The 72,089-nt window shown below is 45.0% G+C and overlaps 2 protein-coding genes and 1 pseudogene across 2 annotated transcripts; all 3 read right to left on the bottom strand.

The window, feature by feature from the left end:
• The window catches only part of LOC136551393 (wall-associated receptor kinase 2-like), an 18,945-nt pseudogene extending 3,188 nt beyond the window's left edge, over positions 1 to 15,757 (bottom strand).
• A 904-nt stretch (positions 15,758 to 16,661) lies between these two features.
• LOC136548420 (secreted RxLR effector protein 161-like) lies at positions 16,662 to 17,129 on the bottom strand. Its single transcript, XM_066539952.1, has one exon. It carries the CDS (start codon positions 17,127 to 17,129, stop codon positions 16,662 to 16,664), a length of 468 nt encoding a protein of 155 aa, XP_066396049.1.
• Positions 17,130 to 37,484: 20,355 nt separating this feature from the next.
• Positions 37,485 to 60,756, bottom strand: LOC136551392 (wall-associated receptor kinase-like 6). The gene is made up of 4 exons (XM_066542945.1): positions 59,759 to 60,756; positions 39,660 to 40,130; positions 39,026 to 39,175; positions 37,485 to 38,893 (listed from the first exon to the last, which is right to left on the bottom strand). Exons 1-4 carry the CDS (start codon positions 60,636 to 60,638, stop codon positions 37,641 to 37,643), a joined length of 2,754 nt encoding a protein of 917 aa, XP_066399042.1. The 5' UTR covers positions 60,639 to 60,756; the 3' UTR covers positions 37,485 to 37,640.
• Between the last annotated feature and the right edge of the window lie 11,333 nt (positions 60,757 to 72,089).

Raw genomic sequence — 72,089 nt, 5'->3', positions numbered from 1 at the left:
TCTTCCACCCCTATAACCTACGCAGTAACACCGGTAGGGCATCTAGTCCTATCACAAACACATCTCCACGAGTGAGGCAACACAATTGATTTCTTCCTCATATGCTTCCTCAAGAACTTGATGAGCCACTATCTCTGAAATAGGCCTACCCTTCATCTCCCATAGAAAGTAGTTTGACAAGTTTTGCTTCAGACCTGACTCAGTTGTGATAATAGGATCCATTCTTAAAAGCAATTCCAGGAGTACCACACCAAAACTATAAACATCACTCTTGTCGTTTAACTGCCCAGTATGGTAATACTCCGGATCCAAGTACCCAAATGTGCCTTGGACATTTGTAACAACATGTGTTTGATCAATCGGAACTAATCTTGAAGCACCAAAATCTGACACTTTAGCCGTGTAGTTAGAATCAAGGAGAATGTTGGATGACTTAACATCACGATGGAAAACTGATACTGAAGCTGCAGAGTGAAGATAACAAAGAGCGCCAGCAGCTTCTGCAGCAATTCTGAGACAACTATCCCATGATAAAACAAATTCATTGCTTGATTCAGCATGAAGGATCTCGTACAGTGAACCATTAGGGATAAAATCATACACTAATAGTGGGACTTCAGTCTCAAGGCAGCAACCAAATAGCTTAACAATATTCCTGTGATTTATTTGGGAAAGAATTGCAACTTCATTGATAAACTGATTGATCTCACCTTCCTCAATGATCTTAGACCTTTTTATTGCCACCACACGTTGGTCAGATAAGATGCCTTTATAAACTGTACCATGTCCTCCACGGCCTAGGATGCGAGTGGAATCAAAGTTATTTGTTGCCTTTTCAAGCTCCTCCAAGGAAAAAATCTTTGTCTTCTCAGTAGCATTTTCGTCAGTTAATATTAATTGTTCGAGAAGAAGACCTTTGTTTCTCCGGAAATAGTTCCTTCGCATTCGCTTTTGAATGTTTCTTCTCCATCTGCGGGTAAGGTATATCGCACTTACACTTAGAAGTAGAACAGTAAGACCACTGCTCACTCCAATGACAATACCTGAAATTTTAGGTTGATAAGTTATCAGCTTAGACATAATTCCTCCTATATGCCACTGTTAAATTTCATAAATTGGGATGTGCCGTTGCATGTCTTATTTAACCATATAACTAGGTCAAAAGCATTGCTTACCTACGAGAACATTCTGTTGTTTCACTGAGGAGCACTGCAATTTTGTTGGATCATATACTGTCTTCTGGGGGCATTCCGTGCAGTTGTAGCTTCCTATAGTATTGTAGCACATCATCCCATGGCATTTGCTTGGATCCTTACACTCATTAATGTCTGCAAATTAAGAGATAATTTTTTCTTTAAATATTAAAGTTGTATAAAATCAATCGTTTGTTTCACTTGCAGAAATTAGTCCCTCGGCTTCCTGATGCAATATCTAGAAATTCATAGGATCGCTAATTGTGTCAAGAACATATGTTGGACTGTCATGGTATAGATCCAAAAATTTAAATGCGATAAATGTCAACATTAATTGAAAAATATGTTTTAGGTTGATCCAGCTCAATGCAGCAATATTTTTGAGAGAGTTTCATTATGGATATTATTATCAATGGTGCATACCTGTGGAAAAATATATTAAAAACAGTATCAGATATTTATTTTTGTAGCGTTTGTTTTCTAGCTGGAGGCTAAAACTTGTAAAAATGAATAAAGATGTTGTTTTTAAAACATATATATTTAACCCCTATTAGCACAATTGTGCAATGAGATCAAAATAAACTTTGCGAAACAAAATAAGGTACAGTTTGATTACCTTGACAACCATTGTTGACGTAAGGATTCCCCTCAAAGCCGTTGGAGCATTTGCATCGGTAGCCAACATATCCATTATTCTTAGTATTGACTGGGATGCAATTGCTGTTGGTACTAACACATGCGTATCCAGATCTATTTGCCTGTGCGTCTTGACAAGTTAGATTAGCAACAACCCATTTCAAAGAAACTGACTCACCGGAATCAACGAAAACACCAGGGTCGTCACGAGTTACTGACACAACTGATCCTTCGTCTATATCTGGGACTATGAATTTTATGAGCCCGTTCTCAACATCAATTTCTGTAACCACAACAGAGTTTCCCAGTAGGAGGGTGGAAGTCGTTTCATTTGTGCAATTCAAATAAAATTGTTCCCTTGCATAACAACCTTCTTCAATTCCAAATGGAAAATAAACAGTGATATTTCCACATGAACGGTTGCAATTGGGGTTTTTGAGCTGGGTTGTAACCTATATACCAGAAAAATGTTGCAAATGTTAAAAAGGATAAATCATATATATGCATATAATATAGGGTAAAGTACATTTTTCACCCCTAAACTTGCAGGGGGGGGGGGTTACGAATTTATCCCTCGAATTTCAAATCAGACAATCTAGGCGTTCCAACTTACAAAACCAGACACTTTACCTCCTGAACCCATTCCACCTGTGTTTGATGTTGACTCAGCAGTCTGTGTGGCACCACTTGCCACGTCGGCACTGGGTTGTCTAAAGGGGCCGCGCAAGGACGCCGAGCCAGTCTCCCTCCACACTGCCGCTCCTATCGCTGACCCCCACGGCGAACCATAGATCTCACCGATGGTCGCCCGACTCTGCCTCTGTTCTCTTCTCTTCGAGACCGCCCCACTGTCCTCTGCCCACCACCACCCCACAATCTTCCTGATTTGCCACATCCGTTCTCTTCCTCCCGACGCCTCCCCACCGTCTTCCTTATCGCTGATATTCGGGTTGTGGTCGCCAGTGATGAGGGAAGATGGTGGGGCGGTGTCAGGGGAAGAGAACTGAGGCGGTTGATGAGGATAACGGGGGGTGTGGGGTGGTGTCGGGCGGCGTTAGAGGGAAGTGAACGAAGGCAGCATCGAGCAGACCATTGGTGAGATTTAGGGTTTGTTGTGGGGATCCGCAGCAAGGGATGGAGTGCGGAGGGAGACTAGGTCGTCACCTTTGCAGACCCTTTTAGATGGTCCCAGTTGCCACATAGACTGCTGAGTCAGCGTGAAACAAGGGTTGAATGGGTTCAAGGAGGTAAAGTGCCCAATTTTGTAAGTTGGAACGCCTAGATTGTCTGGTTTTAGAGTTTGATGGTTAAATTTGCACCCCCATGCAAGTTCAGGGCTGAAAATTTTACTTTACCCTATAATATATAGCACTACCACGAGAAGTATCTTCCCAGGAAAACAAAAATGAGTACTTTGTAAGATTCAAACCCATGATCTCTAATCTCACAAGACATCTTTCTACCACTGCACTATATGATCACTTGTGAATAAGGATATGATGTCATTCTATTATATTAACATTTCATAATCTTGTATTAAATATTTTGACCGTTAAATGATCTTAAATAAAAAGGTTTCAACTACAAAGCTTTAGGTCTTGTCGAGCCTTCAATGTTGGTATAGTGCATGTCTCTACTTGAGATTGTTTAAAATATTAAAAAATATAACAATTTAAAATAAATATTTAAAACTCTATGCAATTCCAAATAGAAAACTTGTCAACTAAAAAAATTCTAGATCACGTCGACCTCGACAGATTTTGTCTTGACCATGTCAACATTCGAAGTTGTTTGAAACTTTCAAATTTTGAATTCCAAAAGCTAAGAATTTAAAACACATATTTGGGACCCTAAACAACTTCAAATAAAAAAATTTCAACTACAAAGTTGTAGATCACATTGAGTAATAATTTTTTGGTGTATAGACCATGTCGAATCCAGAATATAAAATAAAATTTTGAGGCTCTAAACAGTTTTAATAAAAAACTTGCCAACTACAAAATTTTAGATTGCATCGATCTACAATTTTAATATAAAGTCTGTCTTCATCCGACTTTATATAAAAAAGTTATGGACTATTTTTAGGGCAAATATTTCTAGAGGCGGGCCTCTTAGGAGTGCATAATTGCGTTCTAGAAGCGACACTCTTAGAATACGTGTCTCTATTAATAGTCATTTTCAGAGGCGGACATTTTAAGAAGTCCATCTCTATTAATCACCAGTTAACCAAGACAGGCGTCCTAAGGCAAGCCTATGTAAATAGTCGATTAATGGATGTGGTCTCCTTAATATGTCTGTCTCTATAAATGTCGCACTGGATTCGCTTTTGGGCACTGTGCAAAAGGAGGAGGAAAGGCCCCGGATACAATGGGGTTGTCGCATGCTTGAGACGACAGTGATGGAGTTTTTCGCCTCATATGGCTGGCGGTTTAGTAATAGACTTCCTTTTATTTTATTAAGTACTACGGATGTGTCAAATGTTTGTTTTAGTTGCTTTGGTTTCTTTTTCGACAGTGTCGTGGTTGTAATAATGGACACCTATATGTATCAATCGATACAGAGGCTGAAATATTAATACATATTCCCTTTTCTAAAAAAGATGTCTATCTCTAAAAATGTTTAACAGCCATCATTTACAGTGATGGATGCTAAAAATGACCACCTCTATTAATCAGGAGCCTGTCTCCTAGATAAAAAGGAGCATGTCTCCTAAAATTCATCTTTAGTCGTGATAGCCATCAGTCATAATGCACTATTAACTATAAGAGTATAAGACGTCTTAGTAACAAATATTTGAGACAATAAAAAATTTCAAATAAAAAACATATCAACTATAAACAGTAGATTAGATCGGCCACTACAACTTTACTATTCCCATGTGAACATTCAAGGCTGTTTAGAAATTTTAAGTTTTAAATTTCAAAATGTATGAACTTGAACACAGGTATTTGGGACTTTCAACGGCCTCAAATCAAAAGAATTTCAACTATAAAGTTGTAGAGTGTATTGAGAACTACGACTTTGGTATTGACCATACCAACATCCGAGGTTGTTTGAAAATTTCGAAATTCAAAAATTTGTGAATTTAAAACAATATTTTGGGACTCTAGTCAGTTTCAAATAAAAAAACTTTTCAACTACAAAGTTGTAGATCTCATCAAAAGCTACAATTTTGATATAAAATTGGTCTTCATCCGAGTTCACATGAAAACATTATGATTTATTTTTGGATGTAACTATTTATAGAGAGGAACGCTTAGAATGGCTGCCTTCTTTAATAGCGATTTTCAGAGACGGGTGTCCTAAGGCGACTGCCTTTGTTAATCGATGATTTTCAGAGGCGATCACCTTAGGATGTCTGCCTCTGTAAATGATTTTGTAGGCGAGCATTTTTCTTGAGTGGAAGCCCTAGTTTGGTTTTGGTAATTGAGTGCCAACCATGTGGACTAATGCTTTCATTGAATATGATTAGCTAGGGTCCACTTGATGATGAACAAGGCAAAGGAGGTGATGGAGATCCAGATCACATGAATGCAAGTGTTCATCAAATGGAGAAAAGATGGAGCAAAAGCAAGTCATAAAGAAAAGGTGTATGATAGGGCTTTACTTTTGCCCACCAAGATACAATAGAGTGCACGATTGGATTTAGAATAGATAGTCATACTATAAAGTAGGGAAACCTTTACTTGCAATGGTTATCTAGTGCCATTAAGTGTGACTTCCATTTGCATATGCATTACGCTTAGTGACATAGTGAGGTGCAAGAGAAAACCCTTTGAAAAATGTTTGTGAAAGACTAACTCACATGCATAAGTTTTTGTAACACTTGAGGAGTTGGCACATTTAAAAAAGAGTGAGAGAAGAAGTTATTTGAGGTGTTCTAGAGGGTACCGGATTAGTCCAGTGGTGCCCCACCAGAAGCACAGGATCATGTGTCGTGAAGAGTAGGCTGAACAGAGTCTTGGGGTTAAGCACTGAATTAATCAGGTGCTCAACACTAAGGATCAACGAATCATGCGCATACATTGTTCCTAACACGGGTTTTTCAAACAGGGTCACCGTAGCGTCTGGTGATGAGCACCAACTCAATCCGTTGCCCGAAAAACCTCTCAGGTTGCTTACTAGACGACACGGGATTAGTCCGATGGTGAGGGCTAGGATAACACGGGACTATGCAGTTCAAGGATTTGACCATTAGGCTAATGGCTAGTTTCTGGAATTTGACCATTGGAAAAGGCATTGAATTGATCCGGTGCAGCCATTGGCAAACCACCATATCATCCGGTGTGTGTGTGTAGAGTGGACAGTTTTGTCCCAATGGCTAGTTGGCTTCTGGGCTCTATAAATAGGTGTGTGGCTTGATCTTTTGAGTCTCTAGACACTTTTGGCTGATATTGGTACACTCATAGAGCTCAAGCAAACTCTCCATCTCACTTGCTAACTTTGTGATCGCATTTGTTTGAGATTTGGAGTGATCTAGTGCATTGCATTTGCTAGCACTAGATGGTCTTTGTGACTCGGGATTTCTTGTTACTCTTGGCGATTGTCGTCGCCTAGCTGGCTTGGTGCTTGTGGAGGATCGTTGGGGGACTCTTGGTGATTGTTGTCGCCTCCAATCATTGGCTATTTTGAGGGGCTTTGTGCTCATCCCCGTGGGAGATTTGCGAAGAGTAACTATAGTGAAATCAATTGAGGTTTGGAGAGGTTCTGAGTGATCTACCGACTTCTAAGTGAAGCAGGGATCTTAGGGTCCACCTCAACGGGGACGTAGGTTACTGCCAAGCAGCTGAATCTTAGGGAAAATTCTTCGTGTCACTTGCCCCGTTGGTTTGCCTCTCTTTCAACACTTGCAATTACAATTCTTATTTACTATGCTTGTGTTGTTTCTTGAGTAGTAGTAGCTAGCCTATCTTTGTTCTTTCTTGTTAGTAGCTTTGTTTTAGCTAGCTCTCTAGTTGTATGTGTGAATTAAAGGGGTAGAGTATAAGGAATATGAACCCTAGTAAGGATTTAATGATTTTGGTAGTTGAATTAGAACAACCTTATGGATGCAATGAGATGGGCTTGACCTAAGATATCATGCGCCCAATATGGACCCCTAATGATGGGCCTAGCAGACCTAGCAAGGCCCAACGCAAGGCCATGGCTGGCCTAGGGCACCTCCTGCACTCGGCCAGGGGAGGGCGCAGCCACGGGGCACGGCGCCGCCACCTATGGAGGCTCCCAACATTCTAGAAGATCCAGAATGAATAAGGATGTTAGAAAAAATAATAAGAGATTTACTTAGGAAAAATAGATGAAGATTTATTAGGGAATAAATACTTTTACTTGTAAAGAAAGCTATTCGAATCTATAAGGACTCTTTCCGTAAGTAAGTTTAGGTTGCTTGAGGGTCAAGTCTACTAGGGACTATAAAAATAAGGGCATTGTAACCATTTGGATTAATCAAAGAAATAATCTATTCCCCTATCCCCTTCTCCTCTCTCCTGTGTTGTCGCCCCCTCCTCCTCTCTCACTCTCATGCGCTGCCCCTCTTCCCTAGCGCCGCTGCCTCCCCAAGCAGTGCCACCTCCCTAGAAGCTCGGCATACCCGTGTCGTCACCCCAGCATCCCACACCACCGCTCCCAATTGGCCCCCTCAGCAAGGACCCTGATACCTGGTATCTGAAGACCATATCGCATCCATGGGAGACAACAACAATGTCGCTGAGCTAAGACCTCTCCTTGACAACTTCATGACCATGATAGACAAACGACACGAGGAGATCATAAACAACTTCGCCACATTTGACACCCAGATCAAAGGTATTGAACAAGGAGGACACAAGGACAAAACCAACAATGATGCCGAGAAGCAAGGATGGAACGTGAGACCGCCACCAGAGAAGTCGAGAAAGCAATTAAGGAGGTTATGGAAGCCATTGGGCGAGCGTTCCTCAAAGAAAAAAGGAGGCAGCACCGACATCAGGAATTCCTGATATTGTGGATGAGATCATGAACAGGCAATTTGTCACAGAGGATAACAACGATCAACTGCCACCATAAACTCATCTTCCGCCACCATATCCGCATAAAGGACCAGAACCCGGTTCCTTCCCCATCCTCCAACCACATATTCATAAGCTATCATTCCTAACCTTCGATGGCAAGGAGGATCCACTGCCATGGATTAATCGCTGCGAGCAATTCTTTAGACGGAAGAAAACACTAGATAATGAGCGAGTCTAGTACGCCTCCTACCATCTAACAGGAGGTGCTCAACAATGGTTCATGCTACTTAAGCAGGACAAAACAATCACAGATTTGGAACACTTCTCCTGTTGCGTCAATGAGCGTTTTGGCCCGACAACACGACGCAACCCCTAGGAGAATTGGCATCACTGCAAAAGACCATCACCATTGATGACTACACGGAGTGCTTCTTGGCGCATGTGGCTCACGCCAGAACTCTAGACGAGCAGCAACAAGTGAACATCTACACCGCTGGACTACTCGAACCACTAAAGACAGATGTGGAACTCTAGAATCCTCATGACATGGAGATGGCCATGTCCCTAGCACAATCAGAACAGAGGGCAGCTGTTGTCGCCGATTCCAACAAATCAAAAACATTGATTTGACCTACAGCATGACCTTTACCAACAAAGGTGCCACAACCAACAAATCCGGCTACACCTCTAGCAACAACGCCTTCATCAACAGCACCACCAAATACAACACCGCCCCTTGAACAAGCTCACTCTAGAAGAGATGACAGAACACAGACGAATGGGGCTATGTTTCAACTACGATGAGCAATTCACTTGAGGTCGCAAATGCAAATAGTTGTTCGACATCACTCTCATCAACGACTACAATCTCGATGATGATGATGTCAGCCTAATGATGATGATCGTGGTGCCTAGAAGTCCAGAGTATGTGGATGGCGCATCATGTTTCTGCATGAAATCTTGGTCAACATGTACGAATCCTAGTTGACAGCGGCGCTACCCACAACATCATTGACATCAATCTAACCAGGCTCGTCATGATGATGGAACGCCACATCCACACAATGGTCTTAGTGGGCAATGGAACCAAAATCATTTGCACTAGTGCCTCCTTCAACGTATCCCTATGCATTGACATAGAAATATTCCACATTGACACCCTTCTGCAAGACATAAGCAACGACATCGACATCATACTGGGGACACCATGGTTGGCCGACATTGGCATCATAACATGGAGCTTTGGACCTTTGGAGATGCAATTCCAAAGGAACGACCGCACTGTCAACTTATCATGAATCTAGGATCAACATGCGCACCAACACGTCCTCGGCTTACCTGCTTCGTTACCAATATAACCATTACCAGTACAAGGCATACTACAGCTACAATCACCATTGTAGCCTCGCTACAACATGCTCCAAGCAAAAAAACAACGACAACCAAATGCCCTAGATAGAATTAGCAGTCATCTTCGATCACCTTCGCCAAGAGATGACAGATGAACTAGTCCATGCCATGCTGCTCCATGGGCTTAATCAATCAACACAGCCATGGAATGGCCAGGATTATCCATGTCATGCAAACCTGACTAGACTAGCTAGCCCGAGAGGTCATGTTGGCTCTATAGCTATCGCTGACCATTGAGGATGCGTTGCCGCAACCATGCGTTGAGGAAGAGAGGAGGAGTTGCACCATCGTTGTCACCACCATGCTTAGAGGAGGGGCGCAAGTCACCCCCGCTCATAGAGGAGGGCATGTGCTACCATCCAACTAGTGTTGTTGCTGGTCACATGGAGGGGATGGTGACACATCGTTGTTGCACATGGAGGAGGGTAGCGGCGCATGCTAGAGGGGAGGGTCAGAAGTGAGGTGGCTATAGCGCTCGTATGAGTGGGGGTGATAGGAGGGGATGTGCACGTACAGTGGTTGAGCGAGATGGGATAGGAGGCAGTTGGGCAAGAGAAAATGAGGTATCTTTTTTTTAGCAACACCATCCTCTTTATTTAAATAGGAGGATTGTATACATTACTCACACTATCAGGTGGATTCAAGGACCACACATTCTGCCCTACCTCAGCATGGATCGAGCTACGAGCTATTCTATAGCATCAGTGTTTGAGTCCCTATGCTCATGTACAAACTTGACATTACTAAAGGCTGCCTTCCTCGCATTGATCTCCTAGATAACCTATCCATAGATCCCGAGATCACCTTGTCGGATGCTCTTCACCACATTCAGATAGTCACTAGCCAATCTGATACTATCAACTCGTAAGTCTAAAGCTAGAGCCATCCCTTCTCTGCATGCGATGGACTCCATCACCTCTGGATCAACAATGCCTCGAAGGATCAACGCCGAGGCGCCCATAAAACGACTGTCCTCGTCTCTCACTATTGTTGTCACCGATGCCATAGATACATTCCTGGACAAAGCTGCATCAACATTGATTTTAACGACACCTGTGGGGGGTGCGATCCATGCCGTCCGGCGTTTGCGCACCCGAGCCAGTGGCCGCTGCACATGCACCTCCTTTCCTAATTCTGACACAAGCTTATTCACAAAATTATGCATCGACAAAGGACTTTGATAAACATTCTCATGAATTGCCTTCCGCCGTGCATACCAAATAGCCCAAAATGTGATTGCCACTCTAACGACATCCTTTTGTGGTAAGATCTCCGTCATGATCGCTAGCCAAGACTTAGCATCATTCTCCAAAATTCCACTCAGGAGCTCCACTATCTCTTCCTTCTCCAGTGCCCAAATGCATCTCGCCATAGTACATTCCAGCAGAGAGTGTCTCCATGAGTCCTCCATCCCACAGAAGAAGCAGGTGCTACCTTGTGCCATCTTCCTATGGTGATGTACGTCTCTGGTCGGTAGCGAGTGCTTCGCTAATCTCCAGAGAAAAATGCAGATTTTCAAGGGGACTTTCACCTTCCACGGCGACATCCATTCCCTCGCATCAACTTGATGATCTGAACGGCCTGCATTATTCCTCACGGTCGTGTCATGCTGCCCTCTTCGATGAACCTACATATAATATGCTGAGCATACCAAGAAGCTACCCCGTTTGTTGAAGTGCCAAGCCTAGAAATCCTCCTACCTTCTCGTACATGGAGGGATATTAGCAATCGTCATTGCGTCGAGAGGGGTGAAGAACTCCTCCATATTGATCCTTTGTCCCGACGCTGAGCAATATGATTGTAAGACCCCCTTCATCAACAAAGTATTCTCCCGATTTGCTCGAAAAAACAGCAGACCATCATATGCAAAGAGAAAGTGGCTCACCATCGGAGCCGATGGTGCCACCATAATACCTTTGAGCACTGATGACTGACTTCTTGATTTTAAAAGGCACGAAAGGCCCTCTGCTTCTAGAAGGAACAAATAGGGAGAAATTGGATCTCCTTGTCGTATGCCGCGTGTCGGTCTAAAACTTTCAAGTTTGTCACTATTAAATAGAACTGAAAATGAAACCGACCTGACAAACCTCATGATTGTGTCCACCCAACGATGGTGGAAACCAAGCCGGCACATTATAGCACCGAGATACTCCCACTCGACTCGATCATATGCCTTCTTCATGTCCAGCTTCAGAGCACAGCATCTCAGATCAATTGCTCGTTTCCGCTTCAAAAAATGCAGGCACTCATAAGCAGAGATGATATTGTTCGTGATGAGGCTAGGGACAAAGGCCGATTGCTCCTCAGAAATAATTTCGGACGAGAAAATCTTCAACCTATTCGCCAACACCTTGGATGCAATTTTATATAAACATTGCACAGGTTTATGGGTCGAAACTGACCAATTTCCTCCTGACTGGCCACTGACACCCGTTAGCTCCTCCTCGCCATTAAGAAACTTCAGCACCATGGCCATAACTTCCTTGCTGCAAAGCTCCCAATGTCGCTGAAAACCATCGGGCCCTGTTGCTTTTGTAGGAAACATTTGGAACAAAGCGTCCTTTACCTCCCCCTCCTTGTAGGGATCAAGTAGGGTCATATTCATATCAGGTGTTACCTTAACTGGAACAGTGGATAGCACCTCTTCCATATTATCCGTTCCCTCAGAAGCAAACAAATTGCTATAGAAATTGGTGACAATTGCGCAGAGCTCAAGATCAGCCTCGGTAAACTACCCATCTAGCTTCCTTAGTTGTGAAATCTTGTTTTTGCTTCTTCTCCGGCTCACGTACAAATGGAAGAACCGGGTGTTCTTGTCTCCAGCTGTCAACCACAAAATTCGAGATCTCTGTCTCCACATAATTTCCTCACGGTGGTTAAGCTCTTGAATTCGCTCAACTAGCTTCAGTTCTTGCTGGGAAGGGCCCAACCATCCTAGATCCAACTGCATCTCCTCTAGTTTCTTGTTTAATTTCCAGAGCTCATGTCATACCTGACCAAAGGTTGTACGCTCCCAAATAGACAAGTGCCCCGACACACCTTTCAGCTTCTTCTGTAGCTCGCTCAATGATTTTGCCTCACCTTCCCTTTGCTAGGAGTCCGCTAGCGTACCTAAAAAATCCGGATGTGTCTCCCACATTTGTTCATACCTGAACCGTTTGCCCAGCTGTTGGCTGTGAGCCGCCAGTCTCCACTCCAGCAGAATCGGCCCATGGTCTGAAGCAGCAGCTACCAGATGCTGAACTTTTGCATGAGAAAATCTACTGCACCAATCTGCGGTGGCGAGACCGCGGTCCAAATGGACACGACAGTACGAGCCTCCCGCCACCTTCTTCTTGAAGGTCCAACTGCGGCCCTCAAAGCCGAGGTCATTGAGGCCACATACGTCCACCACCTCTCGGAAGCCCTCGATCTGAGCTCTGCTCCTTTCTTGAATGCCTACATGCTCTGATTGATGTAAAACTTCATTAAAATCACCGATGCAAACCCACGGCAGTGGGGATGATGATTTAATAAATTTAAGCAAACTCCACGTCTTGTGTCGCTCGCTTAGTTGTGCCTCCCCATGCACACACGTAAGCCTCCAAGGTTCTCTATCACCCTCTATAAGAATAACATCAATGTGATACTGTGAGTATGGTAATAATTCCACTCGCATATTATTGTTCCAAAAAATCCCCAGACCGTCACTGCAGCCCGCACTGCTTACAGCAAACGAATGATCAAACCGTAAAGTGTTCTTCAAACTTTCCACCCGCAACTTGTGTACTTGGCTCTCCTGAACACACAACACGGATGGGGCAAAACGCCTCGTCAATTCGCGAAGCTGTTTCACTGTCGCGGCGTTGCTGAGGCCACGACAGTTCCAGCTTAGACAACTCATAGAGCTTGGTGGCACTCCTCTAGCCTTCTCCTTCTTCAGCCTCTTCTTCCTGTCGGACACTTCGGCCGCCATCCTCGCAAACATCCGATCCAAACGCTCCTGTCGTTTCTCCGCTGTCCGCCAAGGCCGGGTAGCGGTGCAAGGGCAGCCCGGTGATCAGCCTGAACGAACGAGAGGAGGAGACCGACAGGAGGCCGTGCGAAGATCCTCCTTCGATCGCTGAGGAGTCGCCAAATCCTAGAAACCCTAGGTCGCAGCCGCCATGGGGCATCGTCCTTTGTTCTTGAAAATGAGGTATGTGGCTAGGTGTTTTTCATTTTATATAGAGTTTTAGTAGGCCTTAAATGGGTTGTGTTCAATCAGCCCATGCCCATGCTAGCATGCCATTCTGCCCCACCAGATCAAGCACGACACAAGGTGGTGGGCTGGGCCAGCACGAGTATGACTTAGAGTAAGCCGCGATAAACTTGTGTTGTGCCAAAAAGGATGGGCCTCTTCGGAGAAATCCGATAAAAAGGATGGGCCTCGGGCTAATCTGCTAAGTATAGCCCATCTAGCCATATATGTGCTTGTGGATTCAATATTTAAGGCTTGGAGTATTTCTCTTATGGTATAAGTAGGTTAGCATATTTTCGCCCAATAGAAATACAATTATAGGACACAAATGAGAATATGTTGTAGCAGGGATGAACTTATACATGTATTGATGATTCTGGAAAAGCATTTTTGTATTTTTCTTATATGATTATTACATGATACATGTATAGAATACAAGCTTATATATATAGCTTAAAGCGAAGGTTTCAGCCAAATGCATATTAACAACACATAGAGGTATGCAAAGGATGAAAATATATATGGAGTAATTTGTAAATTTATCACTTCGAGATAGGGATTATAGAGTTTACAGATATATGGTTCTTATGTTAGGAAATTAATATACAGAATAAACATAAACAATTTTGATTAGTTGTATGAGCTAAATTTTTCTACAAAACTTTTAATATTAAGGTAACATTAGATTCTAGAGCATGCTTGAGCACGAGTTGATGGGCTACTGGCTATATATATATAATAAAAATGTACGGTGATATATAACATCTCCAGTATTTTGCAGACCACATATGATTCTACATATATGGTGTTTTGGGTTTTAAACAACAAGTAATAAAAGAAAACAAAAGAATGTAGTACTGGGCTACTGACTATTCAGTCACACTCGAAACAATTTGGTGCCGTTGTGACACATGACTAAATTTGTAAAACAGCTAGCCGTCAGCTTTTAATGGTAATTATGACCAACGGATATGATGGTCCAATTGTTGATACTGTGGGTTCTTTTTTTTTTTTGTGCAGCCGTTTTGAGTCTCCAGAAAACCGATGAAAAAAGGAGAGAAAAATTAACCTACAAACCTGGTAATAGGAAATCAAGGTGGAAGAGGCAGATATATGTTCTAATCCCTACAGTTGATTCAAATACAATATTGTTTATTTATTTTTTCAATATTAGATGATTTAACAGTTATGTAGGAAATATGTTTACTTCCTCAGCCAAATGCTAGCTAAACTCTGAAGCGTAAATAATAGTCCATGTAATTAATATTTGTAATGGAAAAATTATAGAGCTAGATGATACCTGTGTCCTTGGCGCAGCCACTGAGAATATAAGGATTGCCAACGTAGCCAGGATTGCAGCGGCAAGAGTACCCAAATTCAATGATTCGTCACTTGTCGATACACCGGCTGTTATTGGCAACACAAGCATAGTTGGTAGTATTGTTTTCTTTGGCTGCTGGTGCAGCTTGGTTGATCGACTGATGTTCCAAGTGAGGCCTGGCATCAATTGTAGTCGCGTTTATGTAATCCCATAAAGAGCTCCGATTAGGCTGCACCTGATGAACGACACTGCTCTGGTTGTGTCGTACGAAGTTGAGCCCAAAGGCTAAGAATATTTGCCTCCAAATTCACGGTGCAGCATCCAGTACCATTGCAGTTTTGCCTCGGCCACCGTCTCAGTGATTTGCTCAGGACATGTCAGCGTGCAGAGGCGCACAATTGTGTTCGTGTCCCTATCATCAAGGTACATATCAAATCCGCAACCAGTGACATTAAACCTTGCGTAAGAAAGAGTGAAGGATTTCGCAGGAGAATTCCACGAAATGTTGTAGACATCGACACCGTTCCTCACGGGGATGGTGTAAGTTAAGGCGATATCAATTTCATCATTTACACCGTAGAGAGGCCCGGTATCAGTGGTGACGATATTGTAGGCCACCTGGGTGATGCCATCACGTAAAGAAAGCATAGGGGGTCGAACAGAGTCGTTGCAGATGAGCTCGAAGTCTGGGTTCCGGAAGCAACCAGCTGCACCGATGCCGAAGGGGTAGTCGAAGGTTAGGTAGCCGCAGCTCGTCCGGCAACCGTCGAGGGTGGCGGCGGAGGGCGCGCTCGATGCCAGCAGCAGCATCGATTGTGTCCCCAGCAGTGCAATCAGGAGCAGTTGTAGAACAACCGAGCGATTCACCATGTCGGCAGTCGGCTCAGCTCCAACTCCAACTTCTTCTTTTTCTATACTATATAAAATATGTAGTTTATGTAAGGTGGAATTGCTTGGAGATGGCAAAGCAAACTAGTCTGTCGATCTATTACAGCCGCCAGACACGAGCATGCATTTTGCTTTTTTATACAACGATGTGAAGGGCTATATGAGACATTTGCTCAGACGTGTGTGCCGAAATGTCAATAGTCTATATTGCTGTGCAAACACGGTGGAAATGATGGCAAAGGTTGTTAGCCTACAGGATCATCGACAAACATGAGTCGACCACTCATCAGTTTTGTCGAGCACCCGCTAGTGTTGCCGACCACCCGCTAGCTATGCTGACTACGAAAAAGCGCTGTCCGACCACACACACTATTGCTAGAGGTAGAAGAAGAGGAAGAACAGAGCATACACACACAGTACAAGCACCAGCGTTGGCCGGAGCCCTGTATAGAAGATGGCAAATCTGAACTCTCTTTGTTGAGTTACAGTGGCAAACTATATATACAACTCTAGTCCTAGTACAGCTGCACTGCTGCAACAATGACTAGATAACACAGCAGGACTGACTTCTGCGCCTGTCCCTGCATGTGTCCACAGTACGACAGGTGAGCCGTTCGGCGCCTGCCTCTACAGCGGCTATAGTACCACAACAGGGAGCCTTTTCGGCGCCGCATTCCCATGTTATGTGTTCACACAAGGAAGCAGTAGATTATCTAACAATTCTTCCCCTAATCCTACTGCTATCCCTTGTACCCCCTCCATGCCGATCATCTCCTTCAGCTCCGTGAGTCGAAGGCGTCCGAGTGGCTTGGTGAGGACGTCCGCGAGTTGCCGACCAGTTTCGACGAATTCGATGACGATCTGCCCTCCATCGACACAGCCCCTGAGGAAGTGGAACTTCACGTTGATGTGTTTGCTCTGGTCGTGCCGAACCGGATTCTTCATGAGGGCAATGGCGGGCTGGTTGTCCACCATCAGTGCTGGTGGGTGAGCTTCCACGCCAGTCAGCTTGCCCAGCAGCCGGCGTAGCCACAAACTTGGCATGCCGCTGTGGCCGCCGCTACATACTCTGCCTCGCACGTAGATAGCGTCACCACCTTCAGTTTCAGCGACAGCCATGAAATTAGAACCGACCCGAGGAAGACGAGCACTCCAGAGGTGCTCTGCCGTTCGTCGATGTCCCCCGTCATATCTGCATTGCTGAACACAGTGAGCTGCAGCCTACTCCCATCGGTCTTGGGGATGATGATCCCCTGATCCACCGTCCCTTTGACGTAGCACAGTAGTCGCTTCACCGCAGCCCAGTGATCCTCTTTGGGATCCTCCATGAAGCGACTAACGTAGCCCATGGCGAACATAATGTCCGGCCTTGTGAGGACTAGGTAGCGTAGACCGCTGATGATGCTCCGGTAGAGTGTTGCATCTACCTTCGTCGCGGTGCTGGTCTTCGTCAGCTTCAGCCGCTCCTCCATCGGAGTCACTCATGGCTTGCACTCAGCCATGCCGCTCTGCTCCAACAGCTTCGAGGCATACGCGCTCTAACCGAGCATGAGTTCCTCCTTCCCCTATCTCATGTCGATGCCGAGGTAGTAGGAGAGTGCGCCGAGATCGCTCATTCAAAAATGAGCCACCATCTCACGCTTGAAGCTGTTGATGTCCTCTGTGCGTGCGCCGGTGATGATCAAGTCATCCACATACACGCCGCCGACGAGCTCCTCCTTCCCCCATCGCCGTGTGTAGAGCGCGTGCTCGGTTGCACACCGCTAGAACCCAAGCTCGCCCAGCGTGGCGTCAAGCTTAGCATTCCATGCTCATGAGGCCTACCGCAGCCCATAGAGCACCTTGCATTGTCAGAGCACCCTGTGCTCCTCTCCCTTGACGGCAAAACTTGGAGGTTGCCTGACGAAGACCGTCTCCGCCAGCTCGCCGTTGAGGAAGGCTGATTTAACATCCAAGTGATGGACGCGCCAGTCCTTTGCTGCTACCAAGGCTAGTAGCAAACAGATAGACTCCATGCGCGTTACCGGCGCAAAGACTTCCTCGAAGTCGATGCCCTCGCGCTAAACAAAGCCTCGAACGACGAGCCATGCCTTGTGCTTGACAATGGCACCGAGCTCGTCCTGCTTGACCTTGTACAACCACTTTAGGCTGATCGGACGACATTCTGGAGCTAGATCGATGAGCTCCCAAGTCTTGTTTTCCTCAATCACCTTCGTCTCCTCTAGCATCGTCCATCGCTAGTTTCCATTGCGCTCCGCCAGCGCGGACATGGGTGGTTCCTCTGCACTACCGAGCAGTAGCTCTTCATCATTGAGCAGCCGACCAGCCAGTCCTGAGGGCCCTATGCTGCCGACGATATCGTATAGTCTGCGGAACCACACCCCTTCACCTTCGTGAAAGGCATCCACGAAATCAGTGATGTCACTTGGAGGTGAGGCGAACTCGATCAGTGTTGATGGAGTTCCCTGTTCCTCCAAAGTGCTCGGCACAGCACCTGGAGTGCTTGGCACCCTGCTTGCAGTGCTCGGCACTACTTCTGGATAGCTCCTCACTACTCCTGCAGTGCTCGACACCACTGTAGGAGTGCTTAGCCTCAGTCTTGGAGTGGTCGGCACCACTACAAGACCTCTTGGCTCCGCTATGGGAGTGCTCGGCACCTGTCCTGGAGTGGTCACCACCACTGTAGAACATCCCTGCACCACTCCTGGCGTGCTCGGCATCCCTCTAGGAGTGCTTGGCACTCCTCCCTGAGTGCTCGGCATCAATTCCAAAGTGCTCGGCACCGCCCTAAGAGTGCTCGGCTCTATTGATGGAGTGCTTGGCACTCCTCTCGGAGTGTTCGACACCTCTTCCCTAGTGTCTCCACCACCATGGATGGCCAGGTGCTTAACGACGAAGGTGCTGGTGAAGCCGCCAGCTTCCCCCGTGCTCGGACTGTTCCAGTTCCAAGCCGCCTTCTCATCGAACACGACGTCGCGCGAGATAAGTACCTTGTCTCCACGTGGGTCATAGAGCCGGTACGCCTTGGTACCCTCTGCATAGCCTAGGAACACCATCGGTGTGCTACTGTCCTCCAGCTTGGTGAGGATCGGCTTTATCTTGCTGACGTGGCCGATGCAGTCGAATGTCCCGAGGAAGGACACGCTCGGCTTGCACCCATACCAAGCTTCGAACGGTGTCTTGCCCGTTAGGGCTTTGGTCGGAGCGCGGTTGAGGATGAACACCACCGTGGTCACCGCCTCACCCCAGAACCTTGCCGACTTGCCTTTGGCCTTCATCATGGATCAAGCCATGCCGACCATCTTCTGGTTCTGTCGCTCCACCACGCCATTCTGCTATGGCGAGTACGGCGTGGTGTGGTGTCACACCACACCCTGATCCATGCAGTACGCAGCGAGCTCTACCGAAGTGAATTTGCCTCCTCGATCAGTCCTCAGCACGTGGAGCTTCTTGTCGTTCTCAGCCTCCGCACGCATCTTGAACTTCTTGATCGCCGCTGCCGCTTCATCCTTGCTCATCAGGAGTTGCAGCCACATCTAGCGACTATAATCATCCACGAGCAGGAGGAAGTACCACCGACCACCGTTTGTAGCTAGCGTGATTGGCCCGCAGAGATCGCTGTGGATGAGCTCGAGAGCATCCGACGCGTGATACTTGGCTGTCTTTGGGAACGGCAGCCTCCTCTGCTTCCCAGCCAGGCAGCTGTCACATAGCTCGCCTCCATGCTTGATATGGGGTAGCCCTCAGACCATCTTTTCTAGCCAACCAAGCGCGTCGAAGCTGAGATGTTCAAACCGGGCATGCCACAACCACGGTTCCTCGGTGTGCCTTGCCGCCAGGCACACCGGTTGCTCTACCTTTAGTTCGAGCAGGTACAACTGGTTCAGGGACCTCTTCACCTTGGCGAGAAGTCGCTGCTCCCGGTCCCTGATCCTAAGGACTCCGTCCTTGATCAGTACCTCGCTACCGCGCTCATCTAGCTGACCAATGCTGATGATGCTGGAACGCAGCTGCAGGATGTAATATACTTCTGTTAGCGCGCGGTGCTCCCCATTCTAGCACCTGAAGATGACGGTGACGCGCCCTTGGATTGCTACCCTTGAGCCATCACCAAACTTCACTGTACCGGTAACATCGTCGTCGAGCTCGGAGAAGGATGCCTTGGAGCCCGTCATGTGGTTGCTGGCGCTAGAGTCCAGGTACCACCGCTGCTCCTGGTCGGTGCCCACACGTCCGAGGTGGACTTGGGCACGTGGTTCGTTGAGGTTGATAGCCTTTAGGGCCTTACCAGGTCCTTCCACCATCGTCGCCTCTTCCTTCTCCTCGGCCTCGACGTCGTGCAGTGCATAGAATGTTGCCATCATGATAGTGGCCTCATCATCATTAGCTTATGCCAGATGAGCCTCAACCTTCTTCTCCTACTTGCGATTTGGGCACTCTCGTGCCCAATGGCCCGTCTTCCCACAGCACCTGCAGGAGTTGGGGTCGACCTGCTTCTTCTTCTCCGAAGAAGCCTTGCCGCGACGCTTGCCATCGCCACCGCGGCTGAAGGAGGCTACCTTCCCAGAGTTCCTCTGAGCAGCCCACTCCTCTTATGTCAGCAGCAGTTTGCCGCTGTTCATCATTGCTGTCATCTTCTCTAGGCGCTCATCCACCGCCCGCAGATGGCCTGTCACATCCTCGATGGTGAGGGTGGACAAGTCCAGCATCGTCTCTATGGAGAGAGCGATCTGGATGTACTTTGCCGGCATGGAGTGGAGGTACTTGGAGATCGCCTCCTCTTCATTGATGGTGACACTGTGGCTCTTCAGCTTGCTGATGAGAGTCTGCAGGCGGAGGGAGAAGTCATCTACCGTTTCACCATCCTTGAACTTGAGGTTGGCGTACTCCTGCTTCAGAACCTAGGCCGTCGCCTTCTTTGCGCGGTCGGAATTGACGCGCATCGCCACAATAGCCTCCCATGCCTCCTTAGCGGAGCTCTTCACCCCCAATGGTTCCCTGTACTCTGTCGGTACAGTAGCGAGGATAGCCCCAAACACTGACATATCATCTTCTTCATTGTCGGTGCCCTTGTCAACATCATTCTAGAGCCGTTGGGCTCTGAGCTTAACTTTTATGGTCACTGACCACTATCCATAGTTGGTGCGAGTCAGCGTCGGCCAACTAGTGCCGCTGACCTCCCGCACCGTGCGAACAACAACATCCGGTCATGGCTGGGGAGCCACAGCAGTGCCACTGCTGTCGCCTATCTCCGAACCGTTCCTCATCGCCAGCGGTTAGTCTGGCGATGGCGCTTGTACGGCTCTGATACCACTGTTAGCCTACAGGATCATCGGTAAAGGTGAGTCGACCACTCATTAGTCTTGCCGAGCACTCGCTAGTGTTGTCGAGCACCCACTAGCTATGCCGACCACGAAGAAGCGTTGTTTGAACACACACACTATGACCAGAGGTAGAAGAAGAGGGAGAACAGAGCATACACATATAGTACAAGCCCCAGCGTTGGCTGGAGCCCTATATATAGGAGATGGCAAATCTGAACTCTCTTTGTTGAGTTTCAGTGACAAACTATATATACAATTCTAGTCCTAGTACAGCTGCCCTGCTGCAACAGTGACTTGATAACACAGCAGGACTGACTTATGCGCCTGTCCCTGCATGTGGCTACAGTACGGCAGGTGAGCCGTTCGGCGTTTGCCTATACAGCGGCTACAGTACCACAGCAGAGAGTTTTTTTGGCGCCGCCTTCCCTTGTTGTATATTCACCCTAGGAAGCATTAGATTATCTAACAAAGGTTGCCAACCTGCCATTTGCTCAGACGTGTGTGCCGAAATGTCAATAGTCTATATTGCTGTGGAAACACGGTGGAAATGATGGCAAAGGCTGCCAACCTGCCATAAGTTTTTATACGCTGTACTTTTCTTCACGCGGTCAAGTCCGTCGACTAACTACACTACTCTAGAAAATTCGTCACTGTCGCCCTCGGTTGTTTATGAATGAGTAAAATACATTGGCTGCCCTTAAACTTGGAAGACGGTGTCATCTATAAATTTTTGTTTCTTTATTAATTTCTAGATTCATAAACTTGTCTTGGGCGACGTGCTCCATATGTCAATGTGGCATGATGACTCAGCGCTGATGTGGATCTCACTTGTTCGGTCCAATACTACCTAAACTTGCACATCGGTGTCATCTAGGTCCCAACCATCCAACATTACGTATCGAGATCACCAAAATTATTAAGCAGGCCATGCGAGGTACCTAAACTTGCACGACAGCACCATCTAGGTCTCTAACTTCTAAAACTGCAATATAGGTTTCCAAACTTTCTAATCGGGCTACCCGAGATCCTAATTACCATTGTTTGCAATAAGCCGTATGTGTGGTCCAATACCTAGACGATGACACCGATGTACAAGTTTAGATATTGGAACAAACATGTCCAATCCTCGTCAGCACTGAATCATCATGCCACATCGGCATATGGAGCAGGTCAAAACCCGTTTGGACCTATGTTGGAACCTGGGGGAAAGTTTAGGGACCTAGAAACAAAAAATAGAAGTTTGGGACCAGGATGACACCACCTTCTAAGTCTACGAACCACTAGTGTATTTTACTCTTTATAAATAAAAAAGTTAAAAACTAATGGTGATAATATAATAAATCACTAGATATATGCCCAGGATCATATTTTTTATGGACTGGATCTCGTTATTCGGACACATACGCATGAGCTTCGAGGACTTCGTATTAGACACGGACACGTGAATCCGATCATCATATTGGAACCGGGTAGGATACGGAAATATATTCGAAATATAAATGTTGATACTAGATTCTATAAATCTAGTTGAATTTAAAGAAAAATTTAAAAAGATACATACATTATTTCAAGGATGGACAGATATTTTCATGTTCGGTGCAAATATATTTCACATCGTGCGGCAGCGATAGTCAAACACACCTTCTTCCTGGGCCCCGCCGTCACCTCCTCTCCGTAGTTGGGACCACGCGCCGTCAACTCTTGTCTCCTCCGCTGTCTATATTCTTCCACGCGTGACCCAAACGCGATCCCTCGGAGTAGTTACTTTGATCTCTCCACTTTGTTTCATTCTTATTTTTTTAGAATATTAATTTTTAGTTCTCAATCTTTTCTTATAGGATTAGTTTCATCCCATGGCTTCTGAGGTCCTGTTTAGCATGACTTCTCTCTAACTCCTCTAGAAGAGCCCTATCAAACGGTTTAGTAGAAGGAGAGCCATTTAAAACCGTTTTCCGATGAAAAAAAGAGGAGCCATAGCTGTTGTGACTCCTCTAAAATAGCTCCGACTTCTCTAGAGGAGCCCCTAGCGACGAGCCCTCCAAAAACACACAAAATGACCGTTCCAGTTGCTAAGGCCAGACAAAACTAGTCAGATACATAAGTAGAAATTGAAATTTTGCGAGTAAAATATACGTGGAGTACACTCGAACTAAAAGTTAAATGTCCGGCCTGTAGATATGGACGATAGCACGCCATAATCAACGACCAGACAACTCTTGGCGTGAAAGACATGAACATTGACTGAGTTGTTGATGGAGATGACCAGCTGGAAGCACCTATGAAAGCACGATGCTCGTATTTCTCGTTTAGGACCTACCCAAGTCAATAGTAACGTGACTAATGGTGTGTTTGTTTAGCTCCATTACCATGCCGGGCACCTCTCAATTTTTTGTTTTGGTGTAGAAGAAAAGTAGTAGAAAACTGGTTGATCCATTGTCATTTCATCCCAAAGCAAATAATAATTAATATAAGTATGAATACTTGAGTCATTTCTCTAAAATCATCGGATGCATATCATTTCATCCAGAATATAATGGTTCCTCGAACAAAAAAACAAGCCAAGAATTATTCTAACCCACTGAACGGGGCAGCGTTATTCGTGATTGGGACACCTCTCAAATCAGAGAGTAATAGCATTGGACTTTATGTGTGGTTCAGTGGTTCAAAAGGAAGCCGTCAATCAAAGAGGAGACAAGGTTTCTTTATATAGTACAGTAGTAAAAATACGTAGCAAAAATAGAGTTGAAGTAAAGATTGGCCCCACACCTCAAAGAGTTAGAACGCTTGGATCGTTAAACAACGCTTTGTTGGCACTGCCTGCAAAACCTACCATATATAGCCCCGGGTTTGGAACTCAGCCGAGCCAACCTGAACCTGTCCTTGCATATACTTTGCAACTCAGCCTTGCCGGGTTTCCCATATTTTGTCTGTGAAAAATAACTATCGTACTTTTATGGTAAAGAACGGCTAGGTTTACGTGCAAACCCGCGAATGATAGCTATTGCACTTACATGACAAAGAATAGCTAATTTGTTTTAGCTAATTAGAAAAGAGACCATCGAAGCTCTCGCCTGAGGGACCCTGTCAGGGCGAGGATGTCAAATGTTTGTCCTAGGACGACCAACAAGCCTAGTTCCTCATCTTTAGTATTCGAGATCAAGAGAGGGACAACAACATGAAGCTTGGGAGAGATTAGGGCAAGATGTGTAAAAAGTAAGATTGTAGATTGATTTGTTCTATTGTATTCCCAAGAGAGTTTCCGCGAGACTAGCGGCATGTTCCCGAGAGAGTTTCCACGAGAAATTCTAACACGATATTAGTCTCGGCAGTGGGGTTGTGTAGGGCTTCTACGATAGTTCCTCTTAACGAACAAGGCATGGTCGTGGAAGGTGAAAGAATCCGAATTGCTTCAGAAGAGCGTTTCACTTCCATTATCCATTCCTTTGATGGTTCCGCTTTGGGGGAAGCTTCCTTGGAAGGAAGTGTCGTAGGCTTCTTGTGCCAGAAGTATTTTGAGGTATTTCCATCATCCTCGAGTTTGATAGGGAACTCCGAAGGATGAATTACTCTTTCCTTCGGTGTTCGTGGTTCAGGTGAGGGCTTAGGAGTCGAATCTAGGGAAAAGGTACGGGTTTGGATTCAGCTGATGAGGGCTCCTCAAAACTTGACATGACTTTCTCATGGAGGGGTTTGGTTTTTATGACGAAGGAAGTGTGTTTGCCTAGGAAGTGTTCAAGGAATGTCACTTGTTTCGTCATAGGTTTGTGTGTAAAACGACCTCCAGTGGTCACGTTGAGGTATAGGTCAGACTCCATGTCAAGACCCGAACAAAAGAGACGCAGCAACATGCTGTCGGGTAATGACAAGTCTGGGTCAAAGTGTATTAAATCTAAGAACCTGGCCAAGGCTACACCTATAGACTCTTTCTCGTACTGCTCAAAGTCAAGGATCGCCCTTGGTAGAGAGATGATACGAGAAATAGGGAAGAATGCAAGACAAAACTTGTCTAAGTTCACCCTAATCCCCATTCATACTTTCTACGGCTTGAGTGTACCATTGATTCACCTACACTGTGAGAGAGAAGGAAAATAATTTCCAATTAAGAGTTTCTTTTATCATGCCAGAGATGCTCAGGCATGAACACATTTCCTCTAACTCTTGCAGGTGATTACAAGGGTCTTCGTTATCACGCCCGGAGAAGGGTTGTGCCTGAACCATGGCTATTAAGCTAGGGTGGAGTTCACAGCCAGGCGAAAGGTTTTTCTTTGAAGGTGGTTCAAGGAACTCGCCCTTTGAAGCAGAAAGGTTTTGAGTTGGTATAGGCTTCATGATGGAAAAGATAACAGAAACATCTTGTTTTTATAAAAAGAAAAGATAAAGATACGAGGATGAACTAGGTTCGAAGATAAAACAACAACTGTTCCCTAGCAACGGCGCCAAAAATGCTTGTTGGTATTTCTTAACACAAACAGAAAGAATCCACAAGGGCATAGAATTAAAGGAAAAGTATATATATATATATATATATATATATATATATATATATATATATATATATATATATATATATGTGTGTGTGTGTGTGTGTGTGTGTGTGTGTTGGTCATGTGATTACTTATATATATGAGCAGTAAAAGAAATTATGAATATATGAATATATTTATATAACGTACTTTGAGGGTCTCTTCAGGAGTTCTTTTTGCGTATGCCATGATGAACTCGCAAACATAGTATCCACAATAGTTGTTCCCCTGTTCTTGGCTCAGAACCCACTTTTACGAGAAAAAAGATCCAGTGAATTGAAAGCATGCATGGTGTTAATTGAATTATATATATATATATATATATATATATATATATATATATATATATATATATATATATATATATAGCTAGTACTTACTTTGTGTGCGATTACATCCAGTGACGCTTTGCAATGTTTCATGTGGTGTTTCTCAATGAAACTTTTCCAAACACTGCGCCCAATAAAATAAAAAATTAATTTGGCCTTTAATAATTGTTGCAATTAAGAGATCGGGGTATATATAGTTGCTAGAGAGACCAAATTACCCTTGGATAATATCTATCATGTCTTGGTACTCTGTTTACTCTTTTATTAACGAGTCTAAGGTGCTCAACCGACTATTGGCCATTTCGATGACCATCAATATCCAGTGATTGCTGCATATGTTTTTATACACAAATATGATCGACATTAACTATAGTCAACATATATATATATATATATATATATATATATATATATATATGGGAGATAGCTTAGCTAGTAAGCAAATAATTGAACAAATGTCCATATGATCGACATTAATTATTTAACACTCACTTGAAATTGTAGGGGAAGAGTATGTCCTTGTTTTGTTGGTTCACTAAGAACCTCATGAGATTTTTCTCGAGTTCAGCTTTCCATTGAGATGGAGGATTAGGGTGTTTGAATACGACATTTGGATCAACGAAACCAACATCATTATCCTTTCTCTTTTTGAATTCTGTCATCTCATATCTGCATACATAAAAATATAGTGTGAGGATATATAATTTATATATATACATGTAGCTTTATATATATACACTTTAATAGTAGAAAATAATCACACTTACAGACAATAGCAGCTAATGAGACTTTTATCGAGAGAGTCCAGGTGGCATAGTTGGTGTAATTCTAAAAACTCGACATATATAACGTCATCTCTACGAAAGTAATGTTGGTTTCTAACTCTGACAGAAATAAAGTTCTCTCCCCGTTCACATACCGCCATGTACCACTTGTTTAGCAGGTACATTTGCGTACCCAGTTTACCTAAGGCCTCAAGGTTGTATAGACTCTTTCCATGTTCAAATTTCTTCCAAGGATCCACTTTCGGAGCAGATGATCCTTCAACGAGCACTTAGGCAAGGTCCAAACTGGTATCCTCGTAAAACCAAGCTAGGTCCTCAAAATCGACGTCCAGTATGTCTAAGTTTGAACCATATTCATTACGAATGACAAGAGGGGGGACTGATTGTTGCAATTGTTGTCCGAGTTGTGCAACACCTTTCTCTGCTCTAGTCTTTTTCTGTGCCGCCTCAAATGACTTGGTGAGAGAGCGGTCGTAGTCCGATTTTGGCAGGGTCTTTTGAGATTCCCTCTTTTTCTGGTCCACCTTATTTCTTAGAAGATCTAGAGGTAGGTAGAAGTACGGTTTCTCTGGGTTCTCCCTCGCTTCTCGTTGCTTTCTTACTTTTTCAAAGAAACTGCTCATATCTTTTTGTACCACAGCATTTAATTCCTTTTTACTTTTCTTGTAAGCCAGTTTTTGGGGAATAACTGAATTAGAGGAGGCTTTCTTCTTTGCCAGCTGGTGGGCCAATGGCTTCATTTGCGGGGTGGACCTCTTAGGAGCTGGCTGCTTCTTGGTCATGAACGGAGGTGGGGCAGCCGTTGGAGACCTCCTTGGAGGCGTTGGAGACCTCCTTAGAGGTGGCGGCGGTGGCGGCGTTGCATAATCATTGCCCGGAGCACTATGATGATCTAGAGATTGAATAATTAGACTTAGGTTGGTGGAGGCTCCGCTGTGTGAGTACAAAAAAGAATAATTAGGTATAAGAAATTGTTATTATTAATCATGCATGTCAATAGAAAATTAGTGAAAAAATTGTTTCGTTCACTTTTGTCTGCACCTATTGTCTGGTAGTTGAGGAAGCGGTGATGGACTAGAGACCCCAGGAATAATGATGTAGCGCTTGCGCCATAGTATGAATGTCTTCTCTGCTTCTCCTAGAGTCTTCTCCCCATCACCTCCTGGAATGTCAAGAGCCAGATCACTAAAACCTTAGTTAACTCTATCCACTAAGACACTAACATATCCAGATGGTATTATTGCCCCATGGATTCTTGGTGTCTTGGTAGGATCTGGAGGAGAAAAAACACCGAGAGTCACCATGATTGTGGCATTCCCTTTTGGAATATGTAGCTCACATGATGTAAACGGTGCAGTGATGTCATCCACGGGGAAACATAGCATTGCTTCATCTTGATTTGGCAACTCCGTGGAAGCGCAGCTGCTTTTCAACTGATCAGGGGGGGGCTAATATTAATGTTGATTCTTGAATCTGATGCCTGCCTTTGGGCACTCATTGCTATTTGCACTTGCTTTATGATTTCGTCCTGCATTCTAGCTTGCATGTCTTTTTCGCGCTCCTGTGCTTGAAGCAACGCCTCCCGTGACTCACAAACATATTCCTCCAACCTGCTGATCCACACTGCTTCCTCATCCTTCCTTCTCTGCTGGCTTCTGTAGGTATCTCTATTGTTAGGGAAACCATGCTCCCAAGAAATGTTCCGTCCTAAACCTCTCATTCGGCCACTGTGTTCAGCAGTCCCGATAGCATACGTCAGTTCATCCTTCTCTCTATTGGGCCTGAATGCACCAATAGCTTTATCTTGTAGAGCATAAGAAAATCTTTGTGTTGCTCTTTCGAGTTTTGGGCCATGAACCAACTTCCCGGTCTCTAGGTCCAGTCTTTCCCCATGAGCGAAAAATCAATTCTTCACGCGTTTGGGCCAATTGAGTGATTCTGGTGTGATACCCTTGGTAAGAATGTCCACTTCCATTTTTCCCACTTGGGAATGGCAGTCGCGTAGCCACCTGATCCCATGCCATGGTGGTATACCTTCTGTCGGGCATTCTCTTGGTTCCTTCTCACCCATTCCTCACCCTCTTCTGATGTCTTGTACTATACAAAATCATTCCAGTAGGGCCTCAACTTCGCGAGCAGGCCACCAGTATTGAAATTAGGCGTTAGGTTCTTCTTGACGTATTTCATATATAGGGATTTCTTCCAAGTTTGGAATTGTGTGGCCATCTTCTTCATAGCCCACTTTCGAACTAGCTCCTTCAATTCATCATCGTTGATATCATCATAATCATCCGCTTGCAACGTGAAATGTTGAAGGATATCATCCCAAATTAAATTCTTATCAAGATCAGAGATAAAACTAACATGAGGCTCGTTGATCTTTTGCTTCCATTCACGGGCACTGATCGGAAGTCTATCCCTTACAAGGCACCCACAATGTTGCACGAATTTCTTTGCATGTGGACCAAGTAGTTCACCTATCTCGATATTGAATTCCGATATTATGTAGCGCCCCTCCAATGGCTTTTTCGGGCCTCGAATATTTTTGCTTTTCGCCGTTGTGGTCGTCGATCCAGAGGGCTACGTTTAAAAAAAACATGTGTACACATAATAGATGATAGTTATTCAAATATATATATATATATATAATATTCAAATATATATACCTCGCCAGTATTTTTTGCACAATATTTTCTTGGTTATCTTCAAGAGCCAGGTATTGACTCTCGTCATCTATATCCTGCTGGTCACCATCGGCAAATTGAGTGCTGGTGTTGATAATATCCATCATTTCTTCATCCATGTTGTCTCTCAGGGCCGCCATCTAGCTTTTACACCACTAGATATATCTATAAAAAATAAAAACTATGTCTATAAAATGGACTCCTGCAGGACATACCACCTCGAGGATAGTAACATTTGTAGATGACATTTGTAGGTCTGAAGTTATCAAATATCCATCAAATTCTAGCTCAAAAACATGTTTAAATAAATAACCATCCGTACTAGTTGACCTTGCTTACGTGATCATCTCGGCGAGCATTTCTCCACCGGACAGCACCGTACTTGACCACGGAAGAGCTCCGATTCTATGAGGAAGGGAACACGGTCTTCCACGACCGTTGTCGCTCTCCCTCGTAGAATCAAAGCTCCTCCTTGACGTCCGTTACCACTCGGCAGAGAACATGCTAGCCGAGATGAACATGGTCCGTAAGTTCAACTAGTACGGATTTTCTACAATTTTCTAACTATTTTCTAAGTATTTCATTTCATAGAAAAATTAATTTTAAAAAATAAAAGGCATGATTTCTAAGTATTTTATTTCATGGAAAAATTAATTCTAAGTGACATGCTCGACATCGGCGAGCTCGTAGGCGTTTCATGGAAAAATTAATTCTAAGTGACCTGCTCGACAAAATTGAGAAAAAACACACACTCTCATGACCTTGTTTACGTGATCATCTCGGCGAGCATTTCTCCACCGGACGGCACCGTACTTGGCCACAGAAGAGCTCTGATTCTACGAGGAAGGGAACACGGTCTTCCACGGCCGTTGCCGCTCTCCCTCGTAGAATCATAGCTCCTCCTTGACGTCCGTTACCGCTAGGCAGAGAACATGCTAGCCGAGATGAACATGGTCCGCAAGTTCAACTAGTACGGATTTTCTATAATTTTCTAACTATTTTCTAAGTATTTCATTTCATGGAAAAATTAATTCTAAAAAATAAAAGGCGTGATTTCTAAGTATTTTATTTCATGGAAAAATTAATTCTAAGTGACATGCTCGACATCGGTGAGCTCGTGGGCGTTTCATGGAAAAAATTAATTCTAAGTGACCTGCTCGACAAAATTGAGAAAAAACACACGCTCTCATGACCTTGTTTACGTGATCATCTCGACGAGCATTTCTCCACCGGACAACACCGTACTTGGCCATAGAAGAGCTCCGATTCTACGAGGAAGGGAACACGGTCTTCCACGGCCGTTGCCGCTCTCCCTCGTATAATCATAGCTCCTCCTTGACGTCCGTTACCGCTCGGCAGAGAACATGCTAGCCGAGATAAACACGGTCCGCAAGTTCAACTAGTACAGATTTTCTACAATTTTCTAACTATTTTCTAAGTATTTCATTTCATGGAAAATTTAATTCTAAAAAATAAAAGGTGTGATTTCTAAGTATTTTATTTCATGGAAAAATTAATTCTAAGTGACATGCTCGACATCGGCGAGCTCATGGGCGTTTCATGGAAAAATTAATTCTAAGTGACCTGCTCGACAAAATTGAGAAAAAAACACACGCTCTCATGATCTCACGCATCTTCTAAGATCATATAAGCCGCCGCTTGTCGATCCGATCCGACAGGGTTTGCCCAGCGCTGAGTGTCATTTAGGTTGCCTTGGTTGACGGTTCATTCATGATTCATGCTACTGACAGGCACATACAACAGGCACATACAAGAGATCAAATGAGCCCTAGCTAGTCATCATCTTCCAAACCCCGTCGGCACATACAACAGGCACATACAAGGACCCAATTGATGTCATGCCGCAAGAAATCAAAATGAGCAAAACACAGACCCAATTGATGGCTCTGGGGCTCCTCGTCCTCGGCGGTGCGTCGGCTTGGTTGGCTCCTCCGCTGTGGCGTCGCTCGGGCCAGGGACGCTCAGTGCGGGGAAGGTTCGGGCGTGCTCTAGTGAGGCAGCGTGGGGAAGGCTCTAGGGCTCCTCGTCCTTAAAGGTGCGGCAGCGCGGGGAAGACTCGGGCCCGCTCCAGCGAGGACTGCGGCGACAATGGATGAGGATGAGCGAGGAGTGCGCTGGCCGGCCAAAGAAGAAGCGCGCGTGTGCGTGGGACCAGTGACAGCATGCACGTGTGACGAGGCGAGGCTAGGATGGTCGCCTGGGGGCGGCGGCACTGCTGGATCGGATCAATCTGGTGGAGAAGATGAGGCGACGGCATGGCAAAGACAGAGATGAAGAGAACTAGAGAAGGGAGAAGGGTGTGGTTTATAAAGGGAGACCTGTAGTCCTGGGTGATGGTTAGAACCAGGACTGGGTCATGGGTCAAACCAGGACTAAAGGTCCAACCTTTAGTTCCGGGTGTAGCCACGGCCTGAGAGTAAAGGTGATTTTGGTGGGCCGCAAAAGTGCAACCCACCTTGGCAAGGTTCTTTAGTCCCGGGTGATGGTTAGAACTGGACTAAAGGTCTGACCTTTAGTCCCAGGTGTAGCCACAGCCCGAGAGTAAAGGGGATTTTAGCGGGCCGCGAAAACACAGCCCACCTTTAGTCCCGGGTGGTTGATCCACCCAGGAGTAAAGGTGGTCTGCAGTTTGGCTTCCCGCTAGTTTCAATCTCCATTTGTTTTTTTATATATTTCTTTCTATAAAATGTTAAAGTCTTGGTAATTGCACAGTAAATTAAATACAAGACATAAAATTATTTCAAAAGAATATAGATTTAGTTTTGCTTTATTGCACACAGGAAAATTGTGTGACCTAAAGTTTTTTATTTTTTCTTATAAGTATTGAAACATAATGTCATTAATATTTACTATTTCATTAATGCAAAAATGTAGTGTTTAATTTAAATGATTAAAACTTTTGTTTTTTATTGAAAATTTGTTTTCACATCATTTTAACGTAAATCTTTTCATTTTTTTATCACTCATTGTCCAAAAGCGACATGGAAATTCCACCATCAAACACAAATTTAATCTGAACATAGAAAAGAAGGAAACACCTAATAAACATCTCTGAATTCATAATTATTACATAATACCTCTAATACACACTATTAAACATCACTATATATATGAAGCGGGCATGGTAGTGAACTTCTTCTTAACGTATATCCCTTGGTTATGATCACGCCGTAACCATGGAGTGTCCTCATCATTTAGCTGGATGCTTGGGTCTTTGTTCACTGTGAAGGGTGAAATACGATCATCCTTTTCATAATCTTCTGATGTCTTACTTGTCTTCAATTCCGACAATGTTTCTTTTCCCTGAAAGAACTATGTGACACTTTGGCTCATTGATTGGGTCGTTGTTGTTTTTCCCTCTTTTCGGTTTTGTAGACATGTCCTTGACAAAGAACACCTGATTCACATCCTTGGCAAGGATGAACGGTTCATCTTTGTACCTAATATTGTTGAGGTCCACGGTTGTCATTCCATACTGGTTGTCGACTGCTACCCCGCCTCCAGTCGCCTTTACCCATTGGCACTTGAACAAAGGTACCTAAAAAGTAGGTGCATAGTTTACTTCTCATATCTCCTCTATGCGGCCATAATATGTTTGCTTATTTTCATTAGGGTCGGTGGCATCTATGAGGACACCACTATTTTGGTTGGTACTTCTTTTATCTTGGGCTACTGTGTAAAATGTATTCCTATTTATCTCGTACCCTTTGTATGTGAGGATATGCCACGATGGCTGCCTAGCCAACAAATACAGTTACTCATCAATACTCTCACCACCCTGACATTCTTTTCGCAACCAGTCGCTAAAAGTTTCCATGTGCTGACGCGTAATCCAAGCTTCAGACTTCCCTAGAAACTCGGATCGAAGCAACTCTTTATGTGTCTTGATATACGAATCTACTAAGGAAGAGTTTTGTAGAACTGTGTAGTGTGCTTTATTAAAATAATTGTCCTGCGTACCAATATATGTTTTTTCCCTAGTGTCCCCTTTCCACTTAGTCTCCCCTCGTGTCGCGATTCAGGAACACCAATCGGGTCAAGGTCGTGAATAAAGTCAACACAAAACTCAATGACCTCCTCTGTTCCATAGCTGTTGGTGATGCTTCCTTCTGGTCGAGCACGGTTGTGAACATATTTCTTTAGGACTCCCATGAACCTCTCAAAGGGGAACATGTTGTGCAGGAACATAGGACCAAGAATGCTAATCTCCTTGACCAGGTGAACTAGGAGGTGTGTCATGATATTAAAGAAGGAAGGAGGGAACACCAACTCAAAGCTGACAAGACATTGAACCACATCATTATGTAGTTTAGCTAGATCTATTGGATCGATTGCCTTATGAGAAATTGCATTGAGGAATGCACATAGCTTCACGGTGGCTAGATGTACATTTGGAGGTAGAATTCCTCTTAATGCAACTGGAAGTAATTGCGTCATGAGCATGTTGCAGTCATGGGACTTTAAGTTTAGGATTTTTTTCTCTAGCACATTTATTATACCCTTTATATTCGAGGAGAATCCAGATGGTACCTTGATGCTTGCTAGGCATTCAAACATGCTTTTCTTCTCTTCTTTGCTAAGAATGTAGCTGGCAGGACTTATGTAATGGTGTCCATCATCTGTCTTCTCTGGATGCAGGTTGTCTTGTTCTTTCAGACATCGTAGGTCCTGTCATGCTTCAAGTGTGTCCTTAGGCTTCCCATACACACCCATAAAGCCTAGCAGGTTCACACAAAGATTCTTCATCGGGTGCATCACGCCGATCACGCTACGGACCTCTAGGACTTGCCAATAGGGTAGCTCCCAAAGTATGGACTTCTTCCACATGGGTGCGTGACCGTCGGCGTCGTTCGGAATAGGTTCGCTACCATGTGCCTTTCCAAATACTACTTTCACATCCTTAACCATATTGAGTAGATCCTCACCAGTTCAGTTGCCCGGCTTGGTCTGGTGGTCTACCTTACCTTTAAAATACTTGCCTTTCTTTCTTAGGGGGTGATTCGCAGGAAGAAATCAACGATGGCCAAGGTACACGACCTTTCGACATTTTTCAAGAATATACCTTTAATGTCATCGAAATAGTGCGTGCATGCATTATATCCCTTGTTTAATTGTCCTGAAAGATTACTTAGAGCAGGCCAATAATTGATTGTTACGAACAACAATGCTCGTAGGTCAAAGTGCTCCTGTTTGTGCTCATCCCACACACGTACACCTGGTCTGTTCCACAAAAGTAGAAGTTCTTCAACTAGTGGTCTTAGGTATACATCGATGTCGTTGCCAGGTTGCCTTGGGCCTTGGATGAGCACTGGCATCATAATAAACTTACGCTTCATGCATAACCAGTCAGGAAGGTTGTAGATACATAGAGTAACAGGCCAAGTGCTATGACTATTGCTCTGCTCTCCGAAAGGATTCATACCATCCATACTTAAAGCAAACCTTAAGTTTCTTGCGTCATTTGCAAACTCCGAGAATTCTCTATCGATTGTTCTCCACTAGGACCCATCAGTAGGGTGTCTCAACATATTGTCTACCTTACGGTCTTCTTTGTGCCATCGCAACAACTTTGCATGGTCTTTGTTTCTGAACAGACGTTTAAAGCGTGGTATTATAGGAGCATACCACATAATCTTGGCAGGGATTTTCTTCGTGGGACGTTCACCCTCAACATCACCAGGGTCATCTCGCCTGATCTTATACCGCGATGCATGACATACTGGGCATGCATCTAACTTCTTATACTCCTCGCCATGGTAGAGGATGCAGTCATTAGGACATGCATGTATCTTCTGGATTTCTAATCCCAAAGGGTAGACTACCTGTTTTGCTTCATACGTAGTGGCGGGCAATTCGTTATCCTTCGGAAGCATCTTCTTTTGGATTTTTAGTAACTCCCCAAATCCTTTGTCAGATACAACATTCTTTGCCTTCTATTGCAGCAATTCTAGTGTGGTACTCTACTTTTTCTGCCCCGCATCACAAGTTGGGTATAGCAATTTCTTGTGATCCTCTAGCATGCGCTCGAACTTGATCTTTTCCTTTTCAGTTTTGCATTCTCTTTGTGCGTCACGAATGGTCTGACCAAGATCATCAGTGGGCTCATCTTCTGCCTCTACCTCTTCTTCAGCTTCCCCCATTGTAGTATCATTGAAGGCACCATATTCAGCAATAATGTCATCATCATTCCATTGTTCTTCTTCACCTTCTTCCATTATAACCCCAGTTTCTCCGTGCTTCGTCCAACAAATATAGTTTGGCATGAAACCCAACTTCAACAAGTGTGAATGAAGACTCCTTGAGGTAGCATATTCCTTCAAATTCTTACATATGGCACATGGGCAGCACATGAAACCATCGCGTTTATTTGCCTCGGTCACACGTAAGAAAGAATGCACGCCCTCAATGAACTCTTGGGAGCGGCGATCAGCATTGTACATCCGATGTCGGCTCATCTGCATGACATGACATACATACCATATTAAAACCTAGAACATAATTAGTTAATTATACGACATGCATGCCACCACACAAGGTATTAATTTATGAAAGTTTCACTACAATGTAGACAATTCCAACTACCACTAAAAAAACTAAAGCTAAAATATACTTCAGCAGCATAAGGATTTCGCGACTAATCCCAACTAAAACAGATAAATCATGCGTTTGTTCAACATCTATGGACTTTTTCTGCAGGATCACTGCCTCATCAGCCACCGTAGCCGCCCGTGCAAGAGAGTTTTGCACGTGTTCAACATACTCTTCCTCCCAGTACCAGCCTGAACATCCAGTGCAATCCCACTGAAATGAAAACAAAAAATTAGAACTCTAATCACAATCATCATAAAAATAAGTATAAATTAACCATAATCATCAAATGCGATAAAATAACTCACATTGCGATCCGGACACTTGTAGAAGATACGGCCTTTGTTGGGACACTCCTTCCTCACCCGATACTCCATCACGATCTTCTCCTCACACTTGCCGCATGCAATGAGAGGGAGGTCCGGCCTCAGTCGCTTTGGAACCCGATGAGAGGCCGAGGACCCGGAAGCAGTTGCCATCTACTCTCTATACTCATTTTTAATATAATATAAATTTCTGATTTTATAAACAAATAAAATTAAAAAACTCTAAAATTCTCTATATCTCTAAACCATGAATTGTGCTATGCTTGCTAGAAATGAAAGCTGAATACTAGTTTTGAATAACTACTTTAACCTTCCTTCATCCAAATATGCAAACTTTAAAGTGATTTTGAGCTTAAATGGCTTATAAATAATAAAAAAATCCACCATAAAAAAGCACATATATCTAGTTCACAAAATGAGATATGCTACTGATGAAACATGAGAGTATAAAGTTAGTAACCTTTAGAACCGAAGAATCAATGGAGGAATCGAAGAAATCTTGTGATTACCGGCGATGAGGAAAGAAGAGAGGCCGGCGATGAAGCAAGAACACTGAGCTCAAAGTGGCTAGAGCTCGGGGAGGACGAAGGGGTATATAGGAGGGGACCTTTAATCCCGGTTGGAGACAGCAACCGGGACTAAATGTCCCTTTCTAGTCCCGGACAAAGTCTCCAACCGGGAGTAGACTTTTACTCCCGGTTAGAGGTATGAACCGAGAGTAAAAGTTAACCTTTAGTCCCGGTTGGTAGCTCCAACCGGAACTAAAGGTCCCCTGCAGCAAAAGCCTACTGCAGTAGCCGTTGGGCAGGGACCTTTAGTCCCGGTTGGAGCTACCAACCGGGACTAAAGGTTTCTCTAGTCTCGGGCGCGAAAAATACCGGGACTAAAACTAAATTTTGAAATGAATCAAATGTCGTTTCTCTACTAGTGGGTCACCAGAGAATAGACCTCTAACCTAGCCCTGCCCACAAAATTCTAGATAGCACAGGAAACATCCGGTGAAGCATAGTTATTTCTGCAGTAGTGATTGACATATACCTTTTACATTATTGAATAAGTCTAATGTAAAGTCTTATATCAATATTTCAATTTCAAGGTAATCATAGCTACACAAAATCAAAGGCTAGACACATTTGCTTGGACAAAATATTTAATAAATTCAATTGAAATATGCAAATGTTTACGTTATATACATACACTTCATACAAGCATATATAGTAAAAATAGTGACAAATATTTTCAATTGCTGTGTTTTTGCATATGTGCCTACATATCATGGAATATTGAACACTGTTTCTTCAGCACTTTGATTAATTTCCTAGTTCCGCCACCGAGTATGGCACTCAACATGGTCCATGAATAATTATAATGGATGACTGTCCAATGAAGCTTGAGAGGCACATCTAACGTGGCAAACCAGCACTTGACAGAAATTCTTCTTCTAAGCTGTAGAACTTTTTGCTTTGTTGAGATGATGCAAATCCAGGCTTTTTTCCAAAATCCATATTAGACAATTGATAGCCACCCATATTCGTTTTTGTTAACAAGGTTTGTCTTTCTTCATCTATTCCAATGTCAGATTCATTTATCTCGACTCGTTTTGACCTCAAAAATTGTAATGCCATCTCCACTTGTTTCATAGTAGGCCTTTTGTCACTTTGGAGTCTCAAACACATCTCCACGAGTGAGGCAACACAATTGATTTCTTCCTCACATGCTTCCTCAAGAACTTGACGGGCCACTATCTCTGAAATAGGCCTACCCTTCATCCCCCATAGAAAGTAGTTTGACAAGCTTTGCTTCAGACCTGACTCAGTTGTGATAATAGGCTCCATTCTTAAAAGCAATTCCAGGAGTACCACACCAAAACTATAAACATCACTCTTGTCATTTAACTGACCAGTATGATAATACTCTGGATCCAAGTACCCAAATGTGCCTTGGACATTTGTAACAACATGTGTTTGATCAATTGGAACTAATCTTGAAGCACCAAAATCTGACACTTTAGCCGTGTAGTTAGAATCAAGGAGAATGTTGGATGACTTAACATCACGATGGAAAACTGATACTGAAGCTGCAGAGTGAAGATAACAAAGAGCACCAGCAGCTTCTGCAGCAATTCTGAGACAGCTATCCCATGATAAAACAAATTCATTGCTTGATTCAGCATGAAGGATCTCGTACAGTGAGCCATTAGGGATAAAATCATACACTAATAGTGGGACTTCAGTCTCAAGGCAGCAACCAAATAGCTTTACAATATTCCTATGATTTATTTGGGAAAGAATTGCAACTTCATTGATAAACTGATTGATCTCACCTTCCTCGATGATCTTAGACCTTTTTATTGCCACCACACGTTGGTCAGATAAGATGCCTTTATAAACTGTACCATGTCCTCCACGGCCTAGGATGCGAGTGGAATCAAAGTTATTTGTTGCCTTTTCAAGCTCCTCCAAGGAAAAAATCTTTGTCTTCTCGGTAGCATTTTCGTCGGTTAATATTAATTGTTCGAGAAGAAGACCTTTGTTTCTCCGGAAATAGTTCCTTCGCATTCGCTTTTGAATGTTTCTTCTCCATCTGCGGGTAAGGTATATCGCACTTACACTTAGAAGTAGAACAGTAAGACCACTGCTCACTCCAATGACAGTACCTGAAATTTTAGGTTGATAAGTTGAGATCAGCTTAGACATAATTCCTCCTATGCCACTGTTAAATTTCATAAATTGGGATTGCCGTTGCATGTCGTGTTTAACCATATAACTAGGCCAAAAGCGTTGCTTACCTATGAGAACATTCTGTGGTTTCACTGAGGAGCACTGCAATTTTGTTGGATCATATACTGTCTTCTGGGGGCATTTGGTGCAGTTGTAGCTTCCTATAGTATTGTAGCAGATCCCATGGCATTTGCTTGGATCCTTACACTCATCAATATCTGCAAATTAACGAAATATTTTTTTCTTTAAATATTAAAGTTGTATACAATCAATCTTTTGTTTCACTTGCTGAAATTACTCCCTCGGTTTCCTGATGCAATATCCAGAAATTCAAAGGATCGCTAATTGTGTCAGGAACATATGTTGGACTGTCATGGTAAGGATCCAAAATTTTAAATACGATAAATGTCAACATTAATTGAAAAAATATGTTTTATGTTGATCCAGCTCAATGCAACAATATTTTTGAGACAGTTTCATTATGGATGTTATTATCAATAGTGCATACCTGTGGAAAAAATATATTAAAAATCGTATCAGATATTTATTTTTGTAGCTTCTGTTTTCCAGCTGGAGGCTAAAACTTATAAAAATGAATAAAGATGTTGTTTTTAAAACATATATATTTAACCCCTATTAGCAAAATTGTGCAATGAGATCAAAATAAACTTTGCGAAACAAAATAAGGTACAGTTTGATTACCTTGACAACCATTGTTGACGTAAGGATTTCCGTCAAAGCCGTTGGAGCATTTGCATTGGTAGCCAACATATCCATTATTCTTAGTATTGATTGGGATGCAATTGCTATTGGTACTAACACATGCGTATCCAGATGTATTTGCCTGTGCGTCTTTACAAGTTAGATTAGCGACAACCCATTTCAAAGAAACTGACTCACCGGAATCAACGAAAACACCAGGGTCGTCACGAGATACTGATACAATTGATCCTTCATCTATATCTGGCAGCATGAATTTTATGAGCCCGTTCTCAACATCAATTTCTGTAACCACAAAAGAGTTTCCCAGTAGGAGGGTGGAAGTCGTTTCATTTGTGCAATTCAAATAAAATTGTTCCCTTGCATAACAACCTTCTTCAATTCCAAATGGAAAATGAACAGTGATATTTCCACATGAACGGTTGCAATTGGGTTTTTGAGCTGGGTTGTAACCTATATACCAGAAAAATGTTGCAAATGTTAAAAAGGATAAATCATATATATGCATATAATATAGGGTAAAGTATATTTTTCACCCCTAAACTTGCAGGGGGGGTACGAATTTATCCCTCGAATTTCAAATTAGACAATCTAGGTGTTCCAACATACAAAACCGGACACTTTACCTCCTGAACCCATTCCACCCATGTTTGATGTTGACTCAGCAGTCTGTGTGGCACCACTTGCCACGTCAGCACTGGGTCTGTCTAAAGGGGCCGCGCAAGGACGCTGAGCCAGTCTCCCTCCACACTGCCGCTCCTGTCGCTGACCCCCACGGCGAACCATAGATCTCACCGACGGTCGCCCGACTCTGCCTCTGTTCTCTTCTCTTCGAGACCGCCCCACTGTCCTCTGTCCACTGCCACCCCACAATCTTCCTCATTTGCCACATCCGTTCTCTTCCTCCCGACGCCTCCCCACCATCTTCCTTATCGCTGATATTCAGGTTGTGGTCACCAGTGATGAGGGAAGATGGTGGGGCGGTGTCAAGGGAAGAGAACTGAGGCGGTTGATGAGGATAACTGGGGCTGTGGGGTGGCGTCGGGTGGCGTTAGAGGGAAGTGAACGAAGGCAGCATCGAGCAGACCGTTGGTGAGATTTAGGGTTTGCTGTGGGGATCCGCAACAAGGGATGGAGTGTGGAGGGAGGCTAGGTCGTCACCTTTGCAGACCCTTTGAGATGGACCCAGTTGCCACATAGACTGCTGAGTCCGCATGAAACCAGGGTTGAATGGGTTCAAGGAGGTAAAGTGCCCAATTTTGTAAGTTGGAATGCCTAGATTGTCTGGTTTTAGAGTTTGATGGTTAAATTAGCACCCCCTGCAAGTTCAGGGCTGAAAATTTTACTTTACCCTATAATATATAGCACTACCACAAGATGTATCTTCCCAGGAAAACAAAAACGAGTACTTTGTAAGATTCAAACCCATGATCTCTAATCTCACATGACATCTCTCTACCACTGCACTATATGATCACTTGTGAATAAGGATATGATGTCATTTTATTATATTAACATTTCATAATCTTGTATTAAATATTTTGACCGTCAAATGATCTTAAATAAAAAGGTTTGAACTACAAAGTTTTAGGTCTTGTCAAGCCTTCAACGTTGGTATAGTGCATGTCTCTACTTGAGATTGTTTAAAATATTAAAAAATATAACAATTTAAAATAAATATTTAAAACTCTAACCAATTCCAAATAGAAAACTTGTCAACTAAAAAAATTCTAGATCACGTCGACCATGGCAGATTTTGTCTTGACCATGTCAACATTCGAAGTTGTTTGAAACTTTTAAATTTTGAATTCCAAAAGCTAAGAATTTAAAACACATATTTGGGACCCTAAACAACTTCAAATAAAAAAAATTCAGCTACAAAGTTGTAGATCACATTGAGTAATAAATTTTTGGTGTATAGACCATGTCGAATCCAGAATATAAAATAAAATTTTGAGGCTCTAAATAGTTTTTAATAAAAAACTTGCCAACTACAAAATTTTAGATTGCATCGATCTACAATTTTGATATAAAGTTTGTGTTCATCCGACTTTATATAAAAAAGTTATGGATTATTTTTAGGGCAAATATTTCTAGAGGCGGGCCTCTTAGGAGTGCATAATTGCTTTCCAGAAGCGACACTCTTAGAATACGTGTCTGTATTAATAGTCGTTTTCAGAGGCGGACAATTTAAGAAGTCCATCTCTATTAATCATCAATTAACCAAGACAGGCGTCCTAAGGCAAGCCTATGTAAAAAGTCGATTAATGGATGTGGTCTCCTTAATATGTCTGTCTCTATAAATGTTGCATTGGATTCGCTTTTGGGCACTGTGCAAAAGGAGGAGGAAAGGCCCCGGATACAATGGGGTTGTCGCATGCTTGAGACGACAGTGATGGAGTTTTTCGCCTCATATGGCTGGCGGTTTAGTAATAGACTTCCTTTTATTTTATTAAGTACTACGGATGTGTCCAATGTTTGTTTTAGTTGCTTTGGTTTCTTTTTCGACAGTGTCATGGTTGTAATAATGGACACCTCTATGTATCAATCGTTAGAGGCTGAAATATTAATACATATTCCCTTTTCTAAAAAAGATGTCTGTCTCTAAAAATGTTTAACAGATGTCCACCTCTATTAATCAGGAGCCTGTCTCCTAGATAAAAAAGGAGCATGTCTCCTAAAATTCATCTTTAGTCGTGATAGCCATCAGTCATAATGCACTATTAACTATAAGAGTATAAGACATCTTAGTAACAAATATTTGAGACAATAAAAAATTTCAAATAAAAAACATATCAACTATAAACAGTAGATTAGACCATGTCAACATCCGAGGTTGTTTGAAAATTTTGAAATTTAAAATTTGTGAATTTATAACAATATTTTGGGACTCTAGTCAGTTTCAAATAAAAAAAACTTTTCAACTACAAAGTTGTAGATCTCATCGAGAGCTACAATTTTGACATAAATTTGGTCTTCATCCGAGTTCACATGGAAACATTATGAATTTTTTTTTGATGTAACTATTTATAGAGAGGAACGCTTAGAATGGCCACCTTCGTTAATAGCGATTTTCAGAGACGGGTGTCCTAAGGCGACTGCTTTTGTTAATCAATGATTTTCAGAGGCAATCGCCTTAGGATGTCTGCCTCTGTAAATGATTTTGGAGGCGAGCATTGTTTCTTGAGTGGAAGCCCTAGTTTGGTTTTGGTAATTGAGTGCCAACTATGTGGACTAATGCTTTCATTGAATATGATTAGCTAGGGTCCACTTGATGATGATGAACAAGGCAAAGGAGGTGATGGAGATCCAGATCACATGAATGCAGCTGTTCATCAAATGGAGAAAAGATGGAGCAAAAGCGAGTCATAAAGAAAAGGTGTATGATAGGGCTTTACTTTTGCCCACCAAGGTACAATAGAGTGCATGATTGGATTTAGAATAGATAGTCATACTATAAAGCAGGGAAACCTTTACTTGCAATGGTTATCTAGTGCCATTAAGTGTGACTTCCATTTGCATATGCATTACGCTTAGTGACATAGTGAGGAGGAAGAGAAAACCCTTTGAAAAATGTTTGTGAAAGACTAACTCACATGCATAAGTTTTTGTAACACTTGAGGGACGGCGCTCATCGACGAAGCGCTCCCCCCCACCGAAGTGGCGTAGCAGATCAAGGAGGCGATGGAACCTTCAAAGGACAGCGCCGGCATTGTCCTTGATTTTGTGTATCCGGTGTCAGGGCATCCCCCGATGCGGCCGGAACCGGGGTTCATCGATTTCGTAAGTTCTCTTTTCCCGTGCCTCCTTGTCACTTGAATTTCTGACCCCTTGATGCTGTCCTCAGGATAGCGGGACTAGCCGAAGAGACTCATCCTCGGGGATAGCCCGACTCCGCTGCCGAAGGACCAGATCCTGGTGATAGCGAATCGCACTGCGACCGAGTTGGATAGGAGGATGAGGGAGCTCAAGAAGAAGAAGATGCTACGGAAGCAGCAAGCATGGGATCGAGGAGAGGAGATAGATAGTGATGATGATGACGACGACAACGAGGAGTTTGATGAGGTAGTAGCCGATGTGGATTGGGATGTCCTGCAGGGCAAGGATTCACTGACAGGCGCCCAATTGTCCACGTAGGGACCCTTCCCATTCCACGTGGGGGGAAGTGAGTCCGTGAGGGTGGTGGAGACGGGCCCGTCCTTGGGTCCGGTGGGAGCCGATGGATCCACCGCCACACCTAGGGTGTCGGCAAAGGATTGGTGGATGGGGGAGGCGGATCTACCACCGCGCCTGAGGTGCTGATGGAGGGGGCGGCTTCGCTGCCGTGCCCCACGAGCCGATGGGGGCGGGTGGCCCTACCGCCACGCCCGAGGTACCGACGGAGAGGGGTGGCTCCACCGCCGTGCCCTTAGAGATAAGGGAGGTGAGACCCTCTGCCTGGGAGCAGGGGGCAGGTTTGAAGCGGTCCTGCCCGGATGAGTTGGAGCAAGAATCTGGGGGTTCGTCCCCAAAACATTCCTACCGCCCAACAGCGTCGGAGTAAGTCACCGATTCCTCTGTTTTTCATGTTTTTCTGTTTTTTCTATTTTTCTGTTTGGCCTTATGCCTTTTACCTCTTGCAAACTCTTGCGACGGGGCCGTTCCTTGGCGCTGGCGCCCAAGAAGAGTGTTGCTCTTCAGGCAGCACGGGTCCCGTCGCCTGGTGTCGCTCCTATTTTGGGCAGGAGCGGAACCGATGTTGCGGCCTTGTCGGTCGATCTGGTGTCGTCTATGGTGGCACCCATGCCCTTGGGGGTCGCCAAGTAGACGATGGCAGAGGTGACGCCGCTGCCCACATTGGAGTGGACGGAGCTGCCGCCCGTGCTTGTGGTGCCTCCTGTGATGGGCGCGGCGCCATAAGCCGAGGCCCTAGCATCGCAAGTGGAGGTGGCCATGACCATGCCAAGCTAGGAGTAGCTCGACATGATCACGGTGGTGTTCAAGGGGGCGGCGCAATCCGCGCCTCCGGCGGTCCTAGCAACGGGAGCCCGAGGCAGGCCGGATGGAGGGGGACATGACCGGAGGGTCCTCGGGTGTCGTGGCGATGGTGGAGAGAACTAGCGGGAGGTTGCCCTCAGCCCTAATGTCGGGGGGCAGCCGCTCACTCGCACGGGGCAAGCTGCCGCTCTAGTGGATGGACCCCCGAGATCCAACTTCGACCCTTTTCTCGCTCGACGACGCTACTAAGAGCGCAGAGCGGGGGAGTCTCGACGAAGGGATCTCGGCGATGATGGATGTCCTGGATCAGGCCAGGGTCATCCTGCGTGACATCATTGTTCCCAATGGCTGGGTGTCTGCTTGATCTTTCTTTTCGCACTCTTCTTTATTCATGTATTTCGTATTTTTGACACTGCTCTTCTCTTTAGTCCCTCATTACTCGTAGCCGGGAGAAATCCCATTCCTCCATGAGCAGAAGGTGGAGTGGGACCACCTCACCAAGGAGGCCTGGCTGCATGAAGATGTGGGCGCCTAGCTTCTTGCCGCCCAATAGCGGGAAGTCGAGGCGCGTTGGGACACGGAGGAGATCCATGGGATGTTCCAGGATCTATTGGTGAGAGTGTAGGAGGACGAGGAGGCGGCCACCAAGGTTCAAAAGGAGTGGGATGAGCTACTCTAGAAGGATGCTGAGGCTAGCTAGTGGGCCGTCGAACTCCTAGATGAGCTAGAGACGAAGCAGAATCTCAAGCTGAATGCCGAGAATAGGTCTGCGGCGCTGTAGCAGAGGGCGGATCAGGATGCCAAGGTGATTGCCTGGCTGCGCAGGGAGCAAGACGAGCTACACCAGACTGTGGAGAGACTCCGCTTAGAGCATGGCATAGTTTGTGAGGAGCGCGACTGGGCCGTTTGAGAGCACGACGAGGAGCGTCAGGTGGTCAGCTCCCTCCGAGCGGATCTTGGGGTCGCGGTGACCCGAAGGTTGGAGGACAAGAGCATCTCTGCTAGGCTGGGCATGGAGATTTTCTGAGGTGTCAGGGACTCTTTAGGCCAAGAGTGACGAGCATGATCTTCTACGCGCCACCATCGGGGTGGTCTTCGATGACCTAGGGGTGGCATAGCCAAAGGAAACTAGCTCACTTGTAGCCCATGTCATGGGTATCAGCACGGGTGGGCCAGCTTGAGGAGGACGCCTTTCACACCGAGATCACCCAAGCCTTTTGCTCGCTCTCACTATGATCAGGAAATCAACTTGGAGGTATGAGCCTCGGCTTTGCGCCTAGCTACAAAAATTCCGAGTTGGATGAGATTGAGAAGGCGGTGACTCCCATTGCGTGGAACCTGGCGAACAGGCTGAAAGACATGGTTCTCCCTTCGAGGAAGTAGTTAGTTGGATAAGTTTGCCAAACATTTTATCTGTAATATGTGGATAAGTGTCGGTACTTTCGTGTCCAAAAACAGTTTTGTTTCGTAATTTTGTTTTGTTCGTTTGATCTTACTTTCTTCCCTTTTGCAATCGAGAAAAACGGTTTATGCGATCTGACCCTTCCGTTTGTTAAGACCATAGGGACCGAGGTGTATAAGGGGGAAATTTTGATTATGCTAGTGAGCAAAGTTACCATAGCCATTGGGGCGTGGGCTTTTTGTTGTCTTACAAGGCGTGCTCGTTTATTTGTTCCCACAAACCTTGCCGCTAATCTTAGCGCGAGGAAAAGGTCTGATGCAATGAATGTTTTGGAAAAGAGGAGGTATTTATACCTTTGTCAGCCCCCGGGTAAGATCCGATCCCTTACGGCTGTTGAGGCTAGATGTTACTGGAGACTAAAGCGAGGGTAGCGAACTTGCTCTTGTATTCGCACATACCCCTTACTTAGGATTTTGGCGATGGTTCCATGACCGTGTGTTTGGTCTTATCGCTGACCCGGCCTTCCCCAAGCCCCCACGTGTGGTGGGGATTCGGTCAAGGGCCAGCTCGTTTTGTGACTGTCGCCTCGTCCGTGGTTTTTCACAACTGGAGGGGTTGAGGCGATGTCACTTGCCTCGATGGCTCGAGTGGCATGCCTGATGAGCTTGCTAATGGGGATGTTCGAACGGAATTCGATCCTGCTGCTTTGCAACTAGGTCAGCAAAGCTCTCGGGCGGCATTCCATTGTTCCTTGATCTGCCTTCCAATAGATTCCCCCTCAATGGGGACTCTATGGGCTCAGCAAGAGGCTGGATTGAACTTAGAAGGTTGAGATGACCCTTCATGTCTCAATGCAGGTTGGGCAAAGGCCGCTGAGGCTCATTTGCGTTTTCTCCCCTGGCTCTTGTTGGACGTGAGGCAGCCTTAGACCCTTTGCGGTTCAGCCTTCAAACCTTGGTCTCTCGATCTTGGATCGAGCGGCTCGAGCCCTCGAGCCCCTTAGGGTCTGATAGGGGTAGGCCATGTTTCACGCGTCACCCCGTCCTTGGTTTCCACAACCGGAGGGGCTGAGTTGACGACACTTGCCTCAACAGCTTGAGTGTCACACTCAATGAGCTCACTAACGGGTATGTTCATGTGGAATCCGGGTCCATCATCTACTAACGGGGTCGGCATAGCCCTCATATGGCATTCCACTACTCCTTAACCCGCCTCCCGGTAGATTCCCGAGCCGTTCAGTAGGCTCAAGTGGACTGTTGGCCTCTCCTCGATGGAGATTCTATGGGTTTGGCTCGAGGTTAGAATCGAACAAGAAAGGTTGAGATGTCCTTGTCCGCTTTTGAGTAGGGTCGGGCAAGACCGCTGGGGCTCATCATGGTTTTTCTCCCTAGCTCTGTTTGACGCAAGGCAACCTCGAGCCCTTCGTGGGCCGGCCTTTGAACCTCGGTCAGTTGCTGCTCATATCGAATGAGGTGGGCATCGCTTCGTGGCGCGACATGAAGTGTTGGGATGCGAAAATTGCATATGCAACATTTGGATGATGGGATTAATGTATGACTTAATTGAAATGAAAGCAGGGGTCGGTAAAGTTACCTCGGTGGTATGAGTGATGAGAAGTTCTTACCGGACATGTCCGTGCGGGGTTAGAGTCTGACGTTTGCGATGGGGCCGGCGTGACCTGTACGGGCATTGCGATTTTTCGTTTTCGTCTCTCGGTGGCGATTCGAGCCATTAGATTGACTTTAAGTGACCTGACAGCTCCTCCTTGAAGGAGATTCTGTAGGCGGACCCCTTGGAACCCTTCTCGAGAAGGCGGATGCAAAAACTTGGGGTATGGGGAACTGTGAATTCGATTATACTGGTGAACAAAAACACCGTAGCCGCCGAGCGTAGGGTCTAGCGGTTCGTCTAGTTTTACTCAAAGTTTTACACCTGCACCCTACATCTCTAGTTTTTAAATGTAAGGAGGGGTCAGGCCATGAGGATGTTTAAATAGGTAGACACCCTCGACAACCCCTGAGCAATGTCTGTTCCCCTGCCATTGCTAGGGTCAGACGCTCGGTAATGAAATTAACATGCAAAGTAAGTAAACAAAGGTGCTTATCTTTCAACAGATGTTCGTTCATTGTTTTACCTAGGCTGTCCGATTGACCCAGGAGGCCCATTGGGACCCCCTGGACGAGGGTTCCATCATCGAGTCATTCCATGGTCTTGCCTGGGGAAGCGGAGAGTCACCTGCATGCGGGTGCACCCTGATTCCCACGCCCTGCGTGCAGTAGTGGTGGGCCATGCCCAGGCAACATCCTGTTTTGACTAGGCAATGTCTCATCGACCAAGGCGCATCCCGTCGGTTCAGGCACGTCCCCTCAGATTCTCGTCAACATCGATTTCCCATCTGCATTAAATAGGGGAAGGAAGAGATTTTTCGTCCCAACCTTTTGCCTTTCCTCAGCTACCACGCCTCTTCCTTAAATAGGGAGGGGGAGGGGAGTTCTCATCCCATTCCTTCGCCTGCTTTTGAGCCGCTACCTCTTCTCCTTCCTTTCCACCGAATGCGTTCATGCGTCGCGGAGGTTCCTAAGTGAGAGAGGGTAATGCTAGGGAGAGAAAAACTCATAGATCCACTCATGAATCCGGAGCATAATGTTGAGCTTGAGGTCATCCAACATAGATGAGATGGTGTCAGCCACCTTTGCTAGGAAGGGGACACCTTCACTGAAGGAGGAGGTGCACTGGAGGGTGCTGAGCGTTGTTGGTTTTGCCGTCATTCATGGTGGCCTTTCTTCGGTAGGAAATGTCCCCCATGTAGATGACATTGTCAGGGTTGCGGCTGATCATGATGGCACAGTCCCTAGATGCTCCGGTAGAGGTGCCGTTGTCGGGGTTGCGGCTAATCATGATGGTGTAGTCCCTAGACGCCCCGGTAGAGGTGCTGTCATTAGTGTTGCTGCTAATCATGATGGTGCAGTCCCTGGACACCCCGGTGGAGGTGCCATTGGTAGGGTTGCGACTGATGATGATAGCGCAGTCCCTGGATGCTCCGGTGGAGGCACCACAGTGGCCGACGTGGTGCTCGATGTTGCAGATGACGGTACCCTTGAGGATCCCGCGGAGCGGTAGGATGTCACCGATGGAGAGCGTGGTGCGGCGACCGTAGTAGTACTCATCGTAGAATTGGTTAGAAACTATAATCGAATAAGTTTGTGGGGAGCCCCCAAATGAATAGTTTTTGTATTTATGAATACATGAGTCCTTTTCATGATGAAATTACTTTATAAGCGATGAATTTGTGCGAAAAATGAATAAGTTTTCAACTTTCGTTATGGCAAATAGCTTTCTGGCTTTTCTCCCTCTTTTTGTAAAAGAGGTTTGGTGCCTTCCGACCCTTCTCATAGTTAAGGTCGCAAAAAACTCAGAGTGCGGGAGAGCCAACTCTAATCATGCTGGTGAGCAAGGAGGTCGTAGTCGCTGGGGCGTGGGTTTCCTGCAGTCCTATCAGTTATACTTAGATCTTGTTCCCAAAATCCTAGCCCTTAGGACTTGCCAGGAGAAATGAGGGAAAACTTAGAGAATATTTGTAAAGATAACACAGATAGTGTTTGTGAGATAAACGTACTTATATCAGCCCCCGAATGAGGTCCGACCCCTCGCACTTTGTAGGGGTCAGATGTCACTAAAGATCTAGGATTTTTTAAGACAAAAAACTGATAAGAAAGAGTATGTGTTTATTTAAGGGTAAAAATGACATAGCTGCTCAATGTTCTAGGCGTTGGTGAAGACCTCGCCATCGATGGTTTTCAACTTGTAGGCACCTAGCCGGAGTATTTCTGTGATGATGTATGGCCCCTCCTAGGGCGGGGAGAGCTTGTGACGGTCCTTGTTGCTATGCACGAGGCGAAGAACCAGGTCCCTAACGTTGAAGGCTCGGTCCCGCACCCATCGGCTGTGGTACCAATGCAGCGCCTACTAGTACTTGGCCAAATGGAGGAGGGCGATGTCACGGGCTTCATCTAGCTGGTCCATGGTGTCTTCATGGGATGCCTTGGCTCCCCATTCATCGTATGCTCTGACTCTTGCCGCTCCATAGTCAAGGTACGTTGGGAGGACGGCCTTGGAACCATAGACCATGAAGAAAGGTGTGTAGCTGGTGGCCCGGCTAGGAGTTGTCCTTAGGCTCCAGAGCACCGCAAGGAGCTCAGCGACCCAGCGTGCATCGAACTTGTTCAATTGGTTGAAGATCCTAGGCTTGAGGCCCTGTAGGAGCATGCCGTTTGCGCGCTCGACCTACCCATTTGTTCAGGGGTGCACGACGGTGGCCTAATCGACTCGGATGTGTTGTTCGTCATAGAATCAAATGAATTTCCTATTGGTGAACTGTGTGCCATTGTCTATGATGATGGAGTATGGTACTTCAAAGTGATGGATGATGTCGAGAAAGAACAACACAGCTTGCTTGGACTTGATGACAGAGATTGGCCGAGCTTCGATCCATTTTGTGAACTTGTCTATGGTGACAAGCAAGTGGGTGTAGCCCTCGGGCACCTTTTTGAGAGGCCCAACTAGATCGAGTCCCTAGACTATGAAGGGCCATGTGATGGGGATCATCTGGAGTGTCTAGGTTGAGAGGTGAGTTTGCCGAGCATAGTACTGGCACCATTCGCATGTGCGTACGATTTGCTTGGAGTCAGCTACTGTAGTGGGCCAGTAGAAGCCCAATCAGAATGCATTCCCAACCAAGGTTCTAGGCGTGGCATGGTGACCACAGACCCCACCATGGATATTGCTTAGCAGAAGCTTCCCCTATTCGATGAGGATACAGAGCTGTAGGATCCCGGTGTGGCTCCATTTGTAGAGTTCACCTTCTACAAGAACGAAGGACTTGATGCGACGTGTGAGCCGTCAAGCCTCTGTCTTGTCCATCGGTAGCGTGTCACGGAGGAGGTAGTTGAGCTAGAGTGTTCTCTAGTCATCTAGAGGGTCAGGCTCTATCACTGGTTCCTCTTCAAGCTCCATGACCTTAGGGCCGGAGGGAGCCATCGGTTGGTCAGCCCCTAGGGCCAGATCAGACAGGCCATCATTGGCCCATTCTGACCCTTCGTAGTGTACTAAGGGCTTATGTTGCTCACTGGTGAAGATGCCCATTGGCACCGACTCTCGATCGGACACCGCTTTTACAAGTGCGTCAGCCGCCTCATTGAGGCGCCTTGGGATGTGATTGAGTTCAAGGCCATCGAATTTGTCCTCCAACCGTCGGACCTCCTGGCAGTACAAAACTATCTTGGCATCATGGTAGCTGGACTCCTTCATAACTTGGTTGATGACTAGCTGGGAGTCACCTCGGATGTCGAGGCATCGGATGCCCAACTCGATGGCGATTCATAGGCCGTTGATGAGTGCTTCATACTCAGCCACATTATTTGATGAGGGGAAATGGAGCTGAACCATGTACCTCATGCAGACCTTGAGGGGTGATACAAAGACCAGCCCTATGCTGATGCCCTTCTTCATCAGCGATCCATCAAAGTACATCGTCCAGCACTCTTGATCGACGACCAACGGTGGTGTCTGGACCTCAGTCCATTCTGCGATGAAGTCATCCCACACCTGGGACTTGATCGCCATTCGGGAGGCATATGTGATGCCTAGATCCATCAACTCGAGCACCCACTTCATAGTTCTTCCCGTGGCGTCCTAGCTCTGGACGACCTCACTGAGGGGGAATGACGTCACGACCATCATGGGGTGTGACTCAAAGTAGTGACGTAGCTTCCTCTTGATGATGAGGATGGTGTATAGGAGCTTCTGGATCTAGGAGTAGCGGGTCTTGGAGTTGGATAGTACCTCTCTAATGAAGTACATAGGGTGCTGGACCTTGAGTGCGTGCCCCTCTTCCTCCTGCTCTACTACTAGGGTGGTGCTAACCACTTGCGTGGTGGCCGCTATGTATAGCAGGAGGGATTCTCCGTCGCTCGGAGGAACTAAGATCGGGGGCCTTGTCAGAAGTAGTTTGACCATGTCAAGCATCTCCTAGGCCTCGGATGTCCACTCGAAGCGGTCAGCTTTCTTCAGGACCCAATAAAGGGGGAGACCTCATTCACCAAGGTGCGAGATGAATCGACTAAGGGCGGCGAGGCACCCTGTGAATCGCTGAACCCCCTTTATGTTCTGAATCGGGCCCATCCTTGTGATGGTGGAAATCTTCTCCAGGTTGGCTTTGATGCCATGCTCGGAGATGATGAAGCCGAGCAGCATGCCCCTCGGGACCCCGAAAACACATTTTTTGGGATTGAGTTTGTTGCCATTCGCTCAGAGTTTTGCAAAGGTTTGCCCAAGATCGGTAATGAGATGGTCAGCCCGCTTGGACTTGACCACAATATCGTCAACGTAGGCCTCAACGGTCCACCTGATGAGGTCCCCGAAGCATTTGAGCATATAGCACTGGTACATGGCCCCAACGTTCTTTAGACCAAACGGCATTGAGACATAGCAGAACGATTCGAAGGGGGTGATGAAAGATGTCACGAGCTGGTCGGATTCTTTCATCGTGATTTGATGGTAGCCGGAGTACGCATCAAGGAAGTAGAGGGTTTCGCACCCTGAGGTACAATCGACTATTTGGTCTATGCGCAGCAAAGGAAACGGATCCTTTGGGCACGCTTTGTTGAGGCCTGTATAGTCAACACACATCCTCAATTTTCCACTCTTCTTTCGTACAAGAATGGGATTAGCTAACCACTCTGGGTGGTGTACTTCCCTGATGAATCTGGCGGCCGATAGTTTTGCTATCTCTTCACCGATGGCCCTGTGCTTTTCCTCGTCGAAGTGACGCAGGCATTGTTTTACCGGCGTGGAGCCTGGATGGATTTTCAAGGTATGCTCGGCGACCTCCCTTGGAATGCCTAGTATATCCGAGGGTTTCCACGCAAAGATATCTTTGTTGCCGTAGAGGAAGTCGACGAGCGCGCTTTCCTATTTAGAGGAAAGCGTGGTACCAATGCATACTATTTTATCCTCGGAGCTGCTGGGATCTATGAGGACCCCCTTGGAGCCCTCTGCCAATTCGAATGACCCGATCGATTTCTTCACGTCGGGTGCTTCTTCGGAGACCTCCTCCCTAAGAGTGGCGAGTTCCCCAGAGGCGACGATTGCCGTGGCGTGGCCACAACACTTGACCTCGCACTTGTAGGCATGCTGGAATGAGGTGCAGATGGTGATGACCCTGTGAGGGCCTGGCATCTTTAGCTTGAGGTATGTATAGTTGGGGATGGCCATGAACTTCGCGTGGAAGGTTCCAGGGAACCCAACCACCTCAAAGATGAGAGTCTCAGTCCTATAATTGAACTGATCCCCAAAGGTAACGGGCAGATTGATCTGCCCGAGTGGCATGGCCCATTATGTTGAGCGTCTTGGCGTACATCATGTTGAGGCCGCTGCCTCCGTCCATCAGTACTTTGGTGAGTCACTTTGGGCTGACGATCGGGTCGACCACAAGCGGATACCTTCCCGGGTGTGGGACAACATCTGTATGGTCAGTCCGATCGAAGGTTATGGCGGACTCCGACCACTGGAGGAAGGGAGGTGTGGTCAGTTAGGCCGTGTAGACTTGGCGGCGTCCGACCTTCTGACGATGTTTGGAGTTGTAGGCCGCTGATCCTCCGAAGATCATGAGGCAGCCGTCCGGCGTTAGAAAGCCATCGTTCTTCTCCTCAGTGTCGTCCGTAGTGGGGGCAGGTTCCTTCCCTTGCTCCCTTTTGTTAGAGCTTTCGGACAAGAACTTCCACATAAGGCTACAGTCCTTGAGCAGATGCTTTATGGGAAAGGCGTGGTTTGGGCATGGCCCCTCGAGCATTTTTTGAAGTGGTTCAGAGTGCCCTCCATGGGCTTCTGACCACCCTTGCGATCAGTAGCGGCCATGAGTGAGTCCTCACGCCATTGCTTCTTATTCTTTCTTTTGGCGGAACGATTGGAGGTGCCTTCGTTGGCACCCTCATCCCGCCTTGCCTTGCCTTCGAGGCGATCAAAGATCGCTCCGACCGCCTCTTCTCCTGAGGCGTGGCTGGTGGTGATGTCTAGGAGTTCCTTGGTGGTTCACGGGCCCTTGCGTCCTAGCTTATGAACCAAGGACTCGCAGGTCATCCCAGATAGGAAGGCTCCTATCATGTCGGTGTTGGTGACGTTAGGGAGCTCGTTGCACTACCGGGAGAAGCACTGGATGTACCCACGAAGGGTCTCATCGGCCTTCTGATGGTAGTTCTTGAGGTCCCATGGGTTCCTAGGGCGTTTGTACGTGCCCTAGAAGTTTCCCACAGAGATCTCCTTTAGATCCGCCCAACTCTGGATTGCGTTGGACGGTAGGTATTCCAACCTTGCTCGTGCCAATTCAGCCAAGAACAGTGGGAGGTTGCGGATAATGAAGTCATCATTATCTCCACCACCGGCTTGATAGGCAAGCCAATAGTCTTCAAGCCAAAGTCTGGGGTTTGTCTCCCTAGAGTATTTAGGGATATTGGTAAGCGGTCTATACCTTGGCGGGAATGCAGCATTGAGGCTGTGCAGGCTAAAGGTCTAAGGCCCTAGTAGGCTAGGGCTCGGGCTTCGGTCCTCACCACTGTCGTAGCATCCGTCGCATCAAGGATGATAGCCGTGGCAGGCTCCTTCCCTTGGGTCACTGTAGGTGCGTCTGCGGGCATCTACGGTGCTACGTGCGTCGCGGTTGTGGTCGAGACGTTGATGTACCGAGATCGCAGCACGCTGCTCGGCGCCTTGTGGTGCTTGGTGGACTGATGTGTCCCTAGTGGGGCACATCGAGGGCGTATGCTGGCTGGTGTTGAGCTCGTGTTGTTGAGACAACGAGCTCTCCGCCTGCTACGCTGCCATGCGCTCAAGTAGCGTGCGAATTTCATGGTGGGCCCGATGATCCTTGGGCGTTGCGGCCTCTGGAAGGCCATGGAGCAAAGCCGTTGTGGCGGTGATGTTCTAGCTTGCTCGAGCGAAGTGAGGAAGGGTTTCATCGTCGGTGATGATCCTTCGGTTCACATCACGGGCCATGATACGTGCGCACCCACCGTCTCCGCGTCGTTCGATCTCTCGATCAACCTTCGCATACTCCTGAATAAGCTGTTGTCTAGCTTTGCCTATCTCCCGCTTTTGGGCTCTCAGCTGCTCCACCCCTACATGAGGTGGGTCCACTGTCCCCCCTTCGGTTCCGTCATCGAGGTTGCCTACCGGGGTAGCATCATCCGTGGAGATGCTCTCGACGTGTCCCTCGGGGGTACCCACCATGAAACATTCTCGAGAGGGGTGATGGCTCCCCTTGCTGGAGTTAGAGCCAGAGTTTGACCTCGGCCCCTCCGCGAGGAGGCCATGGAGGGATTCCGTGATGCTTTCGATCATCCCCATGAACTCGTTGTTCGCGGGGGTCGGAATCGTGTGCTGTGCCACAAGGTGGCTAACGGTCGCCGCGGCGTTGCAGAGACCGAACAGAAGCGCCATCAGGGCGCTCTATCCGATGTGTTCTGGAGAGAGGGTGAGGCGGTGTGGGTCCTCCCTGAACAGCTAGGGTCCAGGGGAGACGCTAGGCTAGTACTCAAGCCTCTCGTAGTTGAAGCTGACGGAGGGGAGAGACTGGTTGGCGGCATGAGCCAACGCCAACTCTCCTCTCACCGTGACGATGAAGTCTAGGTCACCGAAATGCACGTGTATGCCCAAGACCTAGCTGATTGCGTGGCTAGCCATCCGAGGCTTGATTTGGAACGCACAAAGGCCCCTACCTGGCGCACCAACTATCGGTGTTTCGAACAAGCACCGACTAGTAAATTTATAATTGTTGCACGTTAGGCTCGGATGGTGTACTAAAGGACACAAGGTTTATACTGGTTCGGGCAGAATGTCCCTACGTCCATTTTGTTGCTGCTCATGTTATTAGTACCGAAAAAGGTTCATAGTAGGGGGTACAAACGGTCGAGAGAGGGACAGGTCCCAAGTCTCTGATGGAAAGGTCGAAAGGACGCCAAGAGCTCGGTTGCTGCTTGGCTATGTCTTGTGTGTTAAAATGATCCGTCCCTTGAGTGGGGTGCCCTGCCCTCCCTTTTATAGACCAAGGGAGGAGCAGGGGTTATAGACAGGAGAAAGAGGAAAAAAACAAAGGTAGAGAAGGTCCTTTGAGGGAGCTGGGTCTTCCTTTTCTCCTGTGCCTACCCTGCTAACATGGCAGATCGTGCTAGGAATGGCATTTTCGTTTATCCTCATGGGGTTGTGCCCTGGCCTCTTTTAGCAAGTGGGTGCGTCCCATCCTACACCGGCGGACGGTGCGGCGTGCCAGAGAGCCGAGCTATGACCTTTCGGGGAGTAGACGGGGAAGTGACCATACGTCTGTCACTGTGGATGATGTGAGCTCTGTCTTGGATCGTAGTGGTTGTCATATGCTCGTGTTAGTATCCGTGTCCAAGGGCTGATGGCAGCGCCTACAACACTGTGGGACAAAAGTCGGTGCCTACAACACCATTTGGGCTCTGTCAGGTCAGAAAGGGCCTAAAGCGCCCATCCCCTCGTATCCTAACAGTACCTTCCTACAGGCATGCAGGGCATGGCCCTCGGTACTATGGTTGACTCGAATGTCTTGTCGTACCCTATGCTCATATTTATGAAGGAACAGGGTGTAGCCGTCTGGCGAGGCGGAGCCACCCCTCAGGCATTGGGCGAGAGGGTGAGGCGGAGCCTACCCTCAGCCGTCAGGCAAGGCGGAGCCAGCCCTCAGACATCGGGCGAGGCAGAGCCATCCCTTAGGCGTTCGGGCAAGGCGGAGCCAGCCCTCAGCCGTCGGGCGAGGTGGAGCCAGCCCTCAGACGTCGGGTGAGGTGGAGCCTGCCCTCAGGCATTCGGGCGAGGCAGAACTAATCTTTCGTTGTTCAGGCAAGAAGTGTAGTAGCATTCTTGTTTGACAAGAAGCGTGAACGTTCGATGGTTATTAGTTCCACCTCATTGGGTACCCCAGTATTAGGTCCCCGACACGTATAGATGGAAGAACCAGGTGTTCTTGTCTCCAGCTGTCAACCACAAAATTTGAGATCTCTGTCTCCACATAATTTCCTCATGGTGGTTAAGCTCTTGAATTCGCTCAACCAGCTTCAGTTCTGGCTAGGAAGGGCCCAATGATCCTGGATCCGACTGCATCTCCTCTAGTTTCTTGTTTAATTTCCAGAGCTCATGTCATACCTAACAAAGGTTGTACGCTCCCAAATAGACAAGTGCCCTGACACACCTTTCAGCTTCTTCTGCAGCTCGCTCAATGATTTTGCCTCACCTTCCCTTTGCCAGGAGTCCGCTAGCGTACCTAAAAAATCCGGATGTGTCTCCCACAATTGTTCATACCTGAACCGTTTACCCTGTCGTTGCCTATGAGCCACCGGTCTCCACTCCAGCAGAATCGGCCCATGGGCTGAAGCAGCAGCTGCCAGATGCTGAACTTTTGCATGAGAAAATCTGCTGCACCAATCTGCGGTGGCGAGACCGCGGTCCAAACGGACACGACAGTACGAGCCTCCCGCCACCTTCTTCTTGAAGGTCCAACTACGGCCCTCAAAGCCGAGGTCATTGAGGCCACATACGTCCACCACCTCTCGGAAGCCCTCGATCTGAGCTCTGCTCCTTTCTTGAATGCCTACATGCTCTGATTGATGTAAAACTTCATTAAAATCACCAATGCAAACCCACGGCAGTGGGGATTATGATTTAATAAATTTAAGCAAACTCCACATCTTGTGTCGCTCGCTTAGTTGTGCCTCCCCATACACACATGTAAGCCTCCAAGGTTCTTTATCACCCTCTAAAAGAATAACATCAATGTGATACTGTGAGTATGGTAATAATTCCACTCGCATATTGTTGTTCCAAAAAATCCCCAGACCGTCACTGCAGCCCGTACTGCTTACAGCAAATGAATGATCAAACCGTAAAGTGTTCTTCAAACTTTCCACCCGCAACTTGTGTACTTGGCTCTCCTGAACACACAACACGGATGGGGCAAAACGCCTCGTCAATTCGTGAAGCTGTTTCACTGTCGCGGCGTTGCTGAGCCCGCGCCTGCTCTAGTGCTAGCCTTCTCCTTCTTCAGCCTCTTCTTCCTATCGGACACTTCGGCCGCCATCCTCGCAAACATCCGATCCGAACGCTCCTGTCATTTCTCCGCTGTCCGCCAAGGCCGGGTAGCGGCGCAAGGGCAGCCCAGTGATCAGCCTAAACGAACGAGAGGAGGAGACCGACAGGAGGCCGTGCGAAGATCCTCCTTCGATCGCTGAGGAGTCGCCAAATCCTAGAAACCCTAGGTCGCAGCCGCCATGGGGCATCGTCCTTTGTTCTTGAAAATGAGGTATGTGGCTAGGTGTTTTTCATTTTATATAGAGTTTTAGTAGGCCTTAAATGGGTTGTGTTCAATCAGCCCATGCCCATGCTAGCATGCCATTCTGCCCCACCAGATCAAGCACGACACAAGGTGGTGGGCTGGGCCAGCACGAGTATGACTTAGAGTAAGCCGCGATAAACTTGTGTTTGCCAAAAAGGATGGGCCTCTTCGGAGAAATCCGATAAAAAGGATGGGCCTCGGGCTAATCTGCTAAGTATAGCCCATCTAGCCATATATGTGCTTGTGGATTCAATATTTAAGGCTTGGAGTATTTCTCTTATGGTATAAGTAGGTTAGCATATTTTCGCCCAATAGAAATATAATTATAGGACACAAATGAGAATATGACGTTGTAGCAGGGATGAACTTATACATGTATTGATGATTCTGGAAAAGCATTTTTGTATTTTTCTTATATGATTATTACATGATACATGTATAGAATACAAGCTTATATATATAGCTTAAAGCGAAGGTTTCAGCCAAATGCATATTAACAACACATAGAGGTATGCAAAGGATGAAAATATATATGGAGTAATTTGTAAATTTATCACTTCGAGATAGGGCTTATAGAGTTTACAGATATATGGTTCTTATGTTAGGAAATTAATATACAGAATAAACATAAACAATTTTGATTAGTTGTATGAGCTAAATTTTTCTACAAAACTTTTAATATTAAGGTAACATTAGATTCTAGAGCATGCTTGAGCACGAGTTGATGGGCTACTGGCTATATATATATAATAAAAATGTACGGTGATATATAACATCTCCAGTATTTTGCAGACCACATATGATTCTACATATATGGTGTTTTGGGTTTTAAACAAGTAATAAAAGAAAACAAAAGAATGTAGTACTGGGCTACTGACTATTCAGTCACACTCGAAACAATTTGGTGCCGTTGTGACACATGACTAAATTTGTAAAACAGCTAGCCGTCAGCTTTTAATGGTAATTATGACCAACGGATATGATGGTCCAATTGTTGATACTGTGGGTTCTTTTTTTTTTTTTGTGCAGCCGTTTTGAGTCTCCAGAAAACCGATGAAAAAAGGAGAGAAAAATTAACCTACAAACCTGGTAATAGGAAATCAAGGTGGAAGAGGTAGATATATGTTCTAATCCCTACAGTTGATTCAAATACAATATTGTTTTTTTTCAATATTAGATGATGTAACAGTTATGTAGGAAATATGTTTCTTTCCTCAGCCAAATGTAGCTAAACTCTAAAGCGTAAATAATAGTCCATGTAATTAATATTTGTAATGGAAAAATTATAGAGCTAGATGATACCTGTGTCCTTGGCGCAGCCACTGAGAATATAAGGATTGCCAACGTAGCCAGGATTGCAGCGGCAAGAGTACCCGAAATTTAATGATTCGTCACTGTCGATGCACCGGCTATGATTTGCAACACAAGCATAGTTGGTGTTATTTTGTTTGGTGCTGGTGCAGCTTGGTTGATCGACGATGTTCCAAGTGAGGCTGGCATAAATTGTAGTTGCGTTTATGTGATCCCACAAAGAGCTCCGATTAGGCTGCACCTGAACGACGCTGCTTTGGTTGTGTCGTACAAAGCTGAGCCCAAAGGCAAGAATATTTGTCTCCAAATGTACGGGGCAGCATCCAGTACCATTGCAGTTTTGCCTGGCCACCGTCTCAGTGATTTGCTCAGGACATGTCAGCGTGCAGAGGCGCACGATTGTGTTCGTGTCCCTATCATCAAGGTACATATCAAATCCGCAACCAGTGACATTAAACCTTGCGTAAGAAAGAGTGAAGGATTTCGCAGGAGAATTCCACGAAATGTTGTAGACATCGACACCGTTCCTCACGGGGATGGTGTAAGTTAAGGCGATATCAATTTCATCATTTACACCGTAGAGAGGCCCGGTATCAGTGGTGACGATATTGTAGGCCACCTGGGTGATGCCATCACGTAAAGAAAGCATAGGGGGTCGAACAGAGTCGTTGCAGATGAGCTCGAAGTCTGGGTTCCGGAAGCAACCAGCTGCACCGATGCCGAAGGGGTAGTCGAAGGTTAGGTAGCCGCAGCTCGTCCGGCAACCGTCGAGGGTGGCGGCGGAGGGCGCGCTCGATGCCAGCAGCAGCATCGATTGTGTCCCCAGCAGTGCAATCAGGAGCAGTTGTAGAACAACCGAGCGATTCACCATGTCGGCAGTCGGCTCAGCTCCAACTCCAACTTCTTCTTTTTCTATACTATATAAAATATGTAGTTTATGTAAGGTGGAATTGCTTGGAGATGGCAAAGCAAACTAGTCTGTCGATCTATTACAGCCGCCAGACACGAGCATGCATTTTGCTTTTTTATACAACGATGTGAAGGGCTATATGAGACATTTGCTCAGACGTGTGTGCCGAAATGTCAATAGTCTATATTGCTGTGCAAACACGGTGGAAATGATGGCAAAGGTTGCCAACCTGCCATAAGTTTTTCTACGCTGTACTTTTCTTCACGCGGTCAAGTCCGTCGACTAACTACACTACTCTAGAAAATTCATCACTGTCGCCCTCGGTTGTTTATGAATGAGTAAAATACATTGGTTGCCCTTAAACTCGGAAGACGGTGTCATCTATAAACTTTTGTTTCTTTATTAATTTCTGGATTCATAAACTTGTCTTGGGCTTCAACACAGGTCCAAACAGGTTTCGACATGCTCCATATGTCAACGTGGCATGATGACTCAGCGCTGATGTGGATCTCACTTGTTCGGTCCAATACTACCTAAACTTGCACATCGGTGTCATCTAGGTCCCAACCTTCCAACATTGCATATCGAGATCACCAAAATTGTTAAGCAGGCCATGCGAGGTACCTAAACTTGCACGACAGCACCATCTAGGTCTCTAACTTCTAAAACTGCAATATAGGTTTCCAAACTTTCTAATCGGGCTACCCGAGATCCTAATTACCATTGTTTGCAATAAGCCGTATGTGTGGTCCAATACCTAGACGATGACACCGATGTACAAGTTTAGATATTGGAACGAACATGTCCAATCCTCGTCAGCACGGAATCATAATGCCACATCGGCATATGGAGCGGGTCAAAACCCGTTTGGATCTATGTTGGAACCTGGGGGAAAGTTTAGGGACCTAGAAACAAAAAAAATGGAAGTTTGGGACCCGGATGACACCACCTTCTAAGTTTACGAACCACTAGTGTATTTTACTCTTTATAAATAAAAAAGTTAAAAACTGATGGTGATAATATAATAAATCACTAGATATATGCCCATGATCATATTTTTTATGGACTGGATCTCGTTATTCGGACACATACGCATGAGCTTCGAGGACTTCGTATTAGACACGGACACGTGGATCCGATCATCATATTGGAACCGGGTAAAATGCGGAAATATATTCGAAATATAAATGTTGATACTAGATTCTATAAATCTAGTTGAATTTAAAGAAAAAATTAAAAAGATACATACATTATTTCATGGATGGACATATATTTTCATGTTCGGTGCAAATATATTTCACATCGTGCGGCAGCGATAGTCAAACACACCTTCTTCCTGGGCCCCGCCGTCACCTCCTCTCCGTAGTTGGGACCACGCGTCGTCAACTCTTGTCTCCTCCGCTGTCTATATTCTTCCACACGTGACCCAAACGCGATCCCTCGGAGTAGTTACTTTGATCTCTCCACTTTGTTTCATTCTTATTTTTTTAGAATATTAATTTTTAGTTCTCAATCTTTTCTTACAGGATTAGTTTCATCCCATGGCTTCTGAGGTTCCGTTTAGCAGGGTTTCTCTCTAACTCCTCCAGAAGAGCCCTATCAAACGGTTTAGTAGGAGGAGAGCCGTTTAAAACCGTTTTCCGATGAAAAAAGAGGAGCCATAGCCGTTGTGACTCCTCCAAAATAGCTCCGACTTCTCTGGAAGAGCCCCTAGCGATGAGCCCTCCAAAAACACACAAAATGACCGTTCCACTTGCTAAGGCCAGACAAAACTAGTCAGATACATAAGTAGAAATTGAAATTTTGCGAGTAAAATATACGTGGAGTACACTCGAACTAAAAGTTAAATGTCCGGCCTGTAGATATGGACGATAGCACGCCATAATCAACGACCAGACAACTCTTGGCGTGAAAGACATGAACAATGACTGAGTTGTTGATGGAGATGACCAGCTGGAAGCACCTATGAAAGCATGATGCTCGTATTTCTCGTTTAGGACCTACCCAAGTCAATAGTAACGTGACTAATGGTGTGTTTGTTTAGCTCCATTACCATGCCGGGCACCTCTCAATTTTTTGTTTTGGTGTAGAAGAAAAGTAGTAGAAAACTGGTTGATCCATTGTCATTTCATCCCAAAGCAAATAATAATTAATATAAGTATGAAGACTTGAGTCATTTCTCTAAAATCATCGGATGCATATCATTTCATCCAGAATATAATGCCTCGAACAAAAAAACAAGCCAAGAATTATTCTAACCCACTGAACGGGGCAGCGTTATTCGTGATTGGGACACCTCTCAAATCAGAGAGTAATAGCATTGGACTTTATGTGTGGTTCAGTGGTTCAAAAGGAAGCCGTCAATCAAAGAGGAGACTAGGTTTCTTTATATAGTACAGTAGTAAAAATACGTAGCAAAAATAGAGTTGAAGTAAAGATTGGCCCCACACCTCAAAGAGTTAGAACGCTTGGATCGTTAAACAACGCTTTGTTGGCACTGCCTGCAAAACCTACCATATATAGCCCCGGGTTTGGAATCCAGCCGAGCCAACTGGAACCTACCCTTGCATATACTTTGCAACTCAGCCTAGCCGGGTTTCCCATATTTCGTCTGTGAAAAATAACTATCGTACTTTTATGGTAAAGAACGGCTAGGTTTACGTGCAAACCCGCGAATGATAGCTATTGCACTTACATGACAAAGAATAGCTAATTTGTTTTAGCTAACTAGAAAAGAGACCATCGAAGCTCTCGCCTGAGAGACCCTGTCAGAGCGAGGATGTCAAATGTTTGTCCTAGGACGACCAACAAGCCTAGTTCATCATCTTTAGTATTCGAGATCAAGAGAGGGACAACAATATGAAGCTTGGGAGAGATTAGGGCAAGATGTGTAAAAAGTAAGATTGTAGATTGATTTGTTCTATTGTATTCCCAAGAGAGTTTCCGCGAGACTAGCGGCATGTTCCCGAGAGAGTTTCCACGAGAAATTCTAACATGATATTAGTCTCGACAGTGGGGTTGTGTAGGGCTTCTACGACAGTTCCTCTTAACGAACAAGGCATGGTCGTGGAAGGTGAAAGAATCCGAATTGCTTCAGAAGAGCGTTTCACTTCCATTATCCATTCCTTTGATGGTTCCGCTTTGGGGGAAGCTTCCTTGGAAGGAAGTGTCGTAGGCTTCTTGTGCCAGAAGTATTTTGAGGTATTTCCATTATCCTCGAGTTTGATAGGGAACTCCGAAGGATGAATTACTCTTTCCTTCGGTGTTCGTGGTTCAGGTGAGGGCTTAGGAGTCGAATCTAGGGAAAAGGTACGGGTTTGGATTCAGCTGATGAGGGCTCCTCAAAACTTGACATGACTTTCTCATGGAGGGGTTTGGTTTTTATGACGGAGGAAGTGTGTGTTGCCTAGGAAGTGTTCAAGGAATGTCACTTGTTTTGTCATAGGTTTGTGTGTAAAATGACCTCCACTGGTCACGTTGAGGTATAGGTCAGACTCCATGTCAAGACCCGAACAAAAGAGACGCAGCAACATGCTGTCGGGTAATGACAAGTCTAGGCCGGAGTGTATTAAATCTAAGAACCTGGCCTAGGCTACACCTATAGACTCCTTCTCGTACTGCTCAAAGTCGAGGATCGCCCTTGGTAGAGAGATGATACGAGAAATAGGGAAGAATGCAAGACAAAACTTGTCGAAGTTCACGTTAATCCCCATTCATACTTTCTACGGCTTGAGTGTATCATTGCTTCACCTACACTGTGAGAGAGAAGGAAAATAATTTCCAATTAAGAGTTTCTTTTATCATGCCAGAGATGCTCAGGCATGAACACATTTCCTCTAACTCTTGCAGGTGATTACAAGGGTCTTCGTTATCACGCCCGGAGAAGGGTTGTGCCTGAACCATGGCTATTAAGCTAGGGTGGAGTCACTACTAGAGAACAGACTTTAGAACGATGTCCCAATTTGGCATTAGCCTCGGCATTTTTTGCCCCCGGGACTAAAGGACCCTTTAGTCCCGGTTGGTAATACGAACCGGGACTAAAGGTCACTGCCCAACGGTCGTCCGTGGGGCAGGGGCCTTTAGTCCCGGCTGGTATTACCAACCGGGACTAAAGGTAAACCTTTAGTCCCGGCTGGTAATACCAGCCGGGACTAAAGCTTTTAGTCCCGGTTTAGGTGATGCCCCGGGAATAAAGATTAATCTTTAGTCCTGGTTTGGACCCCTAACCGGGACTAATAATCCCGGCCTATAATTCAGCTTATTTCTTCCTCCCCGAGCCCGAGCCATTCCATTCAAACTCACTGCCTCTGTTTTTCAGCTTGCTGTTGTTCTTGCTCTCTCCCCCTCCATTGGTGTTGCTCTTCGATTTTGGAGGTAACAAACTTAATCCTCTTATGTTTTATTAGTAGCTTATCTCATTTTGTGATATAGATGCATGTGTAACTTTATATGTTGGACTTTATTATGATTTTATATGTAAACTTAGAAAATTGTAGAAAATCCGTACTAGTTGAACTTGCAGACCGTGTTCAAGTCGGCGAGCATGTTCTCTGCCGAGCGGTAACGGACGTCAAGGAGGAGCTTTGATTCTACGAGGGAGAGCGGCAACGGTCGTGGAAGACCGTGTTCCCTTTCTCGTAGAATCGGAGCTCTTCCTTGGCCTAGTACGGTGCCGTCCGGTGGAGAAATGCTCGCCGAGTTGATCACGTAAGCAAGGTCAACTAGTACGGATGGTTATTTATTGAAACATGTTTTTGAGCTATAATTTGATGGATATTTGATAACTTCAGACCTATAAATGTCATCTACAAATGTTACTATCCTCGGCAACCTAAACGTCCGCGAGCTCGCCGATATCGAGCAGGTCACTTAGAATTATTTTTTCCATGAAATGAACTACTTAGAAATCATGCCTTTTTTTAGAATTAAATTTTCCATGAAATGAAAAACTTAGTAAATAGTTAGAAAATTATAGAAAATCCGTACTAGTTGAACTTGCGGACCGTGTTCAGCTCGGCCAATATGTTCTCTGCCGAGCGGTAACGGACGTCAAGGAGGAACTTTGATGCTACGAGGGAAAGCTGCAACGGTCGTGGAAGACCGTGTTCCCTTTCTCGTAGAATCGGAGCTCTTCCTTGGCCAAGTACGGTGCCGTCCGGTGGAGAAATGCTGGCCGAGATGATCACGTAAGCAAGGTCAACTAGTACAGGTAGTTATTTATTGAAACATGTGAAATCCGTACTAGTTTTGTTTAAATATATCATTTTAGAAAATATGAAATTTACACTAGTTTGCAAAAATAAGTATAGAAAGTAGATGACAACTGGTACCGGATCATCGGCCTCTTGTTCGGTTACGAAACGACTGAGGCCAGAACTCCCTCTCATTATCTGCGGCAAGTGTAAGCAGAAGATTGTGACGGAGTACCGAGTCAAGAGACAGGGACCCAACAAGGGCCGTGTTTTCTATAAGTGTTCGGATCGCGATGTGAGTTTCTTACGCATTTTATCTTTATGGCTAATTGACCTGCTTTTCTTGAATATTTTTGACTAAATATTTTTTGGCTTTAATTACAGTGGGAGGGCAATGGATGCGATGGTTGGTACTGGGAGGAAGATTATGCTACATACGTGCAGAATTTGGGTGCGCTTGAGGTAGCGGCTGCTGCTGATGAGGCAGTGAGCCAGCAGGAGAAGCTTATTGATATTCAACAGAAGAATGATTTGTCTGTTTTAGTTGCGTACGATCACGAAATAATTATGTTACTGAAGTGCATTGTAGTTTTAGTTTGTTTAGTGATAGTTGGGATTGCTTACGTTGTAGCCAGACTTAGTTAATTAATCAACCGTGTGTGTGTCATTTATGTTGTGTAATAAAATACTAAATTATGTTCAAGGTTTTCATAATTTGTCGTGTAATACAGATTATGTCACGCCATTGGATGTACAATGCCGATCGCCGCTCCCAAGACTTTATTGAGGGCTTGCACTATTTCTTAGGTGTGGCCGAGGCAAATAAGCGGGATGGTTTCATGTGCTATCCATCTGCCCTATGTAAGAATTTAAAGGAATATTCAAGCTCAATGAGTCTTCATTCACATTTGCTTAAGTCAGGTTTCATGTCAAACTATATATGTTGGACTAAGCATGGAGAAAGCGGGGTCATGATGGAAGAAGGTGAAGGAGAAGATTTAGACATTGATGACATTATTGCTCAGTATGGTGCCTTTGATGATACTACAATAGGGGGAGATGAAGAAGAGGTAGCGGTAGAAGATGATCTCGGTGATGCTCTTGGCGATGCCATTCGTGATGCACAACAAGAATGGGAAAGTGAAAAAGAGAAAGTTAAGTTCGAGCGCATGCTTGAGGATCATAGGAAGTTGCTATACCCGACGGCCGAAGAGGGGCAAAAAAAGCTAGGTACAACACTGGAATTGCTACAATTGAAGGCAAAGAATGGTATATCCGACAAGGCATTTGGGAATTTATTAAACCTCATAAAGAAGATGCTTCCGAAGCCAAATGAATTGCCCACCACTACGTACGAAGCAAAAAAGGTTGTCTGCCCATTGGGATTAAAAATCCAGAAGATACATGCATGTCCTAATGACTGCATCCTCTACCATGGCAATGAATACGAGAATTTGGATGAATGCCCAGTATGTAAAGCATCGCGGTATAAGATCAGGCGCGATGATCCTGGTGACGTCGAGGGTGAACAACGTCCTAGAAAGAAAATCCCTGCCAAGGTTATGTGGTATGCTCCTATAATACCACGCTTAAAACGTTTGTTCAGAAATAAAGACCATGCAAAGTTGTTGCGGTGGTATAAAGAAGACCGTAAGGTAGACAATATGCTGAGACACCCAGCTGATGGGTCCTAGTGGAGAGCGATAGACAGAGAATTTCCAGAGTTTGCAAATGAGGCTAGAAACTTAAGGTTCGCCTTAAGTACAGATGGTATGAATCCTTTTGGAGAGCAGAGCACTAGTCATAGCACTTGGCCAGTTACTCTATGTATCTACAACCTTCCTCCATGGTTATGTATGAAGCGGAAGTTCATTATGATGCCGATCCTCATCCAAGGTCCGAGGCAACCTGGCAACGATATTGATGTCTATCTGAAGCCATTAGTTGAAGAACTTCTAGTTTTATGGAACAAACCAGGTGTACGTGTCTGGGATGAGTACAAACAAGAACACTTTGACCTACGAGCAATGTTGTTCGTAACAATCAATGATTGGCCTGCTTTAAGTAATCTTTCAGGTCAGACAAACAAAGGATATAATGCATGCATACATTGTTTTGATGACCTTGACAGTATATATTTGAAAAGATGTCGAAAGGTCGTGTACCTTGGCCATCGTCGATTCCTTCTGTTGAATCACCAAGTAAGAAAGAAAGGGAAGCATTTTAAAGGTAAGCCAGACCATCGGAAGAAGCCTTATAACCGAACCGGGGAAGATGTACTCGCAATGGTCAAGGATGTGAAAGTAGTATTTGGAAAGGGACAAGGCAGTGAATCTGTTCCCAAAGATGCTAAGGGACACGCACCCATGTGGAAGAAGAAGTCCATCTTTTGGGAGCTACCCTATTGACAAGTCCTAGAGGTCCGCCACGCAATCGACGTGATGCACCTAACAAAGAATCTTTGTGTAAACCTGTTAGGATTCATGGGTGTGTACGGGAAGCCAAAGGATTCACTTGAAGCACGCCAGGACTTGCAGGGCATGAAAGAACGAGACAATCTTCATCCAGAGAAGACAGATGATGGACGTCATTACTTAAGTCCTGCTAGCTACACGCTTAGCAAAGAAGAGAGGGACAACATGTTCGAATGTCTAAGCAGCATCAAGGTCCCATCGGGATTCTCCTCCAATATAAAGGGTATAATAAATGTGCCAGATAAGAAATTCCTAAACTTAAAGTCCCATGACTGCCACGTGCTTATGACGCAATTGCTTCCAGTTGCTTTAAGAGGAATTCTACCTCCACATGTACGTCTAGCCACCGTGAAGCTATGTGCATTCCTCAATGCAATTTCTCAGAAGGCAATCAATCCAGTGGAACTAGCTACTCTACAGAATGATGTGGTTCAATGTCTTGTCAGCTTTGAGTTGGTGTTCCCTCCATCCTTCTTTAATATCATGACACACATCCTAGTTCATTTGGTGAAGGAGATTAGTATTCTTGGACCTGTGTTCTTACATAACATGTTCCCCTTCGAGAGGTTTATGGGAGTCTTGAAGAAATATGTGAAAGTCCGTTCTAAGCCTGAAGGAAGCATCGCCCAGGGCTATGGAACAGAGGAGGTCATTGAGTTCTGTGTTGACTTTATTCCTGACCTTGCCCCGATTGGTGTTCCCTGAATCACGACACGAGGGGCGACTCAGTGGTAAAGGAACTTTAGGGAAGAAAACATATATCGGCATGGAAGACGATTATTTCAATAAAGCACACTACACAGTTCTTCAGAACTCGTCATTGGTGCATCCATACATCGAGATACATAAGGAGTTCTTACGATCCAAATTTTTAGGGAAGACTGAAGCTTGGATTAGGCGTCAGCACATGGAAAGTTTCAGTGGTTGGTTGCGAAAAGAATGTCAAGGCGATGACAATATTGATGAGCAACTGTATTTGTTGGCTATGCAGCCATCGTGGCATATCCTCATGTACCAAGGGTACGAGATAAATGGGAATACATTTTACACAGTTGCCCAAGATAAAAGGAGCACCAATCAAAATAGTGGTGTTCGCATAGATGGAACAGATCCAAATGGGAATATACAAACATATTATGGCCGCATAGAAGAGATATGGGAACTAGACTACGCACCTAATTTTAAAGTCCATTTGTTCCGGTGCCAATGGGTGAAGCTGGCCGGAGGAGGGGTAACAGTCGACAAAGAGTATGGAATGACAACAGTGGACCTCAACAATATTGGGTACAAAGAGGAACCATTCGTCCTTGCTGCCGATGTGAGTCAGGTGTTCTATGTGAAAGACATGTCTACAAAATCAAAGAGAGGAAAAAACGAAGACATCAACTCAATGATCAATGAGCCAAAGCGCCACATAATTCTTTCTGGGAAAATAAATATAGTGATAATTAAAGACAAGTCAGACATGTCAGAAGATTACGAAAGAAATGTCCGAATTCCACCCTTCATAGTGAAGAAAGATCCAAGCATCATGTTAAATGATGAAGACACTCCATGGTTACGACAAGATTATAACCAAGGGTCATACGTCAAGAAGAAATTCACTGTTGTGCCCGCATGATACAACGATGCATGTTTAATATATTATGTTTTAGAGACGGATATTATGTAATATGTTATGACTTTGACTCTAGTATTATGAACTCTAAATGACTTCAAATTGAAAAGTTTTGAATACCAAGTTTGTTAAACTCAAAAAGATCTACAATTGTTGTTTTGGTCAACTTTCCATTTGAGAAAGTTTGGACGGTTCAAATTTGTGATTTTTAAATTTCAACGCCTATAAACTAGTTTTCGGGACCCTAGATTGTCTCAAATTGAAAAGTTTTGAATACCGAGTTTGTTAAGCTCATCAATATATACAATCCTTATATAGGCCATTTTTTCATTTGAGAAAGCTTGAACAAAATGTAGTTCAAATTTCACAAGTGTGTGACATAGTTTTAGAAAGTATATATGAGATTCAAGAAGTTGTGACTAGTGTTTGATAAAAATTTCTCAAATGGGAAAATGAGCTATGTAACAATTGTAGATATTTCTGAGATGATCAAACTTGGTATTCAGAGTTTTTTGATCTGAGGTCATTTAGTGTCTCATTTGAGCAAGTTTGACCAAGTCAAATTTGGTCAAATAAAAAAACAACACTTTGACTCTAGTATTATGAACTCTAAATGACTTCAAATTGAAAAGTTTTGAATACCAAGTTTGTTAAACTCAAAAAGATCTACAATTGTTGTTTTGGTCAACTTTCCATTTGAGAAAGTTTGGATGGTTCAAATTTGTGATTTTTAAATTTCGACGCCTACAAACTAGTTTTCGGGACCCTAGATTGTCTCAAATTGAAAAGTTTTGAATACCGAGTTTGTTAAGCTCATCAATATATACAATCCTTATATAGGCCATTTTTTCATTTGAGAAAGCTTGAACAAAATGTAGTTCAAATTTCACAAGTGTGTGACATAGTTTTAGAAAGTATATATAAGATTCAAGAAGTTGTGACTAGTGTTTGATAAAAATTTCTCAAATGAGAAAATGAGCTATGTAACAATTGTAGATCTTTCTGAGATGATCAAACTTGGTATTCAGAGTTTTTTCATCTGAGGTCATTTAGTGTCTCATTTGAGCAAGTTTGACCAAGTCAAATTTGGTCAAATAAAAAAACAACACTTTGACTCTAGTATTATGAACTCTAAATGACTTCAAATTGAAAAGTTTTGAATACCAAGTTTGTTAAACTCAAAAAGATCTACAATTGTTGTTCTGGTCAACTTTCCATTTGAGAAAGTTTGGACGGTTCAAATTTGTGATTTTTAAATTTCGAACGCCTACAAACTAGTTTTCGGGACCCTAGATTGTCTCAAATTGAAAAGTTTTGAATACCGAGTTTGTTAAGCTCATCAATATATACAATCCTTATATAGGCCATTTTTTCATTTGAGAAATCTTGAACAAAATGTAGTTCAAATTTCACAAGTGTGTGACATAGTTTTAGAAAGTATATATGAGATTCAAGAAGTTGTGACTAGTGTTTGATAAAAATTTCTCAAATGGGAAAATGAGCTATGTAACAATTGTAGATCTTTCTGAGATGATCAAACTTGGTATTCAGAGTTTTTTCATCTGAGGTCATTTAGTGTCTCATTTGAGCAAGTTTGACCAAGTCAAATTTGGTCAAATAAAAAAACAACACTTTGACTCTAGTATTATGAACTCTAAATGACTTCAAATTGAAAAGTTTTGAATACCAAGTTTGTTAAACTCAAAAAGATCTACAATTGTTGTTTTGGTCAACTTTCCATTTGAGAAAGTTTGGACGGTTCAAATTTGTGATTTTTAAATTTCGACGCCTATAAACTAGTTTTCGGGACCCTAGATTGTCTCAAATTGAAAAGTTTTGAATACCGAGTTTGTTAAGCTCATCAATATATACAATCCTTATATAGGCCATTTTTTCATTTGAGAAAGCTTGAACAAAATGTAGTTCAAATTTCACAAGTGTGTGACATAGTTTTAGAAAGTATATATGAGATTCAAGAAGTTGTGACTAGTGTTTGATAAAAATTTCTCAAATGGGAAAATGAGCTATGTAACAATTGTAGATATTTCTGAGATGATCAAACTTGGTATTCAGAGTTTTTTGCATCTGAGGTCATTTAGTGTCTCATTTGAGCAAGTTTGACCAAGTC

The sequence above is a fragment of the Miscanthus floridulus genome, chromosome 4, assembly GCF_019320115.1.
Source record: "Miscanthus floridulus cultivar M001 chromosome 4, ASM1932011v1, whole genome shotgun sequence".
Taxonomy (NCBI): domain Eukaryota; kingdom Viridiplantae; phylum Streptophyta; class Magnoliopsida; order Poales; family Poaceae; genus Miscanthus; species Miscanthus floridulus.
Note: the sequence above shows the minus strand (reverse complement) of the source record. Positions and strands in the feature narration are given on the sequence as shown.

Bases quoted from the DNA above. Each gene is read 5' to 3' on its own strand.
- LOC136548420 (XM_066539952.1), bottom strand. From the start codon at position 17,129: ATGGAGGAGCGGCTGAAGCTGACGAAGACCAGCACCGCGACGAAGGTA.
- LOC136551392 (XM_066542945.1), bottom strand. From the start codon at position 60,638: ATGGTGAATCGCTCGGTTGTTCTACAACTGCTCCTGATTGCACTGCTG. The intron at 40,131-59,758 runs GTATCATCTAGC...TCTGGTATATAG, and splicing joins TGGCTGCGCCAAGGACACAG to GTTACAACCCAGCTCAAAAA. The intron at 39,176-39,659 runs GTAATCAAACTG...GTTAATTTGCAG, and splicing joins CGTCAACAATGGTTGTCAAG to ATATTGATGAGTGTAAGGAT.